This window comes from Chiloscyllium punctatum, chromosome 32 (genome assembly GCF_047496795.1).
Source record: "Chiloscyllium punctatum isolate Juve2018m chromosome 32, sChiPun1.3, whole genome shotgun sequence".
In the NCBI taxonomy this organism is placed as follows: domain Eukaryota; kingdom Metazoa; phylum Chordata; class Chondrichthyes; order Orectolobiformes; family Hemiscylliidae; genus Chiloscyllium; species Chiloscyllium punctatum.
In genome coordinates, this window is record NC_092770.1 from 19,946,282 (window position 1) to 20,018,370 (window position 72,089).

Sequence of the window (72,089 nt, forward strand, 5' to 3'; positions counted from 1 at the left end):
AGTCTCTAATGGTCCAGGGAAAATAGCTCCAGCCTAGGCCCCCCAGGATGGGTTGGAGGTCACTTACGTGGTCAGGTGAGTCACTGTTTCTTGCTCAACACCACCCCTCATCGCGCCAGCTGAACGGCCACTTCACTAATCTACTGTTTTTATAAAGCAAAGAATGCAGCAGATCTGACAGAAAAATGAAATCTTTTCCCTGGGATGGAGGAGTCCAGAACTAGAGGTCATAGGTTTAGGGTGAGAGGGGAAAGATATAAAAGAGATCCAAGAAGCAGATTTTTCGCTCAGAAGGCAGTGTGTGTATGGAATGAGCTGCCAGATGAAGTGGTGGAGGCTGGTACAATTACAGCATTTAAAAGGCATATGAATAGGAAAGGTTTAGAGGGATATGGGCCAAGTGCTGACAAATGGGACTAGATTAGGTTGGGATATCTGGTCGGCATGGACAAGTTGAACTGAAGGGTCTATTTCTATGCTGTATATCTCTATGACTCTGACTCTAAAATTAGAAATTGCTGGAAAATTTCAGCTGTTCCAGCAGTATTTATGGAGAGAAATCAGAGTTAACGTTGGGGTCCAGTGCCCCTTCTCGACTTCTCCTTTTGTTCTACTCGTTCCCCTGTGGGTACTTTCCTCTAAAAATGTGAGCGTTCCATTGAGATTTTTCGTTGTCCGACTGAAACATGTTATGATATGCATATGTAGCAGGTAGGACTTGAATACAGGCTTCCCAGCTCAGAGGAAGGACGCTATCACTGTGCCACCAGTGGTGTGCCTTTATATCTCCTTTGAAGATCTCAAAATTTCCCCTCTGCCATCGTCACTTCAGAAATGCATCAGCAAAATTGCACACAGCAAACACACTATCTGCAACATAATAACAACCCAGATCACCAGTCTTCATTATGTTGATGATGATATTTGATCATTATCATGCTGATAACTATCAGGGCCAGAGTCCAATCAGGGGACATGTGTGACAGCACACTGGTTCATTTTCAATATTAAGTCTTTTCTGTGTCTACTACAGAGGGTAGACAGGCTACAATTTAATGGCTCATTAAAGAATCAGTACTTGTGGTAGCACAGCACCCCTTCCGTACCACACTAGGTCATTAAAACTGGTTTGCATATCTGAATTTTTCATAGTTCTTCCATTAAAATCACCTTTCACAGCTGCTGCCTGAATATTTCTGACATTTTCTTTTTACATTTGCTACTTTACTCATCAAGCTGCAAATTATACTTGTATGTACATGCACAATACAGGATTATTATTTGCAGGAGAGCATTAAATGGCATTTTTCATGCAGATTACATTTTTAAAATCTTTTGCAGAGCAAGTTGTTGAAAGTGTATGATAATGTCAGAGTGAGGAGAAGCATTCTAGGACTTGAGTGAACAGGGTCAATTGTACTTACTTAACCAGCAGATTTAATTACCTTTTTCCAGTCCAATCTTTCAATATAAAATCAGGCACATAAGAGAAAATGAAGGAACCTGCATATTCTGCTCAAAACCCCTGAAGCCATTTTACCTCCTTACCTTAATCATGCAAAATAATCAGTACACCATCCACTTTTGATTCTTAAAACATGGTTAACTGCAACTTTTTGTAGTGGCATTTAAGGAAATTTCAGGAAAATCTTGCTACAAATAATGTTTTTATGTGCATTTTTTCATAATTAAAAGAATGCAGATAAATGCATAACAGCAAATTTGAAGACACCCATCATATTAAAAGTGCACTTTGCTTTAAGTATCATACTAAAATAAGGTGAGACCAGCAGTAAAGGTGGCATGCATGTATCAGGAAGTAAATGATCCATGTTCACTATTATATGTACTCCAAGTCCTAGAATTCAATATACATTCTGGTTCAATCTTATAAAATTAATAACATTTTGTTTGAAGGAGGCAATGCATGATATAATTTAACATCAGAAATTTTTTGGGTTGGGATATCTGGTCGGCATGGATGGTTTGGACGAAGGGTCTGTTTCCATGCTGTACATCTCTATGACTCTATGACTCTATTCAGCCAGACCTACTGAGATTTCAAGTAATTTCTGTTTTGGTCCATCCAAAGGTGATGGTTTTGATAGAAGTGAACCAACCCTCGAATGGCTGGGTTGTAATATGGGGAAAAGCTGGACAAGCAAGACTGCTGGAATTTAGGAGAGTAAAAGGTGACATGGTTGAAACATATAAGATCAACAAAACATACATGAACGGTTTTCACATGGTGAATGTGGAAAGGGATGTTTCTTTTTGTGGGAGAATCTGGGAATAGGAAGTCATATTTTAAAAATATATCCTTTAACACAGATGGCCTTGGGTTTTTGGAGCTCTCTTCCTGAAAAGCTGGTGGAAACAGAGTCCTTGAGTATTTTTAAGGGAGAGGTAGACAGATTCTTGTTAACAATAGGTGAAAAGATGATCAGGGTTAGACAGGAATGTGGATTTAAGGTTGAAATCAGATCAACCATGATTTATTGAATGGACAAACAAGCTCCGAGGACTAAATGGCCCTGTCCTGCTCCAAATTCCTATGTAAAAGTTTCAAAACCATTTCTCTTTCTTCGAGCAGTGCTCAAGCTCTGTACAACCAAGACTTTCCATTTGGTACAATTTGGATTCAGAGTAAATAATTAAACATCCTGTACCACCCAGGGCACTGATAGAGTAGTCACTGGACCAGTATTCCAGGAGCCTGGCCTAGTCTGTCCTGAAATATAGGGTGGTATTATAACAGTCTTGGGCATTAGGAGATCACAGGGGAGAAAGGGGAGTGGGAAGACCAGGGGCAGACAGTCAATTAAAGGCTCTATTGAGGGTAATTTTCCTCGGGCACTGGTATTTTCTCCTAAATAAATAAGTGGTTCAATACTGTCGAGAAGTTAGAAAAATAATTCATTAGCTGTACTATTCTCTATATGGATCCAGGCTCCTGCCTTCTGAAATGGCTGAGCAAGCCATTCACTTCCATCAAAACCATCACCTTTGGATGGACCAAAACAGAAATTACTTGAAATCTCAGCAGGTCTGGCTGAATAGAGTCATAGAGTCATAGAGATGTACAGCATGGAAACAGACCCTTCGTCCAACCCATTCATGCCGACCTGATATCCCAACCCAAAAAATTTCTGATGTTAAATTATATCATGCATTGCCTCCTTCAAACAAAATGTTATCAATTTTATAAGATTGAACCAGAATGTATATTGAATGTGCTATCGTAAGGATAGACTGATGGGCAGAGGGGGTGGGGTGGCCTTGTTGGTAAGGGAGGATATTCAGTCCCTTGCGCGGGCGGACCTAGAGTCAGGGGATGTAGAGTCAGTGTGGATAGAGCTTCGAAACACTAAGGGTAAAAAGACCCTCATGGGAGTCATCTACAGGCCCCAAACAGTAGTCTGGATGTTGGAGGTAAGTTGAATCAGGAGCTGAAATTGGCTTGTCGCAAAGATGTTACTACAGTTGTTATGGGGGATTTTAACATGCAGGTAGACTGGGAGAATCAGGATGGCATCGGGCCTCAAGAAAGAGACTTTGTGGAGTGCCTCAGAGATGGATTTTTAGAGCAGCTGGTGCTGGAGCCGACCAGGGATAAGGCGATTCTGGATCTGGTATTGTGTAACGAACCAGAATTGGTCAGTGACCTCGAAGTGAAGGAGCCATTGGGAAGTAGTGACCATAATACAATAAGCTTCAATCTGCAATTTGAGAGGGAGTGGGTACAATCTGAAGTGACAATATTTCAGTTGAATAAAGGGAAATATGGAGCTATGAGGGAGCAACTGGCCAAAGTTCAATGGTTCAATACCTTAACAGGGAAGACCGTGGAGGAACAATGGCGGATATTTCTGTGTATGATGCAGAAGATGCAGGATCAGTTCATTCCTAAAAGGAAGAAAGATCCCAGGAGGAGACATGGGCGGCCGTGGCTGACGAGGGAAGTAAAGAAACATACAAGGTTAAAAGAGAAAAAGTATAACTTAGCGAAGATAAGCGGGAAAACGGAGGACTGGGAAGCTTTTAAAGAACAACAGAGGATTAGTAAGAAGGAAATACGCAGAGAAAAAATGAGGTATGAAGGTAAACTGGCCAAGAATATAAAGGATGATAGTAAAAGCTTTTTTAGGTATGTCCAAGGCAAAAAAATGGTTAGGACAAAAATTGGGCCCTTGAAGACAGAAGCAGGGGAATATATTACTGGGAACGAAGAAATGACAGAGGAATTAAATGGGTACTTCAGATCTGTGTTCACTGGGGAAGACACAAGCAATCTCCCTGAGGTAACAGTGGCTGAAGGACCTGAACTTAAGGGAATTTCTATTTGCCAGGATTTGGTGTTGGAGAGACTGTTAGGTCTGAAGGTTGATAAGTCTCCGGGACCTGATGGCCTGCATCCCAGGGTACTGAAGGAGGTGGCTCGGGAAATCGTGGATGCGCTGGTGATTATTTTCCAGAGTTCAATAGAATCGGGGTCGGTTCCTGAGGATTGGAGGGCGGCTAATGTTGTGCCACTTTTTAAGAAGGGTGGGCGGGAGAAAGCAGGAAATTATAGACCAGTTAGTCTGACCTCAGTGGTGGGAAAGATGCTGGAGTCTATTATAAAGGATGAAATTACGGCACATCTGGATAATAGTAACAGGATGGGACAGAGTCAGCATGGATTTATGAAGGGGAAATCATGCTTGACTAATCTTCTTGAATGTTTTGAGGATGTAACTCGGAAGATGGACGAGGGAGATCCAGTGGATGTAGTGTACCTGGACTTTCAGAAAGCTTTTGATAAAGTCCCACACAAGAGGTTAGTGAGTAAAATTAGGGCGCACGGGGTTGGGGGCAAAGTACTAGATTGGATAGAGAATTGGTTGGCTAATAGGAAACAAAGGGTAGTGATTAACGGCTCCATTTCGGAATGGCAGGCAGTGACCAGTGGGGTACCGCAGGGATCCGTGCTGGGACCGCAGCTTTTTACAATATATGTAAATGATATAGAAGATGGTATCAGCAATAACATTAGCAAATTTGCTGATGACACAAAGCTAGGTGGTAGGGTGAAATGTGATGAGGATGTTAGGGGATTACAGGGTGACCTGGACAAGTTAGGTGAGTGGGCAGATGCATGGCAGATGCAGTTTAATGTGGATAAATGTCTGGTTATCCACTTTGGTGGCAAGAACAGGAAGGCAGATTACTACCTCAATGGTATCAAATTAGGTAAAGGGGCTGTTCAGAGAGATCTGGGTGTTCTTGTCCACCAGTCAATGAAGGCAAGCATGCAGGTACAGCAGGTCGTGAAGAAGGCTAATAGCATGCTGGCCTTCATAACAAGAGGGATTGAGTATAGAAGCAAAGAGGTGCTTCTGCAGCTGTACAGGGCCCTGGTGAGACCACACCTGGAGTACTGTGTACAGTTCTGGTCTCCAAATTTGAGGAAAGACATTCTGGCTATTGAGGGAGTGCAGCGTAGGTTCACGAGGTCAATTCCTGGAATGGCAGGATTGCCTTACACGGAAAGACTGAAGCGACTGGGCTTGTATACCCTTGAGTTTAGAAGACTGAGAGGGGATCTGATTGAAACGTATAGGATTATGAAAGGACTGGACACTCTGGCAGGAGGGAACATATTTCCGTTGATGGGGGAATGCCGAACCAGAGGACACAACTTAAAAATACGGGGTACACCATTTAGGACAGAGATGAGGAGAAACTACTTCACCCAGAGAGTGGTGGCTGTGTGGAATGCTCTGCCCCAGAGGGCAGTGGAGGCCCAGTCTCTGGTTTCATTTAAGAAAGAATTGGATAGAGCTCTTAAAGATAGTGGAGTCAAGGGGTATGGAGATAAGGCTGGAACAGGATACTGATTAGGAATGATCAGCCATGATCATATTGAATGGCGGTGCAGGCTCGAAGGGCAGAATGGCCTACTCCTGCATCTATTGTCTATTGTCTATTGTCTATTGAATTAGTCCGATAAACATTGAACTGCTTCCAATGCATTTACAGCCTTCCTTAAATAAAGTGACCAATACTGTATTCAGTACTGCAGCTGTGATGTCACCAGTGCTTTGTCTAACTGAAACATAATCTCCCCCTACATACTTAAGTACTTGATTCCTGTTGCAATAAATGAGAACATTCTATTAGTTTTCCAAATTACTTACTGTAGCTGCATTCTAACATCTTGTGCATGAGGGTACTCAGATCCCTCTGCATCCTGGATTTCTGCAATGTCTCACAATTGAGATAATATGCTGCTTTTTTTCATTCTTCCTGCCAAAATGAATGATTTTGCATTTTCCAATGTTGTACTCCATTTGCTAGATCTTTGCCCATTCACTTAACCAATCTATGTATTTTTGTGGCTTCCTTATGCCTTCTTCACAACTTACTTTCCTATCTATCCATGTATCATCAGCAAATTTGGTGACTAAACCCTTCGTCCAAGTCAATTATATAAACACCATTGTGGCATATGAAAGGAAAGGCTAGTAGGTGTAGGGAATGCTGGATGATGAGAGAAATTTAGGGTTTGGTTCAGAAAACGAAGGAAGCATATGTCAGATATAGACAGAATAGATCGAGTGAATCCTTAGAAAAGTATAAAGACAGTAGGCGTATACTTAAGAGGGAAATCAGGAGGGCAAAAAGGGGACATGAGATAGCTTTGGCAAATAGGGTTAAGGAGAATCCAAAGGGTTTTTACAAATACATTAAGGACAAAAGGGTAACTAGGGAAAGAACAGGGCCCCTTAAAGATCAGCAAGGCGGCCTTTGTGTGAAGCCGCAGGAGATGGGGGAGATACTAAACGAGTATTTTGCATCAGTGTTTCCTTTGAAAGATATAGAATGGAGGGGGAAAATAGATGGTGACATCTTGAAAAATGTCCAGATTACAGAGGAGGAATTGCTGGATGTCTTGAAACATATAAAAGTGGATAAATCACCAGGACCTGATCAGGTGTACCATAGAACTCTGTAGGAAGCTAGGGAAGTGATTGCTGGCCCCTTGCTGAGAGATTTGCATCATCAATAGTCACAGGTGAGTTGCCAGAAGACTGGAGGTTGGCTAACGTGGTGCCACTGTTTAAGAAGGGCGGTAATGACAAGCCAGGGAACTATAGACCGGTGAGCCTGACCTCAATAGTGGGCAAGTTGTTGGAGGGAATCCTGAGGGACAGGATGTACATGTATTTGGAAAGGCAAGGACTGATTAGGGATAGTCAATATGGCTTTGTGCGTGGGAAATCATGTCTCACAAACTTGATTGAGTTTTTTGAATAAATAATGAAAAGGATTGATGAGGGCAGAGTGGTAGATGTGATCTATATGGACTTCAGTAAGGCTTGCGACAAGGTTCCCCATGGGAGACTGGTTAGCAAGGTTAGATCTCATGGAATACATGGAGAACTAGCTATTTGGATCCAGAACTGGCTCAAAGATAGAAGACAGAGGGTGGTGGTGGAGGGTTGTTTTTCAGACTGGAGGCCTGTGACCAGTGGAGTGCCACAAGGATCGGTGATGGGTCCACTACTTTTCATCATTTATGTAAATGATTTGGATGTGAGCATAAGATGTATAGTTTACAGATGACACCAAAATTGGAGGTGTAGTAGGCAGTGAAGAAGGTTACCTCAGATTACAACAGGATCTGGACCAGATGGACCAATGGGCTGAGAGATGGCAGATGGAGTTTAATTTAGGTAAATGCAAGGTGTTGCATCTTGGGAAAGCAAAGCTTAACAGGACTTATACACGTAATGGTAAGGTCCTAGGGAGTATTGCTGAACAAAGAGACCTTGGAGTGCAGGTTCATAGCTCCTTGAAAGTAGAGTTGCAGATAGATAGGATAGTGAAGAAGGCATTTGGTATGCTTTCCTTTATTGGTCAGAGTATTGAGTAAAGGAGTGGGGAGATCATGTTGCAGCTGTACAGGACATTGGTTAGGTCACTGTTGGAATATTGTGTGCAATTCTGGTCTCCTTCCTATCAGAAGGATGTTGTGAAACTTGAAAGGGTTCAGAAAAGATTTACAAGGATGTTACCAGGGTTGGAGGGTTTAAGGTATAGGGAGAGGTTGAATAGGCTAGGGCTGTTTTCCCTGGAGTGTCGGAGGCTGAGGGGTGACATTATAGAGGTTTATAAAATCATGAGTAAGTAGACAAAGTCTTTTCCCTGTGGTGGGGAAGTTCAGAACTAGAGGGCATAGGTTTAGGGTGAGAGGGGACAGATATAAAAGAGACCTAAGGGGCAACATATTCATATAGAGGGTGGCACGTGTATGGAATGAGCTGCCAAAGGAAGTGATGGAGGCTGCAACAGTTAAAAGGCATCTGGATGGGTAGATGAATAGGAAGGGTTTGGAGGGATATGGGCTGGGTGCTGGCAAATCAGATTAGATTAAGTTGGGATATCTGGTCAGCACTGGCGAGTTGGCCAAAGTGTCTGTTTCCATGCTATACATCTCTATGACTCTGACTCATTTTCTCTTGCCAATCAGAAAAAGATGCATTATGACCATAAGATCATGTGATATATAGGAGCAAAGTTAGGCCCTTTGGCCCATTGAGTCACCTCCACCAGTTGATTGTGGCTAATATATTTCTCAACCCAATACTCTTCCTTCTCCCCATAACTCTCGATCCCGTTACCAATAAAGAACATATCTATGTCTGTCTTAAATACACTGAATGACGTGGCCTCCACAGCATTCTGTAATTATGAGCTCCACAGATTAATGGTCATCTCGCTGAGGAAATTCCTCCCTATTTCAGTTCTAAAGCCTTCTCAAAATGAATGCTAACATGCATTTGCCTTCCTAACAGCCAATTGAACTTGCATGTTGACCTTAAGAGAATTCTGAAGTAGAACTCCCAAGTGCCTTTGTGCTTCCAATTTCTGCAGCCTTTTTCCATTTGGAAAATAGACTATGCCACTATTCTGGCCGAAAGTGAGGACTGCAAATGCTGGAGATTAGAGTTGAGAGTGTGGTGCTGGAAAAGCACAGCAGGTCAAGCAGCATCCGAGGAGCAGGCGAATCAATGTTTCAGGCAAAAGTTCTTCATCCTGATGAAGGACTTTTGCCCTAAATGTCAATTCTCCTGCTCCTCAGATGTTGCCTGACCTGATGTGCTTTTCCAGCAACATGCTATGCCTCTATTCTTCCTATCAAAGTGCATAACCTCATGTTTCCCAAAGTTTCCCACATTGCATTCCATCTGCCACTTCATTGCCCACTCTTATTTAGCAGCCTCCTGTGTGTCACTTTGTGAAAGGCCTTCTGAAAATCCAAATAGATCACGTCCACTAGCTTTCCTTTGTCGAACTAGCTTATCTCCTCAAAGAATTCTAATAGATTTGTCAGGCATGACCTCCTCTTGAAAAAGCCATGCTGACTCAGCACGATTTTCATGCACTTCCAAGTACTCCACAATCTCATCCTTCATAATGGATTCTAAAACCTGATCAACAATTCAGGTCAGGTTAACCAGCCTATGATTCTTCACCTTCTGCCTCCCTCCCTTCTTAAACAGGGCTGTTACATTAGCCATTTTCCAGTTCTCTGGGACCCTCATTCCAGTTAATCCGGAAGGATCACCACCAATGCCTCCACAATCTCCTCAGTTATCTTCTTCAGAACTTTGTGGTAGAGTTCATCCAGTCTGGATGATTTATTCACCTCAGACTTTTCAGTTTCCTTCGTACCTTCTCCTTGTGATGGCCACTACACTCAGCTCTGCCCTTGACTCTCTGAAAGTTCTGGCATGCTGCTGGTGTCTTCCATTGTGAAGACTGATGCAAAGTATCTGTTCAGTTCCTTAACCATTTCTTTGCTCCCTATTACGACTTCTCCAGTCTCACTTTCCAGTTGTCCAATGTCAACTTTTGCCTTTCTCTTACCATTTATGTATCGAAAAAAACTCTTGCAATATTCTTTTATATTAGTAGCTAGATTACCTTCATATTTCATCCTCTTCCCTCTAATTGAACAAAGTACAAAGAAAAAAAGAACAGTACAGCACAGGAACAGGCCCTTCAGCTCACCACACTTCTCCCAACACATGAAGCTTTTCTAAACTAAAACCTTTTTGCCTCTGCAGTCTGTATCCCTCCATTCCCTGCCCACTCATGTATCTGTCAAGGTGCCTCTTAAACAGTGCTATTGTATCTGCTTCCACCACCTCCTCTGGCAGTGCATTGCAGGCACTTGCTACCCTCTCTGTAAAGAACCTGCCTCTTTTGCCTCTTTTAAATTTCCCCCCTTTTATCAGAAACCTATATCCCTAAGTAATTGACATTTCTAACCTGAAGAAAGACACCGACTGTCAATTCTACTTTGTAAGCTTTTATCAGGTCTCACCTTATCCTTCAACATTCAAGTGAACACAAACCAAGTTTGTCCAACCTCTCTTCATAGCCATTACCCTTCAAAGCAGGCAACATCCTGGTAAACCTGTCGGTACCCTCTCCAAAGCCTCCACTTCCTTCTGGGAATGTAGCAACCAAAATTGTATGAAATATTCCAAATGTGGCGTAACTAAAGTTCTATACAGCTACAACACAACGGACCAATTTTTATAAAGTAAAAACTGAAAGAACTGTGGATGCTGTAAATCAGAAACAAAAACAGAAATTGCTGGAAAAGCTCAGCAGGTCTGGCAGCATCTGTGGAGAGAAGTCAAAGTTAACATTTCAGAGCAGCCCTTTCAGAAATTCTGAGAAGGGTCATTTAACCTGAAATGTTAACTCTGATTTCCCTGCACAGATGCTGAGCTTTTCCAGCAGTTTCCATTTTTGTTACCAATTTTTATACTCTGTGATCTGACTAATGAAGGCAAGCAAGCGATTGCCCTCTTGACCACCTTATCCACTTGTGTTGCCACTTTCAGGGAACTGTGGACATGTACCCTTAGATCCCTGTATGTTTATGCTTCTAACAGTTGTGCCATTTACTGTATATATCACCTCTGCATTAGACTTTCCAAAATGCATTATCTCACATTTGTCCAAAATACATTCCATGTGCTATTTTTCTGCCCTAGTCTCTAGCCTATTTATATCCTGCTGTATCCTCAGACAGTGCCTTTAACAATCCACAGCTCCCCAAATCTTTGTGTCATCCACAAACTTACGATTAAATCACTTCCATTCTCCTTCAGATCTTTTATATATATTACAAACAACATGGATTCCTGCACCAATCTCTATGGAACACCACTGGTCAGGATGTCCAGTCAGAAAAACACCATTCCACTGCTACTCTCTACCTTCTACGACCAAGTCAGTTCTGTATCCCTCTTATTAGCTCACAGACAATCCCATGTGACTTCACCTTCTGTATCAGCCTGCTATGAGGGATCTTATTAAGGGCCTTGCTAAGGGCCTTGTTTATGTCCATAAGACAACGTCCACCACCCTACCCTCATCAATTATCTTTGTCACTTCCTCAATCGAATTTATGTTACATGACGTCCCCTGCACAAAGCCACGCTGTCTATCACTAATAATTCCATATGTTTCCAAATATGTTTTTTTTCAGTTTACCTCTGCTGGTTTTTAAAAGTTTCACAATCCTCTGGACTCTCAATAATCTTCACATTGTATGCTATTTCTTTTGCTTTTATGCTGTGCCTGATTTCCCTCGTCTGCCCCTTAATATATGTCTTCTTCCTTGGGATAAATTTTTGCCTCCTGAATTACCCCCATAAAGACCTGCTGCTCCACCATCTTCCCGGTTAGGCTCCCTTCCAATCAACTCTGACCAGCTCCTCTCTCATGGCTTTGTAGTTATCTTGACTTAATTATAATACAGTTACACCTGATTCCAGCCTCTCCCCCTCAAACTGCAGAGTGAATCCTATCACATTAATGTCCCTCCCCTCAGGGGGTTCTTTCACTTTAAGCTCCTTATCAAATCTGCCTCATTATTTATCACCAAATCCAGAACTGCCTGCTCCCTAGTGGGCTCTACCACAAGTTGCCGCAAAAAAACCATATCATATGCATTCCATAAGATCACCCTGATTTTCTCAGTCCACTTGCATATTAACACCCCCCATAATTATTGTAACAGCATCTTTCTTACATTCCTTCCTATCTCCTAATTTATTTTCCGCCACACATCCTCACCAATGCTTGGGGGCCTTTATATAATTCCCATCAGGATCATTTTACCTTTGTGGGTTCTCAACTCTAGCCATATCAATTTTAAGCCTTCTGATCCTATAACCATTGATACACAATTTCTGTTTACTGTTAGCCAGCCAATCTTCTATCTATGCCAGCTTGTTACCCCGATATCATGAGGTTTCCATAATAACCTTCGATGTGACATTTCATCAAATGCCTTCTCGAAAGCTAAGTACAGTACCTCCACTGGTTTCCCTTTATCCAGAGTGTATGTTACTTCCTCAAAGAACTCCAACAGAATAATTAAACATGATTTCCCTTTCTCAAAACCATACTGACTCTATTTGATTATCTTAAACTTATCTAAGAGCTCTGCTAATACTTCTTTAATAATAGCTACTAACATTCTCTTTCTAACAGATGTTAACAAGCTGGTAGTTTCCTACTTTCAATATCCTTTCCCTTTTTGAATGGAGGAGTTACATTTTCTATCTTGCAATCTAATGGGACAACCCCAAATCAAGGGGTGGTTTGAAAAATTAGAACCAATGTATCAATTGTCTCACTAGCCACTTCTTTTATGACCCTAAGATGAAGTTTGTTGGGACCTGAGTACTTTTCAGCCCGCTGCTCAACAATTCACTCAATTACATTTCTTTAGTGATTATGATTTTCCTGAGTTCCTCCCTCCCCTTAGATTTCCTAATTTATCACTGTATCTGAGCTGTTCCTTATATTCTCCAGAATGAAAAGTGATATAAAACACTTGTGCAAATCATCTGCCAACTCCTTAATTTTCATTATTATTTCTCCAGCCTCATTTTCATTAATTCTTTCATTTTTCAATACTTATAGAAACTCTTACTATGCGTTTTTGTATTCTTGGATAGCTTTCTAATGTACTTTAATGTTTCCCTCATTAAGTTTTGAAACAATTCTTTGTCCATTTTATATTCTGCCCAGTCTTACGAAGTGTTACCTATCTTTGCGTAATTATTCAATTTTTCTTTAAGTCTGTTAGCATCTTTAACCCTTCAGTTAACCATCGTCTGTTCCTTGAAATGTTTTTATTTATTAGAATGCATCTATCCTTTTGCAAGTCTAATGACCTTTCCATCAACTACCTTGCTAAATGAATTTAGCCAGTCTTGCTTTCATGCCCTTGTTTAATTTTTTTTTAAAAAGCCTTGAACCTAAAGCTCTGTCCCTCAGACTGAATGTAAAATTCAATCATATCATTATCACTGCTGCCAGGGACAATGGTACAGAAGCCTGAACACACGCATCAGCCGGTTTTGCAACAGTTTCTACCCTACTCTTGTTAGAATACTGGATGGACTCACAAACTCTTAACATTTGCCAGTACCTGTGTTTTTGTTTTGCCGCTGTTTACCTATTATTTCCTATCTATGCAACTTATTGCTCGCTGACAAAGCTTTTCACTGTGCCTCAGTACACGTGACAATAAATTCAATTCAATTCATTAATGAATCCTATTGACATACTCTTAAAATTTTTTGTCTTGCAACACTTTGACAGGCATAAAGGTTTTCTTTCAGTGGCAAGACAGGCATTTGTTGTTCATGCATAGTTGCCCTTGGACTGACTAGCTTGCTGGACCATGACAGAGAACAGTTAAGAAGCAAGCACATTGCTATCAATCTGGAGTCATGTATTGGCCAGACCCAGTAACGAAGGCTTATTTCCTTCCCTAAAAGAAATTAGTGAACCAGATAGGTTTTATTGGCAATAGTTTTATGGTCACTATTACTGAAATTATTTTTCAATAATGAAGTAATCTTGAAAATCAGTCTGGGTCTCTAGATCACTCATCTAATTTCATAATAGTCCTATATTATGTTCAAGTAAGTCAAGAGCAGAGTTGATCACAATGCGGGAGACTGATTTTTTTCTGTATTTTCTGTTGAGTTTTCTGTATGCATTCATAGGATACGAAGAAACCCCAGGATTGGGCACTGACTGAAGTCTCTAATTATTGCACTGCTAGAGCGCTGCTGGAAACAAAAGAAACATTGTTTTCAAGACTAAAGATTTAAATGTTTGCCCATATCATTTTTTAGCCTGAGGAGATGGAGAAGGCTCACAGCTGCAATGCATACATGGCAATGTTTGGAAATTATTATGTTAATTCTTTAAGAAAAAGAGTAACTCCACCCAGGGCTCAGGGACTGGTTCTGTCACCTCTGAGTTGTGAAGTCATGTGGTCTTCATTCCACCCCAGGAACCTGAACACAGAAACCCAGGCTGGCAATCTAATGTAACACTGAAGGAGTGCTGCGCTTGTGGGAAGTGCTAACTTTTGGATTAGATGTTGAAACTAAGACCCCATTTCTCCTGTCAGATTCTTGTAAAAGATCTCAGGGTTACTATTTCATAGTATAGAAGTGCTTGACAGGAGGCCACAAAGCCTTGAGGATGTCACCTAGAAAGGGGGATAAACGCCTGCAAATCAACTTCCCAGCTCGGCGAACATATCCGCAATTAGAGGAACTGGTACCTGAGCTACAAATCTTTATGCAAATCTTAAATTACTATTTCAAACATGGATACAATGGGCCAAATGACTGCTTCTTCTGTGCTCTTTCATTCTATGAGTCTGCAGTATAAAGTTGTGAGAGGAGAAGTAGTGGCATAAGGGTAGCTTCTTTGAACTAATATTCCAGAATCACATCCACCAGGGATGTCATAGAGTCATAGTCATACAGCATGGAAACAGACCCTTCAGTCCAAACAGCCCACACTGAACATATTCCCCAAACTAAACTAGTCCCACCTTTGTGCACTTGGCCCATATCTCTCCAAACCTTTCCTATTAATGTACTTATCCAGATGTCTTTTAAATGTTGTAACTGTACCTGCATCCACCACTTTCTCTGGAAGTTCATTCCACACACTAACCATGCTCTGTGTAAAAAAAAAAGTTGTCTTTTGTGCTTTTAAAATCTTTCTCCTCTCACCTTAAAAAAAGCCCCCTAGTTTTGAACTCCTTCATCCTAAGGAGTTTACCTATGCCCTTACCTATGCCCCTCATAATATTGTAAGCATCAATAAGTTCGCCCAATCTCCTATGCCCAATCAAAAATGTTTTAGTCTTTCTAGTCTATTTTCCTATCTCAAACCCTCCATTCCCGGCAACATCCTGGTAAGTCTTTTCTGAATCCTCTCCAGTTTAATAATGTCCTTCTTATAACAGGGCAATTAGAACTACACACAGTACTCCAGAAATTGCCTCACCAATGTCCTGTACAACCTCAACATGTTGATTCAAATCTCACTTTTGCAGGTGCTGGATTTTCAATTTAATTTATATAAAAGCTCAGTTTCCGTGCTACATGACTATAGTGACTACAAAACTATCAAGGATTGTTGTAAACCCCATTTGATTCACTCGTATCCTTTAGGGAAGGTAACAAGCTATCCTTAGCTGGTCTGACCTACACGTGACTCCAGACCCACAGCAATGTGGTTTACTCTTAATTGCCCAAAGAAATAGCATAGGGATGGGTAATAGTCACTGGCCTTGGCAGGTATGTCCATGAAAAATAAAGGAAAAAATGAAACAGCAAATTCAAATGTCACAATGCAGACTGACCTATGTCAGTAAATCAGTGTTCAGAAAGTCAACTTTCACATCACAGGTGTTCTGTTGTCTACCCACTGAGGACTGGACTTGAACAACGATGAGTCAAAACACAGGAAGATGATAGAGTGCCTGGTATCGTGATGCAATGATAACAACCTCTCTCACAGTGTCAGCAAAACAGAAGACCTGGTCATTGACCTCAGGAGGAAAGAAGGAGGACACACCCCTATGTACATCAATGGAGGCAGGTGGAGAAGGTCAAGAGTGCTAAGTTCCAAGAAGTGGTGATAACCAACGATCTATCCTGAACGTCCCATGCAGATGTGGCAGTCAGGCGGCTTAGGAAATTCGGCCTGCCCATAATAATCCTCATCAATTTTTACAGATGCACCAGAGAAAGTATTCTATCTGGGTGCATAATGGCCTGGTACAGCAATTGCTCTGCCCAGGATCATGAAAAACTATGGAAGGTTGTGTGCACAGCCCAGACCATCATGGAAGCCAACCTCCCATCCATGGACTCCATTTATGGTTCTCATTGCTGCAGAAATGCTGCCAACATAATCAAAGACCCCTCCCACACCAGTAATGCTACCTTCCAATCTCTTCCATCAGGCAGTAGATACAGAAGCTTGAATACATACACATACAAACAGGTTCAAGAACAGTTTCTTTCCTCCCTAACTTCAAATAATGTTGACCTTGCTAATGTTGATCTTGCCTTGTGCACCTCCTGTGCCGCCATAACCTTGTGTGTCTTGCTCTGTCTAAGTACGCTATGATTTGCCTGTACTACTTGCAAAACAAAGCTTTAAACTGTACATGGGTACATGTGACAACAATAAATCAAATCAAATCAGATCTCAAATGAAAGTTCAATTTCTTCAGTGCTGCTGCACACAATCGAAGAGAAGGGTTATAAGGGCAAATGGTGTTTGTTTTCACTTTCTATGAAACAATTTATTTCTTAGATTCAGAAAAAGTGACATGAGGTTCAATTGAGTTGGAGATAAGAGGTCATGTGTTGGAGTTTCTAGAATAAATCCAACACACAGGATTAAGCTGAACACTGGCAAAGTGATCAACACAAGCATAAAGGCGAAAAACCTGAAACAGACACTGTATCTGTGCAACAAACAAATAGGCTCATGTTTCAAACTAAAACTCTTGATCTAAAAAAGGAGACAGAATTAAAGTATCAGTGGTCTACTTTGTGCAGACACTGCTCAGCTTTCTGTATGGTTTTCCAGTTTAGTTTCAGTTTCTCTGTATGTCACTTTTTAAGGTGATACTCAAGACTTAATTTTGTTGATCTGAAGTTTGTGTTTGAAACACCCAATTACTTGTAAAAACCCCAAAAGCTCTGCAATCCCAACAATAACACCCTCTGCTCTATCTGTCTTTCTCTCCTCCTTAAATATGGCCTTAAATTCGACTTTCTTGACAAAACTTTTTGACACTTGTCAGAATACCTCATTATCTCCCTAACTTGCGATCCTTGCAAACTCATCTCCCAGATGTTCACCTTCACCCAAGTCCTTCAACATGCTGTTATCACCCAAATCTGTGCCCATCTTTCCAAGAATTTTAAGTTTGAATTCTACGTTAGGTTCTGCCCCTGAAACTATCACAAAAAAGCTCTAACCAAAATTATAAATGAGATCTATGTTCCTCTAAACATGTATCTTTCCCTCCTGCACAGTTCAGAAAGCGAGATTTGGGAATTCCCATGCATAAAAACTGGGATACACATTCAGCTAGTAATAGGGAAGGAAATGGAATTTTGCCATTATTCAAAGGCAATGGAGTATAAATGTAGGGAGGTCTTGCTTAAATTATACTAGGTATTTTTCTGACCATGTGTAGAACATTGTGAACAGTTTTAATCCCTTCATTTAACAAAAGATATATTGGTGTTGGAGACAGTCCAGAGAAAGTTGAGCCTGGATGTGGAGGGATTTTAAGTTTGGCTTGAACTCAGTGAGTTTAGAAGGTCGAGAGGTGACCCTATTAAAGCATGCAGGATTCTTAGAGGGCTTGACAGGGTGGATGTGAAGCAATTCTTTTCCCGTCTGGAAGAATCTGTGACCACAGTGCATAATCTTAAAGAAAGACATCACTCATTTAAAACAGAGATGAGGTGGAACTTCTTCTCTCAGAGGATAGCAAATCTGTGGAATTCTTTACTACAGAGGGCTATAGATGTTGAGTCATAGAGCCATGCACCATGGAAACAGGCCCTTAAGCCCAACCTGTTCATACTAAGCAGGTTTTCTCAACTGAACTAGTCCCAATTGATACATTTATAATTAGATACATTTTTTGACCACCTTGTGAACAGATGGTTCATCTTCTCATGAAGTCCTATTTTTTGACCAGAATAATGTTTTGCTGAGTGCAGTGAAATATCTGCTTAAATGTCTGCCACTGTTCATTAAACAATAAGATAAAGGTGCAGAATTAGGCCATTCGTCCCATTGAGTCTACTCCAGTATTCAATCATGGCTAGTATGTTTTCAAACCCCATTCTCCTGCCTTCTCCCCGTCCACACACTGACCCTCTCCTGAGTGTATTTTCACATCCCACTTTAGACAGTTGGTCCGGAGGCCAGTGAGAAATGACCCAAAGTGCATTGGTGACCATGATCCAGGCAATCACATCACGTTCATATAGAAAATTATTAATTATATGCAAGGCTGAAATAGACAGTGCACTTCCTGAGGGCTGTCAGATCAGAGGTTATAGGAAAAAGGCAGTAAAGTGAAGTTGAAGATTATCAGATCAGCCATGATCTCATGGAATAGCACAGAGGTCTTCATGGGCTGAATGGTCTAATTTTGCTCCTCCATTTTATGAACTTGTGTCATAAACTGAAGGAATGCTTAACATTTTTAATAGGGTTTGGTCTTGTCGAAGTTACTTTACAATGTTTGACCAAATTGGCAGAAGTGGTCAGGTTAAATACAATGACTTACTTCATATTCCTTATGGAGAGTTCCTTCAAAAGAAGCCTGAAATATCCAGTGTACAATGTCCTCCCTTTGAATATAGGTCCCTGTTGTGAGTGTGGGTCCGTGAATGTACACTTACATTATTGAGTATATTTATGAAGTATGTATATTATTCTAATAAATAAAAAGCAATGTTTGTACTTATATAGTGTCATTCATGGAGGCCACAAAAATCCCCAGTACGTCCCCAGCATAGCCTCTTTGTAATGCAAGAAAATTTGGCAATTTGTGTACAGCAAGCTCACACAAAGCACTTACATGCGTGTTAAATATTGACCATGATAGTAGAGAGCTTTGTCACTGGAAGCTTCATTTCGTAATCAATCAATCAAAGACAGCCAGTTTAACGTTGCATCTAGAAACCACTGCTTGCAGGAGATCTTACTGACATTTTAAGAATTCTTGCAGTGTGCTTAAAAAAACATTTTATTAATTCATAGGATATGAACATCACAGAGAAGACAAATATTTATTGCCCATCTGATTTGCCATAGAACTGTGCAGTTATAAACTATTTCAGAGGGGAGATAGGAGCCAATTACATTGTTGTGGATCCAAAGTCATGTGCCAGCCAGATTAGGCGATGATATAGACAAACATTTGAATCAGGATTAGACCATTCAGCCCTCAAGTCTGCCATGGCATTCAATATAATCATGGCTGATCTGATTGTTACCTCAAAGTCACATTTACACTTAGCCCTGATAGCCTTTCAACATCTTGGGAGGCTTATTTTCAAACATTAACATCATTAATATTATGTCATTTTGTTTCATCATGTCCCATTTTCCCACCCACTGGATAGAAACCAGATGACGGCAATTCCCAAAGTAAAAGTTAGGGCAGCTACCTCGCAACTCACCGTTTTGCTCCTCCATCTTGGACACCAGTCACCAAACCTCGGACAGATTCCATGGGCAGTGATCACACAACATCCCTCCCACCTCCATACCCAACAGGACCACCAGGATCCCATTAATAAAGCAAGGTGCAAATTTCCCGCTGTCTAACAAGTCTAGGACAATTCACAATGGAGGGCAGCTGCGGACTGCCAACAATTGACCAGATGCAAGGCTGGGCATCAAATTTGATGCTGATGTGAGGAATTCTGGGAGGTCCTAGCAGCAGTCAGTACTTCACCTGTGGTGAGTGGGATGAAATAGGAACTTGATGCGTAGGTAGTTTGAGGAAAAGCATGAGAAACTTTACTAGGGCCTGTGGAGAGAGAGATTCCTTGAAAGTCACCAAAATTGGCTCTTCAATTGATTTCTGGTAAATTTAGCTCATGGACTCTGCTTTCATCACCTTTTCCAGGGCACAGTTCCAAAATCTCATGCCTCTGAGAGAAAAGAATTTCACCTAAGCCCTGTTTTAAATGGGCGACCCCGATCCTTAAGCAGTAACACCTTATTCTAGATTCTTCCATAAGAAGAAACATCCTTTCCACATTTACCCTGGTAAAACTCCTCAGGATTTATATGTCTCAATCAAGTTTAAAATTCTAGCAGATACAAGCTTGAGCTATCCACCCTTTCTTTTATTCTGGGTATTAGTCTAGTTAACTTTCTCCGAACTGCCTCAAATCCAGTTACATTCTTCCTTAAATGAGATGAACGATACTGTGCAGATTTCCTTCCCTGAGCAGCATTAGTGAACCAGATGAGTCTTTACAACAAACCAGTATAGTTTTATTGTTATGATTAATGAGAGTGTATTATTTAATTAAGTTCAAATTTAGTGGTATTGTGGTGGCATTTGAACTCTTACCCCTGGAGACAGATGCCCAGTTTCTGAATTACCATTCCCTGATTGAAGACTTTGGGGTATTTTTGTTCTTGGTTTCTGAGTTCAGGCAAAAGCTATGAGTGAGGGAGAGTGATGCTGCTTACTTGTACTAACGGAGTTTGTTCCCTTCTGTCTGCCTGAGTCAGTGAGGAGGCAGTAAATGAAGCCTGTGTTGTAAAGGCCTCCAAGGTAGAGCTGCAGGCAGCTGGCAATTCTCTGAGTCTGGACAAAGGCCATCTTCCATATGTGGCTGAAACAGATGTGTGATCTGAATTGATTCAATGATCCACAATGCCTATATTCAATGCATATCCTACTAAGCCTGTTTTCAGACAATGACAGGATGAATCGGCTACCCTAGATGTTATACTTAAATATCCTTGCATCTGGTTTATATCCTGACTCCAGGAACGAATGTTCAGAAAACAGCTGGGATTCCTTACCCAGTTGTTCAACAATATGAAATGTCACTACTGAATAAAATTAGCTGATCTGAAGCTTTTTTCACCATCATTCCATGTGGTTCCATTTTAATTTGCATCCTTTTCAAGTGGTGAGATTTTGAATAATTCAATCATTTAATTTAATCTGTGGCTCATATTAGACCATTAATTGCATCTTGAGCAGCTGTTACAAATTCTTGTCTTCCCCCCACCCCACCACTCCACCCCCAACAACCCCTCCTCTGAACATGAAATGTGGAGGTGTCCGCTATTTTAGGGTTAAAATAAAAGAACTTCCATCAGTGTCTATATATTAGGCTGCCTTATTAAAACACAGCATGCAAGAACAGCCAATCTGTAACAGGCAAACAATGGTGTAGGAGAGATTGCTGAAAAGTGGGAAGTGTGTCTACAAATTAAGCTCTGCTGTGCATGTAAAAGTAAAAGGTTAAAGATAGACCCTGGAGAGCTTTTAGTTGCTGCTTAGTTTCAGGAACTCAAGATTGGATGAAAGCTATTTAAAATATCCAGCATTCTCTTGAGCAGGAGCAAATTCTCATAAAGGAAAAAGCCGTTCAAAGGAGTGAAGTGCTGAAGTTCTGAGATCCAAGGTAAACTGTTCTTACGCATTTTAAAAGTATAAGTCAGATTTTTTTCAGATAATTGTGGGTAAATTCTCAATGTGAAGCACACACACATTAGTGCCATACACTATCGCATCTGAAAAGCTCAGCAAGATTTATTGGTCTGATGTGGATTTGTCTATCATTGCAAAAGAAACATCTTAAAAGACTGGTTGATTGAATGCTGTAATTAAATTGTCAGAAATACATAAAATTGGGTTTGGATGATTTCGATAAAAGACATTAATTGTAGGTTTTCAAATTGCTTTGTATTTTATAATTATGAACATCATCAATGCAGTTTTTTCATGTTTCTTTAACTCTGGAACATTTGGGACAAAAACCATCTGATTTATACAGGTGAAAGCAGATTTAATAAGCAAGGTCTAGAATTCTGTCTAGAATTTAAACTCATCCCTTCTTTTAAATCCAAAACCATCACCGTAATAGCAATCTGAAAATGCTGCTAAGTTGAACTCTCCATTTGCTTTCTAGAAACTCTTGGCTCGAATTTTATGATGTACACAGGTCCTCATTGAGAAAGTATCAATTTGAGAAAAATGCCTAGATATAAATTTGTTTTTTTTTGATAAATGTGTTCCAATTACTGGACAAGCTCCCAAGGAAGGAAAGGTTTAGTCTTAACAGATAGAGCAGCCCAGGTAATTGGAATGCTAAGCTAGTGTTTGAGATTATACAATTAAACGCAGCACATATGGGCTCAGATGTAGTGACTCACTTCTGACAAAATATGCTTCGACATTGTCAATCTTACCCTTGCTGATTCAGTGTGAACCTCAGTGGAGGACAGCAAGTGAGCTGTCGTCGCTTTGCAAGTTTTCTGCAGTTTCCCAATGTGTTATCTTTCTATAGCATTCAGTTTATCTTCTCTCACCCTCCATCCCAACATTCACCAGTGTCTTTTACATGTCTATCCTAGTGCACATTCACACCACCACTTTAAAAGAAAGGGTGCATACATTTAATGTTCTTAATTTTAACCAAGTGGCCTCAAAAAGATGGTATAGAGCACAGAACAACATAGTGGTGTGTGTTAATGGGCTTCTTGAGTTATCATAAAGTTGAGAATTTCACTTTCAGGGGAGAGGGGTGATAGGAAGAGATTTACTATTTCCTGCCATTTACTCTCAATCTAAAGTTTATTTATTCTTTAATTGAAAGCAATGGTTACAGTATATGTCATAGTGACTTCATGGGGCCTTTCTCTATATTGAACTGATTATTGATTCAGTTGTTTAAACATTTTCCACTTTAATCAATTTAATCAGGCAAACTAAGGACCGAACAACATGAGAGCAAAGTTCTCAGTTACAGGTTATTTTTACTTAAGTTTTCTTTCTTTACTCATAAGGTCAGAGAGTTAATCAGAGAAATCAATTATTTATTCTTGTATTACTAATTGTTGAAAGCTTATCCATCAGAACTGACCAAACTGCCTTTTTGAAATGTATAATGACATTTGATCTTCAGGTTTGTAATGGAGAAAATGTACTCATAAGAAAATTCAATCCAGATGATTTTATGTTTCAATAAACATAAACACGTGTATATGCCTTTCTTGCCTTTAGACATGAACAGCTTTGCTGTCTGGTTTAATATATACCTTTGAAATTTGGAATTCATCCGAACACAAGTCCTGTTTACCAATCATCCCTGTGTTCACTGACTAACAGTGCCTCGATTTTAAAATTCTCATATTTCTTTTCAAATTCTTTCAAGTCCTTGCCCCTGCAATCCTTGTAACCTCTTCTAGACTCTCCAAACCTCTGAAATATCCATGCTCATCCAATATAGGCTTGAACATCCTTCATTTTAATTGTTCCACCATTGGTGGCAACAATAAACATTATCATTCCATTACAGTCAACTTTATGGCCTGGGCTCTTCTCTCTTATTTAACTTCTTTTTCCCTAATCATTCTGTACAGCAATACTATTACACACCTCTGGAACTTGAATCCAGGCCTCCCAGTTCAAGGGTAGGGACACTACCATTGCTCCACAAGAGCGTGTCTGGTCTGGGCTCTATTTTTTTCATCTGATCAGCGATGCTGAGCATGCTTTTTTTAAAAATCTAACCTATTTTTCTAACCATCCTGCTCAGAGATACTATTACATATCTATGGAGTAGGTAGGACTTAAACTTAAGCCTCCCAGTCCAAGGACATGGATACTATCACAGCACCACATGAGGGCCTCAGGTCTGTGTTATATCATTCAACAAATTGATTGAATTCAGCTGACTGCACCGTCTATTCATGAATTCCTTCCCCAAATCTTTCTGCGTCTCTCTCTGCCTCCTTTAAATCTCTCCTTAGCATCTAAATCTTTGACCAAGCTTTGCATTTCCTCATCTACTATCAATTTACTTGACTCAGACTTTTATTTGATAATTACTCCTGTGAGCCATCGTGGGATAGTGTAGCACACTAAAATACTGTAACAAGAGTTAATAATAAACTAATAACAAATTAATTAATAATACCAGAAAGCATATCAAAACATGACAGCTGCAAGACCAGGTATGTTTCTCAGCCCTGGACAACACAGAGTTTCTTGCCCTGGGTTACTCTCATTTCCCCTTCCCTCCTCTGAGTTATCCTGTCTATTCCCATTGCTCACAGCACCTGAGCCACTTACTCCAATATGGTTTTGAACAATGAAAAAAGGAAAACACCTGAATTTCTATTATGCCTTAGACTACCACAGGTTTACAGATGATGATTTATTTGGGAAACATAATAACTGTCGCGACATTGAAAATGTGGTTAAAAAATTGCACACAGTGAGGTCCCACAGGAAGCACTGTTATAGTCACACAGATAATCCGCATTTAATTATACTGATTAAGGGATAAATATCGACCAGGGTACTAAGTAAAACACCTCCTGCTCTGTTTTGAAACAGTGACGAGATCTTTTACATTGCCCTGAGAGGCAGGTGTGGCCTTGAGTAAACATAATGAATTCAAGAGTCGTGAGGTGATGTTGCAGCTGTACAGGACTTTGGTTAGGCCACATTTGGAGTACTGTGTGCAGTTCTGGTCGCCTCACTTTAGGAAAGATGTGGAAGCTTTGGAGAGGGTGCAGAGAAGATTTACCAGGATGTTGCCTGGAATGGAGAGTAGGTCGTACGAGGATAGGTTGAGAGTTCTCGGCCTTTTCTCGTTGGAACGGCGAAGGATGAGGGGTGACTTGATAGAGGTTTATAAGATGATCAGAGGAATAGATAGAGTAGACAGTCAGAAACTTTTTCCCCAGGTACAACAGAGTGTTACAAGGGGACATAAATTTAAGGTGAAGGGTGGAAGGTATAGGGGAGATGTCAGGGGTGGGTTCTTTACCCAGAGAGTGGTGGGGGCATGGAATGCGCTGCCCGTGGGAGTGGTAGAGTCAGATTCATTGGCGACCTTTAAGCGGCATTTGGATAGGTACATGGATGGGTGCTTAATCTAGGATAGAAGTTCGGCACAACATCGTGGGCCGAAGGGCCTGTTCTGTGCTGTATTGTTCTATGTTCTATGTTCTATGAAAGCTGGAACCTCTGACAGGGCAGCACTGCCTCAGTATTCAACAGGAGTTGGAACCGAGGGGATGTGCTCAGCTCCTCACAGTGGGTCTTGAAACTGGACTCATTAAGTTGTTGATAAACATCAATTTCTTTCGGTGTGCTAAAATCTACTAGCTGAAATTCTCACCAGATGCATTATTTTTCTAAGAAGCACGGTACCAAGGGAATGTTTATACCACCCAGCTCGTGACTGCTTTAGTGACTCATCTGAATGTTTCAATGCAGTATGGAGTAGACCAGGTGTTGCGCATATTCCTGTTGATGGCTTACTCCAGAAGAAGAGTTACAATGTGACTCCATGCATAGTAAAGCTTTAGTTTTGAGACATTCTTCTCTCAGGTTATTTTCCATTTGGATTTTTTAATAATATCTGCCCCTATGGTGTGTGTAATTTGCTAGTCTCCTTTTGTTTCCATCTTTTCCTCGTGACTGAGTCACTGTTATTTCGCATTACTGCCTCCAGTATCACTCCCAGCTCCTTGTGCTATTTCCTCATGTTCCTTATGGGAGGCTTCTAAAGGTCAAGACTGATTGAATCAATGCCAAATGAATGAACTGGTTTGAAAACTGCCTTATCAAAAGAGAACAATAGTAACAAATGGCAGCAGCTCTCCCTGGTATGTAGTGCTTGCTGATGTCTCATGTTACTTTTTTTCTGGCTTTCCTGTTCTTCCCACCATCATTGCTAATATGGAAAGAAAGAAAAATAAAGAAGCTGTGTCTTTCCAGTATTTTTCACTGTCTCAAGGCAATGTTTAACTCAGCAGCACAATTGGTTAGCCAGGGTACTTTAATGAGATTTTAAAATCATTTAAAGCTGACTTATAACAAAGGCCATTCAACCCAATGAGGCAATTCCATCATTCGGGGAGATAGTGGCATGGCGGCAAAAACATTAAACTTACCAAGCAGAAACTCAGGCTAAGTGTGTAGGGACGTGTATTACAAAGAAAGTTAATGGAGTTTAAAACCAGTCAATAAAATTTGGAAATGAAAACTAGTAATGGTAATTGTCAAACTATCTTTGATGATCATAAACACATCTGGTTTTCAAATATCATTTAGAGAACAAAATCTGCCATTCGTACCTAGTCTGGCCTGCTTGTGACTCCAGATGCAGGGCAATGTAATTTACTTCTAACTACCTGTATTCCTATGTCCTTACAAAATACAAAAAATTGTTCCTTCAACTTTTATAAAGAAATTTATGCAATCAATCTTTATCATCTTAATCTTGAAATCCTGGTAACAACTTGGTGAATGCATGAGTCACTTTAAGCCAATGTATTTTTTCTAGGGGCCGGTGCCAAAAATGTGCACAGTACCCAAAATGTGATCTCTATAAGTACTTTAGTTCCTTTCATGTCCTCAGGATATTCCCAAGTAGCTCACTGCAAATGAAGTGAACTATTATCGGAGGCAAATTGCACACAGTGAGGTCCCAAAAGGAGGAAGTGAGAGATGATAAGTTAATAGGTGTGTGATTGGTCTATGGTAGTGTGAGAAAATGGATTCTCTGTGAACTGGGAGGTCCATTTGGCACATATTGTTTGATAGATAGAAAACAAAATCAAGTGTGACTTGCAAAAGCTATCAACTCCAAAGAAGAGCCATGTTGGAACTGAAATGTTTCTGTTTCTCTGTCCACAGATAGAGGAAGACCTCCAAAGTTTCTCCAGCACTTTCTGTTTTTATTGCTGATTCAATGATTTGGCTGAGGACAATTTCAAGCCCAATCTGCTTCTTTGCAATGGCAGTTGAGAGATAATATTTTAATTTGTTATGAATGTGGGCATTGCTGGCCAGGTCAGCACTTTTTGCCCATCCCTAACTGCCCTTGAGAAGGTAGTGGTGTCCTGCTTTCTTGAAATGTTGCAGTCCATGTATTGTTGGTATACCCACATTGCTGTCACAGAGAGAGTTCCAGGATATTGTTCCAGCATCAGTGAAAGAATGGTGAATTAATGCCATTGACCAGGAGAATGGGAAAACCCTTCCTGCACTTCACACAATGCCATGAATCTTGTTTACATCCAGTTAAGCAGATAGTCAGGTTTTCATCAATCTTGTAGCAAGGTATCAGCTGAAATTACATACGCACCTCTCCTGGAGTAGCTTGAATTCATGGTTTCTTGCCTCAAATGTCAGGGTGCATCACCAAGTCAACGTTGGTACTTTTGCTTTGTGCAAGAGTTGGTGGCGTAGTGGTAATATCATTGGTCTGGTAATTTGGAGGCATAGGTAAATGGTTTGGGGACTATAGTTAAAATCATGCACAGCTATTTGATAGAATTTAAATTCAGCTAAACAGATATGGAATTGAAAGTTATTCACAGTAATGGTCATTATGAAGCTATCACTGGTTTACTAATGTCCTTTAGAGAAGGGAATCAGAGCAATGTGAGTGAGTCCTCACTGATGTCTGAAATGGTCCTAGCAAAGCCACATGAGAGAATGGGGAAAAGGCAATAAATTCAGGACTTTCCGACAACACCCATATCACATGAAGAAGAAATTAGAATTGAGTACCGCAGAAAAGCATAGCTTGGTGTGAGATGAAATGAAAATATTTTTGTTTGCGTTTTCTTTGTCCTTAAATATTTATTAGTCATTTCCAGATTGTGTTCAGAGGATGAGTGTGCTTTGTCATTTCAGAGGCCAACCATGTGAGATGGAACATGAATCATGGGTAGCACAGATAGGTAGCAGCTGACAGTTTTCTTCCCCAAAGAACATTATTGAAGCTGTTGGGTTTCTTTAACTTCGATAACTTTTATTGTCTTTCATTCTGTTGCCAGCCCCCTAATTATCAGACTGATTGGTCGATTTATGAATTCAAGATGTGTGGATTGTTGGTCTGGGACAATAATTGCTTTGCTGGTGAATCCTGCTTAGTTTACATTAATGGCAAATTCATTTCAATGTACATAATAGCTGTTGGGAAAAATAAAGTGGATGATTAGAGAAATATATGTTGATAACATGGTATATAAGAGATTATTGGTCACTTATCACCAGCATTCACTGTATGTATGACTGCTAAAGACAAGTTTAATTAATATATTTTAAGTGTATTCAATAGTGTCAAAATAAGTACTCACACCCATGTGTCTGAAGGTTTTGGGTCAAGATCCAGGCAAGACACTTCGCATCAAATCTAGGTTGAGATTCCCAGTGAGGTCCTGAGGGAGTGCTGTACTAATGGAGGTGCATTATTTTTGGCTGCAAAGCGGGTGGCTTGGCAGTTCTCCTCCCAACTGTTCAGTTTCCCCAGTCTTATACCCCCCCTCCCCCCCAAAGAATCGGATTGTGTCATTGGCTTTTAAGATTGTCAATATACTAAATTCAAGCTGGATTGAATATTGGCATTTTTTTGAATATAATTTAAACTGATTGGCCTAATTTGAATCTGTTCTGTCGTTTCCAGGCAACCAACTATCCTAGCTACCAGCCCAAAATATTACATTGTATCTTGTTAAGAACACTTGGTGCTATCAGGTAGTTCTGCTAGCTTTTATCTCTCTTAAAGGTACAATACACCCACATCTTCATAATAGCTCCCCCTTAAAATAAGAACCATCATAATGAAAAGATGGCTGCATTTTTCTCTATTCTTTAAACACATTCCCCTAATATACCGATAGCTTTAATCTAAGTTCACCTTACCTCTTTCCCCCGTAACTGTAAGTATGTATAACATTAAATAAACACAAACCTCATTTTAAACTTTATCAGTTAAATCCACAATAAGGCATCTGCTATTACATTCTTATAACCCGCAATATATATGATTTTTAAAAGTCTGTAACATGAGACCCCAATGAAATAGTCTCATATTCTTGACTTTAAAGCATTCTAAGAATGTAAGACGATTGTGATCCATGTACACTGCCATCTCCAACAAATTGCTCGTGACATACACATTAAAATGCTGTAAGGTTCTTTTTCAATTGTGGAATATTTCCTCTGATGGATGTTGATCTTCTTCAAAAAGTAACCAACTGACAATTCAATCCCATCCTTATCTTCCTGTAGTAATACAGTTCCAACTCTTATGTCACTAGCATCGATGGCAACTTTAGATGGTTTTGAAAGGTTTGGTGTAGCTAAAACTGGTTTGGTGGTTAATATTGATTTCAGATGGTTGAATGATGCCTGGTATTGTTCTGTCCACCGAAGCTTTGTGTTCTTCTTCAGCAAATTGGTTAACAGTGTCACTATGCTGGTGAAGTTTGGAACAAACTTCTGATAGAATCCGCTGAGTCCTAAGAATCAAAGCATCTCTTTTTTCCAGGTTGGTCGTGGAAATTCCTCGATGGCCTTTGTCTTTGTCTTCTGTGAGGTCAACCTTCCATGACAGATGTTATGTCCCAAGAACATCACCTCTGCTTTTGCGAATTTCATTTTATTTAAGTTTATCACCAGTTTTGCTTCTCGTAGTGGTTCCAAGAGCTTTGTCAACTGTGATCTTTTCAGGACTGACTAACGATCACTACAACGCCCAAATAGACTGTACAGTTTGTTAACTCAGCCACAACTCTGTTCATGATTCTTTGGAATGTGGTGGGTGTGTTCTTCATTCCAAAGGGCATCACTTTAAACTGATATAGTCCATTTGGGGTTACAAATGCAGAAATTTCTTTTGACGACTTTGATAAAGGTACCTGTCAGTAACCACGGATTAAGTCCAACTTGGTGATGTAACAGGCTTGTCTGACTTTCTCAATACAGTCCTCCAATCTAGGAATTGGATTTGAGTCTGATTTTGTAACAGCATTGACCTTCCAATAATCCATGTAGCATCATTGAATCTTGTCCGGTTTGGGAACTAAGATGATCTGTGAACTCCACTTGCTCTGGCTTGGTTCGATGATGTCCTCATCAAGCATGGCTTCCACTTCCATCTGGACCTGTCAGGCTTTGAATAGGATTAAACCAATAGGGGTTTTGTTTTATTGGAGCAGTACTCCCTAATCTATTTCATGTACAATATCTTTGGTCCTCCCCATCTGATTCTTACGTATGTCCTTATATTGCAGTTACAAATCTTTCAACTGCGTTCTACGCTCCTGAGACAGATAGCTTATAACCAATCCCATTCTTCAATAACTTCTTAATCTTTTAATCTATTTTGAGGCATATCAAAATCCACATCATCGAGATTAGATTCCTCGCTCTGCGGGGCAGTAACTAACATCTGTTTCTCCAGTTCATTCTCTCTAGTATAACACGGTTTCAACATGTTCACATGACATACCTGATACTTTGTTTATATATCTGGCATCTTCACTAGATAGTTCACCTGACTCAACGTTTTCTCTATTTGAAAGGGACCACAAAACCTGGCTTTGAAGGGATCTCCTATCACTGGTAACAGTACTAACACATCATCCCCTCGGGAAAATGTCGGAGTCTCAGAGCTTTTATCCGTCACCTGTTTCATTCCATGCTATGTCCTGTTTAGGTGCTGTTTAGCTAACTCACCTACTCAACTTAGTCTCTCCCTCACCTCTGATATGTAATCTAAGTGTGAGATCTCTGACTTTGGTCTTGTCAATTTTTCTTCAATTAATTTCTAAGGATCTTTCACTTCATACCCGAATACTAACTCGAAGGGAGTGAAAAGAGTATCTTCATTTGGGGTATTTCTAATGGCAAACAATACAAAGGGGATACCTTGATCCCAATCATTCAGGTAGTCCTGACGGTATGCTCTCAACATGGTCTTCAATGTTTGATGCCACTTTTCTAAAGCTCCCTGGGATTCAGGATGATACACACTGGATTTAAAGTGCTATATACCGAAACTATCCATAACCTCCTTAAACAGCCGAGCAGTAAAATTTAACCCTTGGTCCAACTGAATCTCTCTGGGTAGCCCATACCATATGAAGAAAACTACTAACTCCTCTACCACTTTTTTTGCCTTGATACTCTGCAATGGAATTGCCTCCGGAAATTTGGTAGACACATCCATTATAGTTAACAAGTACTGGTTCCCACTTTTAGTTCTCGGGAGAGGACCTAAACGATCAGTTATAACCCATGTGAAAGGTTCTTCAAATGCAGGAATTGGCAACAAAGGTGCTGGTTTTATTACCGCCTGTGGCCTATCTATCATTTGGCATGTATGACACATCTTCTGCATTCCAGGCGAATAGAAATGTTTTTGTACCTTAGCCTGAGTCTTTCATACCCCCAGGTAACTTCCTATAGATAAAACATGTGCTACCCCTAACACCTCCTGTCTCTATGCTACCGGGAACACAATCTAGTGCACTTTGAACCATTTCTTCTCTGCACTAACCATCCATGGTCTCCATTTCTGTCTTAAGATTCTATCTTTCAGATAATAACCTTCTGGAATATTCTCTGCCTCCTTTTTAGAATATGCATCCACATATATATCTTTGATTGCCTTGTCTTGTTGTTGCAAGTCTCTTAGCCTATCAGAACTAAACACTTCTGTCTGACCGTCTGCCTGTTCAGGTTTTTCCTGCACCATTACATCTAACAGGGTATCTGCTAGCTGAACCTCAACTCCTTCACCTTTTTTACTTTTCGCTATGTGCGGTGAGTTCTGATAGTGAGATCTGGTTACCACACAGACTGGGAAAATACCAGGATATTTCTGTTTTAACTCCTCAGTTTCTTGATCTTCCTTGGGCTTCTACACAACAATGGGTGTCACTCCCACCTTGGACCCTGCCAAATCATTCCCAAGAGCAAATTGAATTCCTGGAACTGACAATGTCAATCACTCCCACTGTAACTTCCCCAGTCTTGAGTTGGCACTCCAACCTGATCTTACCTAGGGGAACACTAAAGTTCTGTCCATCTATCCCACAAATTACCATACTCTTGGGTAACAGTTTAGAAAGACTGTATAATCGCCCCATCCTTACTATCAGCGACTGGTTAGATCCTGCATCTCTGAAAATTATAACTTCTTGTCCATCTCCCCCTGTTCTTTCTGAGTAAACTTTACTCACAGAGGTGAATTCTTTGCAGAGATCAGGTACTACCTCCATAGGAGACAGTGAGGTCTGCAGATCCTGGAGATCAGAGTTGAGAGTGTGTTGATAGAAAAGCACAGCAGGTCAGGCAGCATCCGAGGAGCAGGAAAATCGATGTTTCCTGCTCCTCGGATGCTGCCTGACCTGCTGTGTTTTTCCAGCAACACACTACTAACTCCATACGCATCCCCTGCCTAAGCTGTGCACTCTTCTGCAACTCCTCAGCTCTTCTTGGGGTCTCCTTTACTAACTTCACTAATGCCACTGGTTTAGCTTCTTTTAGCACATCTTTTCCCACAGTGCCTTTCTTTAAATACCAGCACTGTGACATTATGTGTCCCACTTTCTGGCAGTGGAAACACCTTTTGCCAGTGCCCTTCTGAGACCACCAGCACTGTAATTTTCTGTGTCCCACTCCATTACAGTGAAAACACCTCATGCCTTTCATCTACTGTCCAACCTTTTAGACTTCTTTAACATGTGGTAAATTTTTACCAGTGTTCTCTACTCTTTGTTTCATCGTGTAGGATCATCCCTTCTCTCAACTTTTATCCCTCACAGGACAAAATTCTGGCTGGAAGCTTGTCTTATGCACCAACATGTACTCATCTGCTAATTCTGCTGCCCTTCTTACTTCCTGAATTTTCTGTTGCTCCACATAAATTCTTACCATCTCTGGGAGTGAGCTTTTAAACTCTTCCAGCAGAATAACCTCTCATAGAATCTCAAAGGTCCTATCTATTTTCAAAGCACACACCCATCTATCAAAATGACTATGTTTAATTCTTTCGAACTCAACATAAGTTCCTTCTTTGTGTTTCTGAACCATTGTCTATATGCTTCTGGTACCAATTCATAAGCACTTAAAATTGTCTGTTTAACCTCTTCATAATCACTTGACACCTCATCTGACAATGCGGCAAACACCTCACTAACTCTGCCTACCAGTTTAGTCTGAACTAGCATTACCTATAAATCCTCAGACCACTCCATCTAGCTAGTCAATTTTTCGAATGAAATAAAGAAGGTTTCAACATCTTTCTCATCAAAAGGTGGCAGAGTTTTGACATATTTATTTTAATCATTCCCTTCTCTTTTAATCTCCATCCTGTTAACTTGATTTTGCTAAGTCTCAACTTCCCAAGCTCAAATTCTCTCTCTTTCTCTTTCTTCACTCTCTCTTTCTCTCTTCTCTCTCTTTCACTCTCCCTCTCTCTCCCTCTGTCTATCTTCTAACTCCATTTTCCTCAATTGTAATTTAAGGTTTTTCTACCTCTACTGCACTTGTCTGTTTCTCAGATACATCTAAGTGTTTGAGTAACTCCCTTACAATTTCAGCTTTGGTTAAATCCAAATCTAATTTATTTGCTAATTCTAAAAATATGGCCTTTTTCTTTCCTTCTAAACTTTCTTGGCAAATTTGAGGATCATCTTCAAATTCCAGAACCTCTTTAGCAATTTTAACAGCCATTTCTCTCACTTTTAGTTTAATCAACCACAAGTCACCAAAATTAAACAAATTGCCTCACCTATGGTTTATTTAAGGATCTAGGACACTAACCTGTCAGTGTTTAAATCTATTGGGACTTTTCATACCCCCAAATCTATTCAAATCTGTCTAAACCAGTTCAAATCCTGGATGGGCCCCCAAACAGTTACGTCAGGGGGTAAACCCTCCGACTTAGTTTAAACCAGAAACACAGAAAAGATTTATCCTGTGCATTAATCTGTGAAAATTCAAGAGGCTAAGAACTATTTAAGGTATAAATTAACAACTTTATTTCTTAAAGTATGAAGAGAATAATTCACTAACATCTATTTACAACTCATTCCTCTAACCTTTCTTTTACTTTCTCTGTTATAATACTAGTCTGATAAAGCCCCTGATTAAGATTTACCAAAAATTTAAATTTTCAAAACCAGACAGATGCCGAATCTTTTCTTTATATCTTCATTGGTCTTCTTTTCTTCTTCTTCGGGATTTCTGTTTCACAGGTTAGTGATAGATAAAGGTACCTTTCAGAGAGTTATTCTCCAGGCAGTCTGCAGATGCTGGTGGCTTAGCAGTTCTCCTCCCAAGTGTTCAATTTTTCCCAGTCTTATTACTGCGCCCCCCCCCCCCCGCCCCCCACAAAAGCATCGGATTATGTAATTGACTTTTAAGATTAAGATTGTCAATATACTAAATTCAAACTTAATTGGAGGTTGGTATTTTTCGGGGTATAATTTAAACTGATTGGCCAAATTTGAATCTGTTTTGTCATTTCCAGGCAACCAGCTACCCTAGCTACTGGACCAGAAGATTACATTATATCTTGTTGAGAAAACTTGGCAATGTCAGGTAGTTCTGCCAGCTTTTGACACTCATAAAGCTACAGTACACCCACATCTCCATAATAATGGCAATGCCACTATCAATCAGATTTCACCTGTCAACCAATCAGCACTGTCTTATCAAGCATTAAAAATATTGGTTTTACTCTTAAATTGTATCCTTGCAAATTGTCCTGATGAATACATGATGAAAAACAAAAATAAATTAATACTATTTTCTGTAGAAAACTGAAATGGAGAAGCTCTGTATCTAGTTATCTCAGATGCAAAGCAGACTCATAGAATGTAACTTCACTGTTGAAAGTACAGTTAAGTGTGGCAGGATTCAGCAATTAGTAATATAGAGGTAATCTGAGATTCTAAAAGCAGAACTAAAGAGCACACAGGTACAACTTTAACTGAAACCATCACTAACTCCTCACTGTCACTGGGTTAAAATTCTGGAACTCATTTCCACAGTACTCAGGTGTTCCCAGACCACATGGACTGCAGTGGTTTAAGGAGGCAGCTCATCACCATCTTATTAAAGGCAAAAAGGATAATTGCTGGCCTAATCAGTGACATCCAAATCTCACGAATAGATCAGAGAAAAACTAGACATGGGGAGGGGGATGCAGGAGGAATGACTTTCTTCATTAGCACTGCCAATCAGGAGGCTTGCCTTTCAGATAACAGATAGAAAAATGTAGAGCTTTACAGATATATATAATTGGTGGGCTTTCTGAAGGCAGGACAAATTTGAAAAATGGGCTTACATGAGGTCAGATCCCTTTATGACTGTATGGAATATAATTTCAATACAAGGAGGTAGGTGCTGAAAATGTGTTGCTGGAAAAGTGCAGCAGGTCAGGCAGCATCCAAGGAGCAGGAGAATCGTTGTTTCGGGCATGAGCCCTTCTTCAGGAAGAAAGAAAATGCTTGGTGCATTTACTTGGACTGAAGTGATGAACAGATTTGACTTCAGTTAGCCAGTGGATGTTGACTCTCTGTCTCCTTTGTAATGGGAGCTTGACCAGTTGAGTGGGGCAGCAATCATATTGTGGGGTAAACAATCTTTTTTTTAGAATTACGTCAGTCCATGTGTTCTCCTGGAATTGTTTCAGACCCCTGAAGTGGGCAGAGTGGAACTTTCTAGAATATTTATTCACTGTGAAACTGGTTTATATCTTTGTCACGGGCTCCAAAATTTTCCAGAAGATTACATGGTTTTCCAAGTTCTGAGGGAACATTGATGGCAATATGTGGTTTGTGGGGAGGTGGGGATGGGCTAATGAGGGATAGAGGTTTTAGTCATGACTCCTCAATCATCTTGAAGTGTGGACAGATTGATGGGTCCACTGTCCAGTTTGCAAATTGGTAACACTTCTCACATGAGATGTTCATCTGATTTGATGCCAAGCAAGAAGTGTCACAGAACATTTTTATTTTATCCACTGTATTTTTCCTTTCAGGGCAGTTGCAAACATGAAAGGTGTGATCCAATCTGTTCTAGTTGTTTTATTCCTAAGTGGAGGCATTTGGAGCCAGGATCTAACAAACTATTTAGAGCGTCTAGAATACTTTTATGAATGCCCGAAAGAGTGTCGATGCCCTTCTACTTATTCAAATGCCCTGTACTGTGACAACCAAAACCTCAAAGAGATGCCCAAAATGCCATCAAGGGTTTTGTATGGGTACATTCAGAACAATTTCATCAAAGCACTCCCAGAAAAGTCCTTCAAGAACAAAACCCAATTGAGATGGATAAACCTAAATAAGAATAAGATTACAAGCGACAACATTGATAAAGGCCTGTTTCAGAAGATGGAAAATCTGCTTCACTTGTACATGGATGATAATAATCTTGAAGAAGTGCCTGCACCCCTGCCAAGCAGCTTAGAGCATCTTCGCCTGGCCAGGAATAAGATTTCTCGCATACCAGAGGGAGCTTTCACCAACCTGGACAAACTGACATTGCTTGACCTGCAAGGTAACAACTTGAAAGACTTTGCCATTGAGGTGAACACTTTTCAAGGACTGAAGAGTCTACTGCAGCTCAATTTGGCCAAGAATGGCCTCAAGGAAATGCCCCCACAAATCCCCAATTCAACTCTGCAACTCTTCTTGGACAATAACTCCATTAAAGCCATCCCACAGGACTACTTCAGTGGACTTCCCAAGCTGTCTTTCGTCAGGCTAAATCATAACAAGATTTCTGACACTGGAATTCCTGAGTTTGTTTTTAACGTGTCATCCATAATAGACTTGCAGTTGTCACACAATCAACTCACTATAGTTCCACCCATCCATCTCAGTCTTGAACACCTGTACCTCGACCACAACCAAATCAAAAGTAAGTCACAGGTTATTATAAAAGCTTATTTGTTTTGATAATACACTTTTCAGTTTTCGAAAATAATTAAATGAAAGGAGTTGTCGAAATCATAAGGGGGTTGGATAGAGCAGATAAGATTAAGCTATCAGGGCAGCATGGTGGCTCAGTGGTTAGCACTGCTGCCTCACAGTGCCAGGGACCTGGGTTCAATTCCAGCCTCAGGCTATTATCTTTGTGGAGCTTGTGCATTCTCCCTGTGTCTGAGTACTACTCTGGGTGCTCTGGTTTCCTCCCACAATCCAAAGATGTGCAGTTTAGGTGAATTGGCCATGCTAAATTGTCCATTGTGTTCAGGGATGTGTAGGTTAGGTGCACTAGTCAGGGGTAAATATAGAGCAATAGGTTAGGGGAATGGGTCCGGCTGGTTTATTCTTCGGAGCATCAATGTGGACTTGTTGGGCTGAAGAGCCTGTTTCCACACTGTAGGAATTCTAATTCTAATTCTAAACTGATTCTATTTGTAGAAGAATGAGAGGAAATAGATTTAAAAGTGATTTGCAAAAGAAGCAAATATGATATGTGAAAAAAAGTTACAGAAGGTTAAAGTAAACTAGAAATTGGTCTTAAAAATAAAATCTTAAAGGAACTTCAAAGGGTGAGGCTGTTGGTTGTATATAAGCTGTCGGGAGATTGACAAAGGCGCTACCACAAAATCACAGACTGAAGAGGCGATTTGAAATTGCCCACTGTCGACAGAGGGTGGTTGGGATGTTTTCATCATCGTGCTGACTTGAAACATTGCCATAAAGGTTAATACAGTTAATAAGGTCAATAATTTCATGGGTTTTATTAATGGAGTGTAGAGTACAAAAGAAAGGAGACGGAGTTGAACTTGTTAAGACACTAGTTCAGTCTTAGCTGGAGTACTGCATCCAATTCTGACACTGCACTTTCAGGCATTGGAGGCATTGGAGGGAGTGCAGACAAAATTCACCAGAATGATTCTAGACGGTTACAAAGGTAGAATAGAAATTTGGGATAATTTCCTTGGAGAAAGGTCAGACTGAGAGGAGTGTTGATAGAGGCATATTCAAAATCATTCAGGATCTGGACATTGTAAGTAGGGATAAAACTCCTTCTCAAACCTAAAAGATCAAGTACAAGATTTAAAGTAATTGGCAAACACAGCAAAAGTGATTATGGATAAAAGGCATTTCAATGCAATGAGTGTTTAATGTCTGGCATGCATTGTCTACGAGTGTATAGAGCTACATTCAGTTAAAGCCTTCAAAAACTGTTACTTGCAGGGTTGAGGAAGAAAGTAGGAGAAAGATATTAAGTGAAAAGTTCATTCAGAGAGTTGGTGCAGATATGATGGGCTGAGTACCTTGTAATATTTCTGTGATTTCGATATTAATGGAAAATTGGAACAATAGGAAATCATAATTTTGGGACAGGAAGCAAGAGTGCTCCTGATGTATTTTTTAAACACAACATAGATGTGACCTCTTTACAACAATTTCCTTTGATATAGAACCCTGTTGCTATTAAGTCTCTGAAAATCTGATGTTTAAAATTAATCAAAAGTTTTTTCCCGTGGAGTAAGAAACATCTGTGAGGGATAATTTTATGAATTCAATCTTTGCCAACTGATTGCATAAAGCAGAGAATTGCAGCATGGCATCCATTGAAGTTGATGGGCAATATCCTGAAGTGCATCCCTGCAGGCAAGATTGCTGACTGATCTCTTGCACATGGGGAAAAAATGATTCTTCCAAGTAATAAATTTGTTATATTCTTTGTCACCAATTCAAGTTTCCTTTCATACTTTATGTATTGGAAATGCACTTGGGCAAACTCTTTACTGGTGTATGTTCATACATGGACACATGAATTCAGCCTCTTGATCATGTTTTCACCATTCAATAAGATCATGCCTGATGTGACTGTGATTTCAACTCCACATTCCCAACTCATTCCCCATATCCCAATCGTAATAAACTTTGACTTGTAGAGTTCACAGAGTCATACATTTTAGAAACAGGTCCTTTGGCCCACCATGTCTCCCCTGACCAACAAACACTAAACTGCACTAATCTCATTTACCTGCATTTAGTAAACAGTCTGTGATGCTCTGGCATTTTAAGTACTCATCCAAATGCTTCCTAAACGTTGTGCGAGTACCTGTCTCTACCACTCTTGAAGCACAACATTCCATATTTCTACCACCTTCTGGGTGAAGAAACCTTTCCTCAGATCTCCTCGAAACTAATTACTTCTCATCTTAATCTTGTCCCCTCTAGGAAAAAGATTCTCATGATCGACCTAGTCTATGCCTCTCATACTTTCGTATACTTCATTGTTGTGACTCCCTGATGGCCTTCATGAAATCCTTCTGCATTTTGAAAGCCTTTTTTTTTGTCTCTAGTGCTTCTCTTTGCATTTCAGGTGAGCTCTGCTCTTTGAGTGGCATGCTAATTGAAGAGTGCATGGCTCACTGCAACACTGTTTATGAGACTCTTCATTATTATGATGTCCTGGCACAGATCCAGCATCAATAATGCAGTTACTCAGCTGGAAAGTTATTTTGGGTCAAGTATAGTGTTTTTCAATGCACTAAGTGGCCCCTTTCTGTGGTGTCTTAACTCTATGGATTGGATTATTAGGACAGTTTGCGATCTGGATCAGAGTGAAGGGGATGGTTGGCATACATTTGATGTCACAGCCTCAATGTTGGTTTGCCACCTTGATTCCAAAGCTTTCCCTTACCCCATTCCCCTTCAAGCCATTTTTATGACATTATAATGCTTTTTTTCTGTGATCTCTTTTGTCAATGTTTCAATTTTTTAAATTTAATCTATTTTTCCAATAAACCTGCTCAGTGATGTTATTACACACCTCTGAAGCAGGTGGGACTTCAACCCAAGTCTACCAGTCCAGTGGTATCCAAGGGCAGCAAAAAAATGAATCTGCTGCCAGCCCCAAGCAATTAAGGTCATTATGGTTCAATACCTGATCATTTATAGCCTCATTTACGTGCTGACTGGAACATCCCATATCACCCTGGATTATGTCTGAGGTAACTTGACTTGGACTTGGGACTTTGATTTGAATTATATCACCATTCCTTCAGTGTTGCTGGGTCAAAATCCTAGTATCCCTCCTCTGTTTCCACACTGAAGGGATTCTATGGACTGCAACAGTTCAAGAACATAGCTCACCAACATTTTCTGAAGGGAAGTTAGTGTTTGACAATACATGCTGAACTAGCCAGGTCAGGTATTGAACAATACTGGTCTTAACTGGATGCATGTTTCAATTTATTGCCTTGCTGCCTTTATTTAAAATGGCTCAGTGGAGAATTTGCTTGGGAAGGATTTGGAGTCAGCCCAATCCCTTCCTGATTTGAATTGTCTATTTTTCTCCAGAGAGATAGAAAGAGAAAGAGAATTAATGCACCAGCCACTTATTCTGTTAAAATTCTGAACAATATCAATGAATATAAGTCCTTATTGAAAATGTTCAATATCTCAAAATATAATGTTTCTTCTTTGTTCTTGCTGATCAACTAGGTGTGATCACAGTTCACAAAGGCCCTTCACTTTTTCTGATCTCTGATAGAGGCCCTACTCCTCAATATCCTGTTGGTTCACAAGCATCAACCTCCTTCTTGACCTTACTGTCTTCCTCTTCCTGAGTCCACTTCATACTTGGTTCTTGTAACATGATCGTCTGGCCTTTGTTGGATATACCTGTACTTCTCCGTCTTCTTTCCTGAGCTTGCTGGATTTTGGCCGCCATGATTTTTTTCCCCGATGCTCACATTCTTGGTCCAGTCTCAGCGTGGCTTGGCTGATCCACTTCAACATTCTCATCCCTGCCACAATGAACCTTCTATTTTCCACTTCCATCAAGAGCCAAGTTTCGCACCCATACAACAATGCTGGTTGGGCACGCAACTTAAAGATCTAGTCAGGATGGCAATTTCTACTACCAGTCTTTTTATTATGTTAAAGCTAACTTACGAAAAATTTTTATTTTAAGATATGTCTTCCGTTCCAGTCTGGCTATGACAAGACCACATTATTGATCGCACTGTCCTTCACTGCTCAATGTCATTACCAGTGCCTGTTGACCTATTGAGCATTTACCAACCTTTAGATTATTCCTGACAGCCCACAAATAAGGTGAAGTAAATAAATGCAGTCTCTTTGGGTTTTCATTTGCACAGAATTTACCCTAATGTTGGGATGTTCATGAGACATAGTCCGAAGACCTGTATTATGAAGATCCCCATGTGTTGCACATGCTCAAAGTCCGACAGTCCATAGCTTTAAAGCATGCCTACAAGAGATGGCAGTGTTCCTCTGAATACAAAACCTCTCTGTCTCGATCACTTTCCAGTAAACTTTGAAGAAAGTTCGAAAGTAGATTCAGTTCGAAAGTAGATTTCAAGTATTTAATGTGTTGCCATCCACCATCTCTCAATAAATGACATTCAAAAGCATCACTTTCTTCGTGTGATGAAGAAGCTGAGCCTCTAAAATGTGGGCAGAGGGAACAGAAAGTGAGCTACAATCATGTTTCTGGGGACTTTTGTTCCTCTTTGACATGAAGCCCAAAGCCCAATATTATGTGCACCTTGGGCATAACTAGAAGGAAGAACCAGTAAAACTGTCGGGTATGACCAGTAAGGCGTTCGACAAGGTTTCCCATGGGAGACTGATTAGCAAGGTTAGATCACATGGAATACAGGTAGAACTAGCCATTTGGATACAGAACTGGCTCAAAGGTAGAAGACAGAGGGTAGTGTTGGAGGGTTGTTTTTCAGACTGGAGGCCTGTGACCAGTGGAGTGCCACAAAGATCTGTGCTGGGTCCACTACTTTTCATCATTTATATAAATGATTTGGATGTGAGCATAAGAAGTATAGTTAGTAAGTTTGCGGATGACACCAAAATTGGAGGTATAGTGGACAGCAAAGCATTACAATGGGATCTTGATCAGATGGGCCAATGGGCTGAGAAGTGGCAGATGGAGTTTAATTCAGATAAATGCGAGGTGTTGCATTTTGGGAAAGCAAATCTTAGCAGGACTTATACACTGAATGGTAAGGTCCTAAGCAGTAGTGCTGAACAAAGAGACCTTGGTTTATAGCTCCTTGAAAATAGAGTTGCAGGTAGATAGGATAGTGAAGAAGGTGTTTGGTATGCTTTCCCTTATTGGTCAGAGTATTGAGTACAGGAGTTGGGAGGTCATGTTGTGCCTGTATAGGACATTGGTTAGGCCATTTATGGAATATTGCATGCAATTCTGGTCTACTTCCTATCAGAAAGATGTCGTGAAACTTGAAAGAGTTCAGAAAAGATTTACAAGGATGTTGCCAGCTTTGAAGGATTTGAGCTATAGGGAGAGGTTGAATTGGCTGGGGCTGTTTTCCCTGGAGCATTAGAGGCTGAGAGGTGACCTCATAGAGGTTTATAAAATCACGAGGGGCATTGATCGGGTAAATGGACAAGGTCTTTTCCCTGGGACGGGGGAGTCCAAAACTAGAGGGCATAGGTTTAGGGTGAGAGAGGAAAGATATAAAAGAGACCTAAGGGGCAACATTTTCATGCAGAGTGTGGTATGAGTATGGAATGAGCTGCCAGAGGAAGTGGTGGGGGCTGGTACAATTGCAACATTTAAAAGGCATTTGGATGGGTATATGAATAGGAAGGGTTTGGAGGGATATGTGCCGGGTACTGGCAGGTGGCAGGTGGGACTAGATTGGGTTGGGATATCTGGTTGGCATGGATGAGTTGGGCTGAAGGGTCTGTTTCTGTGCTGTGCATCTCTATGACTCTAGGGCCGCTAGTTTTGTGTTTCAAAATAGAAGACCCCTATGACCAGAATGTTGATTTCTCAGTATTATTGATTTTTTACTAGTTTTTCTTGCTGCGTACCCATTCAGACAATGGGATAGCATTTCTGTATCTTCTCCTGACCCTCCGTCTTGTGTCTGGTTAAATATTTAGATCCCCTAGCTGATGGGAAATGAAAAGTATTGAAAGTAAATGGAATGTTAACATCATATTTTCCCTGAAATTAACCTGTTACTTTTTATCCACAGACATTAATGGAGCTCAGGTCTGCCCCATACCCATCAACACACTTAGCCAGATGCCCTCAACGGATCATCAGCCTCGTCTCCGTTACCTCCGCCTCGATGGCAATGGAATCAAACCTCCCATCCCTCTAGAGCTCTTGATGTGTTTTAGACTTCTTACTGGAATTGTCATTTAAGTAGTCAAGCTTACTCTCCAACTCGGTTCCGAGGGAAAGAGAAAAAAATGCAAGTCTTGCGGGTCTGATACTTGCAGTTTGAGATGATTCCTATTTGCATACCATCTAAACTGAAAAAATGGCAATAAAATAAATCCAGTAATGGCAGAAAAGCACTGGCAATAATTCAAACGCATTTGTCTTAAGTAAATACCAATCTGAATTATATTGAATTCTGGACAGAAAAGAAAATTGTCCAGTATTATTATCATGGGTAGATTTTCCAAACCCTTACCTTCAATTAGATCCCTGATTCTCCTGCAAGTTTGTTTTGGAAAATTGGTACTCTTTAGTAAATCTTCATACAATAGTATTCCAAATATCTTGACCAGACTGAAGTAATATCTGGTGTTATGTCAAGGAGCAGAATCTGTACGATATTGTAATTTTACCTTGATCTTCTCTCTGTTGAATTATAGATTCATTGTTTGATTGAAGATTTCACAATGCACACATTTAAAGCACCTCTTAGGTCTGACTTGTGTCATCTCTAACACATGTTCCGAGTTATGCTAAAAATTTAATTTGGAATTTTAACCCATATTGTACGTACTCCATTAACAACTAAAGCAAAATAACTTGCTTGTCACTCCATCATCTTCTTCCACTGATCTACAAGACATTTTTATTCTGGAATCTGATCTACTGAGGTCTACCAGGATATAATCCCAAATACAGAATGTGACTATGAAGACCAGAAATCGGGAATCAGCAAAAATGTTGTAAATTCACATCGGTGGAAACAATCTGGAAATCTCTCCTTACAAAAGGCTGGAAATGTTAGGGCATAATTGGAGCTTTCAAGACCAGGATTGGTAGACTCATGTTAGGTGAGGTTGTCAATAGACAAGGAGCAAAGATAGGTAATTTATTACTCATTCCTGGGATGTGGGCATCACTGGCAAGGTCAACAATTATTGCCCATCCATACTTGCCCTTAAACCGAGTGGCTTGCTTGTCCATTTTCAAGGGCAGTTAAGGATCAACCACTTTGCTGTGGGTCGGAGTCACTGACCAGGTGTAAATGGCAGATTTATTTTGTTAAAGGACATTGGCCCAGATATTCCAATTATCCTTGGTATGGATTCAACCTTTATCCAATTACCTGTTGATGATTTTTCCATCCATGATTCCCAAAGCTATGCTGAATATCTGGATCAGAGGAAACGGGGGAAAAAAGTCCACTCACTTAGTGCAAGAGTGGCATTATGTCCAAAATACTCCCCTCTTTTTACAGACTTGCTATTGTATTTCAGGAATTGAATTATTTAAAGTTTGCAATGTCATATTGACAACAACTGTGTAAGGTACACGAGGAGGGGTAAGGTAGCAGATGGGTGGATAAAGGGGATAAATGTCAGATAGATGACATGCATAAAATGCCAGGTTGGTGAAGGGTGTCAGATAGTTAGGGTATCAGGCGGGTGAGGGGATAAGTGGGTAGCTGCCACTTAATTGGAGGTCAGAGGAGTAAGGTCGACTGGGGCTGGGAGAGGTATTGGATCCAGGGTTGGATTGGACTGAGGTGGCCAGACTGATGTTGAGTGGGATGGCGAGGTCAGGGGATGTCAGGGGGAGTTATCTCCAGCAGGGTAGAGTCAGGAGGTTGAGCCACACCCAATGTAAGGTAGACGCTTGGGTTAGGTCAGAGGGGTTGTCAGATGTCATTGGGAAATAATAAACAGTGAGTCAGAGGGTGTCAATTTAATAGCTACATTGGCATTGGAATTGTCTTTTAATCCCATAACATTCTGAATTCTCCAATTGTAATGGATTTATTCAGAGGGTTTGAGATTTGGGGAAATTGCATCAGAGTCAGTTGCACATACATGGTTCTCAATGTGCAACTCCAGTTTGCACTGTTCCAATGACTCTCTGGCCACTGGACTATCTGGGTCAATACTGAATCTGATGAGTTTTTACAAAAAGTTATGATAGTTCCATGATCAACATGGAATTCTAGGTTATGTAAAAAAAAATCAAATTGACATTTCCCAATCTGCACTGGTAGAATTTGGAGCCACATTCCTAGCTGATCAGCTATTAGTCCAGTGACATTACCACCATCCAAACATTTCACCTACATGTGAGTCAGTCTAGATTGAACTGAATGATGGAGCAGCTTTGTAGGGTTGAACACCCTAATCCTGCTTATAACCTGGAGAGAGAGAAACAAACAGACTAGTGTCTTTTGAGACTTGTCCTGAGGGATGGTATTTTTCAAAACACTTGCTTCCATTTTCTCTATTCAGATGCAAACCCATTACTATATCATCACACCAGTACTAGGCATCCCTGTGTAATCATAATAGACTGCATAGTCTTCCGATGTCATCCACACTGCAATCACACAATGAGTGTATAGACAGCCTTCAAACTGAAAGACTGCAATCTATAGATTGATCTACCTATAGTATAATAATCTAAATCATGATTTTTAAAAAATCAAATCATTGGAAATCAAATCAATTGGAAATTCTAAAGACAGAAGCATGAAAAAGATTTAAAAAGCAGAAACTCTACTTATTACTATTTTTAGTTTTTCAATTAGTTCATACATTCCAATTCTGAAAATACTTAAACCCAAATAATAAAATACTGGAAGCAGATAGCAGGTGCTTTTAAAGAGAACAGGGGGCCTTTTAGCCCATCATTCTTCTGTTAACTCTTTGAAAGAGCTGGGTCAAACTGCCCTGCTGTTTCCCCATTCACCTGCTCTCTTTCCATTTCCCTACTCTTTTCCATAATCTTGCAAACTAGCATCATATTTAATTTTGAAATTTGCCACTAAATGTGCTTCCATTGCCCCCATAGGGGCTGATTCTGACTTGTAACAACTCACTGCATTAACCTTTGTAGCACTGGTTATTGACCCTCCTGTCAGTGGAAGGAGTTTCACAATTTGCAATTAGATAGATGTAGTATTGTGTGCGTGGTCCTGATGAAGGATGAATAACAGGCAGATTGTAGTGCATAAATAGGAGTTTCATGCCACTACCTGGGAGACCTGGCAGTTCAATTCACAGCAAAGTCCACCCATGGAATAGCATGAAACTGTGGGCAAGGCTCCCCTCCTCAAACACCAACTTGGAAAGTGACCCCTCAGTGCCCTCACTGAATGAGCTAGATATTTGGGAGGAAACTGACAACAGATTTTGCTCCTGAAAAATCACTACAAAAGAATGTTCTGAAATTCAACCGTTGTATATACCTAACTACTATAAAAATCCCTATGCAATATGATAGAAGGTATGACTATGTTTTACTAGATCCTTATGCATCAAATATGCTTATTATACCATAATTTGAGCCAAGAAGCTTAGAATTCATAATAGAATAGTGCTGTGTAATATGCATGTTATTATTCCAGCATAGGAACACCTTATAATAAACATGCATGGACAAGGTTAATTTATTTCTATTTCAGATAAATAAACTACCCGGAGTCTTTTTAGATTATCGCAAAAACAATAAAGTCCAAAGATAAATAAATCTGTGTCATTTATTACAATGTGTATGTATGTAAACTCATGGATGATTTTACTAAAATTATAGAAGTTGCCTATACATTAGAAGTTTTTACCCTGTGCTGTTTTGTTAAACACAACACCTAAGGATTTAAGCTGCTTGAATCCTGGGGCACAGGACTTTGAATTAATTATGCACACTGGCATGTCATGGTGAAATCTGAGATTATTCTTTCAGAGGAAATCTCTCAATACAGTGAAAATGAAGCATATGGAATCAGACCATTCAGCTCGCCTTGTCCTTGCTCATTCTCTGTGAGAGCAACTCAACTAATCCCACTGCAACCTCACCCTTCCCTATTTTATTTCCTCTTTCTTTTTCTCATCAAATGCTTATCCAGTCCCTTTCAAAAACCATAATTGAGCTGCTGCTCTCTTGAGTGATGCAGTCCAGATCCCATTCATCTACTGTGTTGGAAATTCTTTTCTTTACATCACCATTGCTTCTATTTCCATCTATCTTAAATCAGTGTCCCCTGGTTCTCAATCCTCCTACATCCTGGGAACATGGGTGTGAGGAGTAGGAATTGATCATTCAGCCCCTCAAGCCTACTCTGCAGTTTGATATGACCATGACTGATCTGTTTGGGTGCGTTTGAATTCCACATTTCCTATCTTCTGTGCCCAGACCCCTCAGGATTGATACTCAATGAATTACTCCTGAGGCGTCATCATTGCTGTGAATTAAGAAACACATGCAGTCAAATTTGTGCACAATAAGATTCTATCAACATGATGATCATCATCCCGTCACCGAAAAAGGCATTACTGTGTGACTTATGTCCCTCTTCACAGTTAATATAAAGCAACAGTGGCAGAGACCCAAAGCAAGATGTCAAGCAGATGCTGACCATAGCTGGCAGCCATAATAGACAGGGAACAGAATGAATTTAGATGGGCCAGCCTTGAATTAATTAAAATCCACCAATTCATTGCAAGTTGGTTATTGTTGTGTTTGTAATGAGGTCAGCCAACTAAACCTCATATGATATGAATTCCCTGACTAGGGCTGTTAATCTGGCTGATAGATATAAACAGGAGTGTCAGAGAGGCAAAAGTGAGGAATGCAGATGCTAAAGATTAGAGTCAAGATTGTGGTGCTGGAAAAGCATAACAGGTCAGGCAGCATCCGAGGAGCAGGAAAATCAATGTTTCGGGCAAAAGCCCTTCATCAGGAATGAGTCAGAGACACTGACACTCTGGTAGCTGACTCTGAATGTGACAGTACGCGAGTCAAGGACTGCTCATGTGTAAATAAAGGGAGATTTAGTGGCAGATACTGCCCTCTGGGCAGTTATTTCAGTGATCAGCTGCTTTCAATTAATAGGTTGACAAACAACTGACCAGGACATGAAGAGCACCTGCTAACTCTTTGAAAGAGCTAGGCCCTCCTGTTTTCCCATTCACCTGCTCTCTTTCCATTGCCCTGCAATTTCTCATAGCCTTGCAAACTTGCATCATGTTCCATTTTGGAAGTTCCCACTAAATCTGCCTTCATTGCCCCCACAAAATATAAATGTAGCTCATTCGTTCCATCCTGTATCTAAATCCAGAACTTTAAGAGCTTCAAACTGTTTTCTTACTTGAATTTATCTCACTATCCTAAACAACAACTTACAGTCCATGCAAAGATTTGTAGCAACACAGGATCAGGTCTTTATTTAAATACACCATTTTCATGATACCTGTATCAGTATGGTATCCATTCACACTTAAACACCATGTTGAAGTTTCATAATTCAATTCCATGGGTACCATCAATAAATTACACTGAAGTAAAGATACATTCAAATAACAGCAGAAAGTGTACCCAGCAAAATGTAATTTGTCCTTTTCTCAATCTTTTACATCCACATTGCAATCCTCCTAATGATCTGTTGAGTGGCCAATTTGATGTATTCCAGTTCATCACAGACCATCACAGTCGGGCACTTTTTAGACATCATCCTCTTTGTCTGTGGAGCTTCCTTTCCCTTATGTTCCCATATACAATATGTTCCAGTTTCATGTTTAGCAGAAGGTTGTTTCTACTCAGTGTGTATTTTGTAGAGTGTTCCTAACACAACATTCTTGCCTTTGTTGTGACTTTATGGAAACTGGCTGCAAGATGGCAACCCCCAGTCAATGCTTTATGGTACAAATCACATGAATACAACAAACCAGGAGGCACATTGGTGCAGATCACGTCAATCCCAAACATACTCTTTTTCATTCAAAAAACTGTTCATGCATTATCTTGTAAATTTTGAGATGCACAGGTTCCCCACCATACACAGAACTGTTCCCATATATCATCAGTCTCTGCATTTGCTTTTCACACTAAGGATGAATCTTACCAGAAAACAGATAAGTAGCAATGTTACTGAGTTTCACAGAAAGTTTCTCTCTGTGAGCCCAAGTGGGTTTTCTCATGCTATCTTCTCAAAGCTATCTCACCAACAGGGCACCACACCCCTATGGTGCCCACTTGTCATATTCTCCTAATCATCACAGGCAGAAATGTGGGCCGCTGCCAGAATCTTCTGGGATTTGTGACATAGGTATTACCTTTAGAGTTTATCAGGTCAAGTGCTGGCATTCTGCAGCTCCCTGCACAGTTCATTGTATTTGCCCCAGGCATTTTTGACATAGAGTAATTGGCACTATCATTTTCTGAAGGAGACCTGAAGGTCCTGCTGAATAGGGAATGCATGTGCTCACTGCCCTTAGAGTTTGATTTGAGATGTCGGTGTCTGATAGAAATACAGAAGAACAAGCAACGAGCTGATACCTGGGAAGATTCTTCCCCTAGTCTTTAAATCATGTTGGTCTCTTAACCGTAGACATGCACATTATAGTTAACTGCCTGTCTGGGTGATGTTGCAGTCTTTCCCATTGCATTCGTTGCTGTGATGGTACCTGCTGTTGAATTTCCATCTTAGGTTGCTGTGGACTATTCAGGTGGTGAGTTCACATCTTCCTGCTCAGCCACCTACAGTTGATGAACAGCTTTATTATTATTGTCCACTTGCTTTTGGTTGTGACAATATATTTGGTTGCTCATTTCCACTGCGCATGATCGAGGTGACAACTGCAGGTCCCAAGTTGACACTTGGCCAACTCTTTGTTGATGGTATTAGAATTAGGTTTAATGTCACATGTACTCAAGTTACAAAAGAACAGGAGTACAGTGAAATTGTACAATATGGCCAACACATGCACAATCTAGCTCTCCAAAGCTCAACTTCAGCAGTCTTATCAAAATGAAATTTGCCGTTCTGTCGATGCACTCTGATTACATCACTTACACTCATTACAATTTCTAGATTCAGTAGCATTTTTGCTACTGATAGAATGGCTTAGGTGTGACATGACATTAATCTTTGCACTGGATTAAGCTCCATGACTTCAATAGATGTGTTTTTCCACACAAGAATGGCCTTGTGGATATCTGTGCTGGATTTGCTTGATTTGTTTATGATTCCTTTGGCAATTTGCACTGCTGCCTCAACCTTTCCATTTGACTGGGGTTAATGTGAAGATGACTTATAGCGCTGAATTTCTCAATCGTTTATAGAACGGCTGAATTCTTCACTCATAAACTGAAGGCTATTGTCACTCATTACAGTGTCAGGAATAATGTTGAAGTGCGCTTTCAGACATTCTGCAATCTCACCAGGATTTGATGAAGGAAACATGATTACCACATCATGGCTAGAATAGTTGTCTACTGTGACAAGTTAATCAGTTCCTCTGAGTGTCAAGAGAACTACTCTCAACTTCATCCATGTTAGAATTAAAATTAGAATTTAGAGTTAGAATCAGAATTAGAATTAGGTTTAATGTCACATGTACTCAAGTTACAAAAGAACAGGAGTACAGTGAAATTGTACAATATGGCCAACACATGGCACCATCTTAAGTATAAAATACCTAGGCACAAATCTTAGATACAAAAAATAAAGAAAATAAAGAAAAAAGTTACACTACATTACAGAAATACATAGTATATGCATAAGTTAGGAAACTAAGAAATAAAGCTAAAAAGATAGACATTACAATCTTTTGAGAGGGCTTCCATTTAGTCTGACCAGGCTCCACCAATTTCCAACCAGTAGCTAACTTCACTCTGGACCCGCTGGATTTCATCCCCACTCCTCTCCAAGTTGCTAGCAGAAGAGGAAAAATACAGAAGAGAGAAAGAAAAACCCACAAGGAAGAGAAAAAATGAGAAAAAGAAAGAAAAGGAATGGACGGAGCGGACGAGGTCTGGCTGGAGCATTCTACTCTGCTACCATCTTGTCTGAGTCTTTTCTATGATATGTATCTTGTATGTCATGTGTCATCAGTGGTACACTAGCTTGGCTGATGTGGTCATTGATCTTGCTGCTCAGTATTGGCCAGTAGAGCACATTTCTTACCTTGATTCAATTCCTTAATGGCTTGCTTGGATATGCTTCAGCATCTCTTCTCTCATATTTTTAAGGATAATAACTCTATTATATCCTTTGTACAAGATGCCATCTTGTACTGTCAGTTAATCTCGTCTGCCAACCCTGGTTATACTCTCTTTCAGCCTCTTCATTGGGAAGAAGATACAAATGTTTGAAACCATGGACCAATAGATTTAAGAACAGTTTCTTCCACACTTTTATCAGAGTTATGAAAGAATCTCTCATATATTAGAGTTAACATTTCACTGCACCTTCTCTGTAGCTGCAACACTACATTCTGGATTCTGTTCTATTGCCCCGATGTACAAATATAAGGTAACATTTGTCTGGATAGGACACAAAACAATACTTTTCTCTGTATCTCAGTATATTTGATGATATTAGGCAAGAAACTTTCAAAAGTTGATTGGGAAAGATGTTCACAAGTAAAGAGACGGCTGGAAAATGGAAGCATTCAAAAACAAGATAACAAGACTCCAGAGAGAATACGTTCCTATCAGGATGAAAGGGAAGATTAGTAGGTATAGGGAATGCTGGATGACTAGAGATATTGAGGTTTGTTCAAGAATAAGAAGGAAGCATACGTCAGGTATTGACAGCAGAAATTGAGGAATTCCCTACAAGTGTATAAAAGCAGTAGCAGTATCGTTAAGAGGGAAATCAGGAGGGCAAAAAAGGGATATGAGTTAGCTTCGGCAAATAGAGTTAAGAAGAATCCAAAGGATTCTACAAATACATTGAGGACAAAGGATAACTAAATAGAGAATGGTGCCCCTTAAAATCAGCAAGGCCATCTATGTGTGGAACCACAGGAAATGGGAGAGAAACTAAGTAAGTATCTTGCATCAGTGTTCACTGAGGAGAAAGATATGGAAGGCATAGAACGTGGGGAAATAAATAGTGACATCTGCAAAATGTCCATATTAAAGAGGAAGAGGTGCTGGAAGTCTTAGAATGCATCAAGGTAGATAAATCCACAGGACTTGATCAGTACACCCTAGAACTCAGTGGGAAGTGAGTGAACAGATTGCTGGGTTCCTTGCTGAGATATTTGTATCATTGATAATCATAGGTGAGATGCCGGAAGACTGGAGGTTGGATAATATTGTGCTACTATTCAAGAAAGGTGGTAAGGAAAAACTAGAGAACTATAGACTAGTGAGCCTGACTTCGGTGATGGGAAAGTTGTTGAGGGAATCCTGAGGGACAGGATTAAAATGTATTTGGAAAGGCAAGGATAGTCAACATGGCTTTGTGCGTGGGAAATCATGTCTCACAAACTTGATTGAGTTTTTTGAAGAAGTGACAAAGAGGATTAATGAGGGCAGAGCGGTGAACATGATCTGTATGGACGTCAATAAGGTGTTCAACAAGGTTCCTCATGGTAGACTGGTTAGCAAGGTTAGATCGTACAGAATACAGGGAGAACTAGATATTTGGATACAAAACTGGCTCAAAGCTGGAAGAGAGAGGGTGATGGTGGAGGATTGCTTTACAGACTGGAGACCTGTGAGCAGTGGTGTGCCACAAGGATCGGTGCTGGGTCCACTGCTTTTCATCATTTATATAAATGATTTTGATGTAAGCATAGGAGATATGGTTAGTAAGTTTGCAGATGACACCAAAATTGGAGGTGTAGTAGTCAGCAAAGAAAGTTACCTCAGATTACAATGGGATCTTGATCAGATGGGTCAATGGGCCAAGGAATGGCAGATAGAGTTTAATTTAAATAAATGTGAGGTTTTGCATTTTGTAAAGGCAAATCAGGGCACAAACTATGCTGTTAGTAGTAAGGTTCTGAGGAGTGTTCCTGACCAAAGCAACCTTGGAGTGCAGGTCCCTAGTTCCTTGAAAGTGAAGTCGCAGGTAGATAGGTTAGTGAAGAAGGTATTTGGCGTGGTTGCCTTTATTGGTCAGCGCGTTGAGCATAGGAGTTGATAGGTCGTGTTTTCGCTTTATGGAACATTGGTTTGGCCACTTTTGGAGAATTGTGTGCAGTTCTGGTCTCCTTCCTTTAGGAAAGATGTTGTGAAATTTGGAAGGGTTCAGAAAGGATTAACAAGGATATTTCAAGGGTTGGCGGATTTGAGCTAGAGGAAGAGGCTGAGTAGGTAAGAGCTATTTTGCCAGAGGCAGGAGGTGGTGACCTTATAGAGGTTTATAAAATTATGAAGGGTATGGGTAAGATAAATAGACAAGGTCTTTTCCCTGGGGTTGGGTAGTCCAAAATTAGAGGGCATAGGTTTAAGGTGAGAGGGGATAGTTATAAAAGGGACCTAAGGAGCAACTTTCTTTGAACATAGGGGGTGTATAGTACAATCCAAACAAGGTGATCATCCCTTTCTTTTTTTTCAGTTCCACTCGAATAACTTCCCTGGACATATTCCCAGGAATATGCTCCCTAAGTACAGCTGCAATGTTATCCTTAATCAAAATGCCACTCCCCCTCCACTCTTGCTCCCCTTTCTATCCTTCCTATATCATCTATTCCCAAGAACATTAAACTGCCAGTCCTGTCCATCCGTGAGCCTTGTCTCTGTAACTGCTATAATATCCCAGTACCACGTTCCCGACCATGCCCTCAGTTTATCTGCCTTACCTGTTAGCCTCTTGCATTGAAATAAATACAGATTAATTTATGAGTCCTGCCTCATTCTCTGCTTTGTTCCTGCATGCCCTGACTGTTTGACTTACTTCCTTTCCCAACTCTATCAGTCTCAAACTGCTCTCTTTCCTCACTACCTTCCTCACCCCTTATTAGTTTAAATCATCCCAAGAAGCTCTTGCAAATCTCCTCACCAGTATATTTGTCCCCTTCCAATTCAGGTGCAATCCGTCTTTTTTATACAGGTCACTTCTACCCCAGATGAGATTCCAATCATCCAAAAATGTGATTCCTTCTCCCCTGCACCAGTTCCTCAGGCACGCATTCATCTGCTCTATCTTCCAATTCCAACCTCACCAGCTTGTAACATTGGGAGCAATACAGATATTACTGGAGGAGGGGTTGTGGTGTTTTAATTAAGGATAACATTAATACTGTACAAAGTTAAAAATTACACAACATCAGGTTATGGTCTCTTAAGCACTAGCTTTCAAAGTGCTGTGCTTTCTTAAGGTTACAGCACTAGCTCCGAAAGCCAGTGCTTCCAAGTAAACCTGTTGGACTATAACCTGATGTTGAGTGATTTTTAATTTTGTCCACCTCAGTCCAACACCGGCTCCTCCACAACAGTACTTAGGGAGAATATTCCTGGGCATACTGCTGTGGACCAGGCCAGACCACCTCAAAACTTACAAGGAAGTAGCCCAGACCCTAACTTTGCTAGTTGTTTTAAGCAGGTATAATGTGGATGTTCCAGGAGGGATGCAGTTGGTCAAACTACTTAGTTTTAAACAAATCAGAATTTATTTACAAAATTACTGAATGAAACACAAACCAAAGAGAGCGGAATACAGAATAACCTAATCTATCCAAAAACCCAACAGATTAAACTAGCTTAATGATGCTGTTCCAAATACTTGCAACAATCCCCATTAACACCGCATGGCACAGAAGGTAAAATCAAACCCAGTGTCTTGCAGGAGAGATGTCAGGTAGAGAGGACCAGCCTGGACCTACTTCTTTGGGTCGAGCAGATTCAAATTTCCTGGCTGCTTTCAGTGAATAGCCAGACTGTCAAAACTAAATCAAACCTGTGAAAAGTTGAGTTGGAAGAACTGGCCACTCCCCTTTCTTTTTTTTAACAACATAAGGGACAACATAACCTTGTTAAAGGAGCAGCATCATCACAAACATTCAGCGAATTTATTTTGGTGAAGCTTAGAAATAAGAAAGGAAGGATCACCTTATTAGAATTGTACTATAGACCGTCCAATAGTCAACGGGAAACTGAGATCGATATTTGTAAGCAGATCTCAAAATCGGACGCTCGAGGACCTCCTTTTTAAATTCCTATCTAATTTCCTATATTCACTCCTTAGAATCTCATCCTTATCTCTTCCTATGTCACTAGTTCCGATATGTACAACAATCTGCTGCTGGTCCCTCTCAACTTGGAGAATGTTCTGCACCCTCTCCAAGATATCCTTGATCCTGGCACCAGGAAGGCAACACGCCATTCTGATGTCTTGCCATCGGCTGCAGAAACATCTGTCTGTGCTTCTGACTAGAGAGTTCCCTATTACAATCATCCACTTGGAACCTAGTGTACCCCTCATTACATTAGAGCCAGTCTCAGTACCAGAAACGTGGCTGTCAATGTCACATTTCCCTGAGAATCCATCACCCCCTACATTTTCCAAAACAGCATACTTGTTTGAGATGGGGATAGCCCCAGGAGACTCCTGCATACATGCCTCCCTCTCCTACCTTTCCTGGAGGTCACCCATCTACCTGGCTGTATCTTCAGTTCATCTCCCTGCCTCCAACTGCCATCATCATACCTGGTAGCTCCTGTAAGTTCCTCATTGCCTCTAACTGCCCCTCCAATCAATCCATGCAATCCAACAGAATTCGCAACCAAACACGCTTCCTGCAAACATAATCAGCAATAAATGAAACTCTCACTAATCTCCTACATCTGACAAGAAAGTGCACATCACTCTACTAAAGGCTATCTTCGCACCTTAAAAATCTACAGACCCAGAAAATAAAACAGTCTTACTGCTCTCAAAATAGATTAGATTAGATTACAGTGTGGAAACAGGCCCTTTGGCCCAACAAGTCCACACCGACCCGCCGAAGCGCAACCCACCCATACCCCTACATTTTTACATTTACCCCTTACCAAACACTACAGGCAATTTAGTATGGCCAATTCACCTGACCTGCACATCTTTGGACTGTGGGAGGAAACCGGAGCACCCAGAGGAAACCCACACAGACACGGGGAGAACGTGCAAACTCCACACAGTCAGTCGCCTGAGGCGGGAATCTCTGGCGCTGTGAGGCAGCAGTGCTAACCACTGTGCCACCGTGCCACCCATTACATTTTCCAAAACAGCATACTTGTTTGAGAAGTACTGCTCTAGGCTAACTTAGCATCTATATTTTATATTTTTAAAGTTTTTCAAGAGACAGATCTCAATAATTAAAAAGAACCCAGTCTACTTACTACTGTAGGTTTACAAAAAAGACTAGCTACTTAGCTGCTCCCTTACTGTGATTTCCCCACATGGAGTTCTCCAAGGTCAGTTGTGAATTTTGTTGTTTATTTTTATTTGACAAATTCCCATGTCCAGTGGTATTTGAAATCAAATAGCAGAGGCAGTAGTTGTGAAGGTTCACTGCTGGGTCAGAAGGCATTGTAGGTTTCTTCCTCCATTGATTCATTGCTCATCATGTGGTCACTGCTTTTGTCTCCCTTCTTCCTTTTTTAAAGTGCTGTTGTTTTGATCTTTTTTCCCAAAGTTCCAAAACAATGCAACAGCTTATAAAACAGTAATTACTGCTCATGGAATTCGAGGAAATCAGTTTCAATGCTGAAGATACCTCAAAAAAGGAACAGCTCTACAGCCATAATTTTTTCCCATCCTCCATCTTTGAGTTGTTGGCATGCTGGCATCCACAACTGGAGCCAATTGTACAAATCGCTTTGAAACCTGCCACTGGTCAAAGCTCATTCTGAATATCTTGTCTCCTGGACAATTCACAAGTCATTGCATTGCTTTTAAACAGTTGTGTCCTACAGTTCTCATCTTTCCAGGATCTGTTTGAAGATCTGTCAGTACTTGACCAATGTATTTACTTTTGGCAGTTTTAATTGCAATCTTTTAATTGTTCAATTTGAGTTTCATCTGGTGATCTCTGTCTAGCAGTTGAAGTAGATTTTGACCATGCTCATCAACAGCTTCTTCCACGTGTCTCTATTTCCATAAACTAACAGAATATACCCTGTAGATTCCACTCTGGGGAAGACCATTAACAATCTCATATTTACTATGCTGCTAATCCTCACAAGTCATGGAAATGCCAAATGGCATGCACAATCATCAGTATCTCCGAAACAATATGAAGTGGTGTCACACAGCTTCTCTTGCCAATACAACCCTTCACATTTTGCCTTTGCGAATTCTGACAAAATCCCTTCAATAGATCAGTTGATCAATAGATCAGTTCTTCAGAACTTTATTTAGGTTGATACATACTCTAAATTTTCCAGTTGGTTTCACTAAGCCACTTCATTCAGGTTTGTGAAGTTTATGGTGGTGCATGTCTATCTAATAGTTTATCTTCACCTGATAATGTATTTCTACAATAATCATTCTGATAGTCACAAACTGTTTGTCCCCTACCAACTTGACTGAACCAGTAAATTAAAGTTGTCATAATCCCAGAGGACCATAGGGCTGCTCTTTCATTAGAGAGAGAAAAAAAGTGACAAGTGAAAACTTTATCTGAGGGTCACTCCATTTTAGGTGAGGGGAGAGGTTGAGAAGGAGCGTCCTTCATTGTAACCTCAACCGTTGCAAACATTGAAGCTAGAATATTGGCATCACCCTGCATAACAAATCAGCCATCCAGCCAACTGAGATAACTCACACACTGCCCCCCTCCCCTGCCTCCCCCAAAAGAATTCTTTATGTCACCGTTAGCTTTTTGGTGTGAAGTGATTCATCAGAATTTTCAACTACTATCTCTCCAGTGGCCATCTTCTATCTAGTATACTTGTGTGTAAAATAACTCATCTTCTTGTACTAAGAACATTGTTTTCTCATGCTACACATGCCTCCTTCTTCTTTGTTTGATGTCCTGCCTTGTACTTGCATCTGTCCTTTATTAGTGATTCTTCTGCTCTTTGGATCTAGAGTATCTATCAACATAATGCAAGACTTGGTCTGTTCTGCCACAAATATGCTCTCAAATGTGACATACAACCTCTGCACATCATGATTACTTTCTTGAGAATTGGTTTCTCCTCTCTTACTAAACATACTCTCTCTGTGTGATCTCCTATGCCTATTACAATCATGTCTTTCACCAGATCATCTTTTAATTGCACAAGTTCACAGAAGTCTGCAAGATGTGTCAAGTAAGGTATATTCCTGTTAAGGTGAAAGGAAAGGCTGGTAGGTATAGGGAATACTAGATGATGAAAGAAATTGAGGGTTTGGTTAAGAAAAAGAAGGAAGCATATGTCAGGTATAGACAGGATAGATCGAGTGAATCCTTAGAAGAGTATAAAGGCAGTAGGAGTATACTTAAGAGGGAAATCAGGAGGGCAAAAAGGGGACATGAGATAGCTTTGGCAAATAGAGTTAAGGAGATTCCAAAGGGTTTTTACAAATACATTAAGGACAAAAGGGTAACTAGGGAGAGAATAGGGCCCCTCAAAGATCAGCAAGGCAGCCTTTGTGTGGACCTGCAAAAAATTGGGGAGAGACTAAATAAGTATTTTGCATCAGTATTTACTGTGGAAAAGGACATGGAAGATGTAGGGAACTAGATGGTGACATCTTGAAAAATGCCCATGTTACAGAGGAGGAAGAGCTGGATGTCTTGAAACACATAAAGGTGGATAAATCCCCAGGACCTGATCAAGTGGGTGGCATGGTGGCTCTGTGGTTAACACTGCTGCCTCACAGCGCCAGGGTCCCAGGTTCAATTCCAGCCTTGGGCGATTGCCTGTGAGGAATTTGCACATTCTCCCAGTGTCTGCGTGGGTTTACTGCAGGTACTCCGGTTTTCTCCCATATTCCAAAGATGTGCAGGTCAGGTGAATTGGCCATGCTAAATTGTCCATAGTTGCTCGGCGCAATAGTCAGAGAGAGGGGGGGTGGGTTAGTCTTCGGAGGGTTGGTGTGGACTTGTTGGGCCGAAGGAACTATTCCCACACTGTAGGGAATCTAATCTAAAAAAGTGTACCCTAGAACTCTGTGAGAAGCTAGAGAAGTGATTGCTGAGCCTCTTACTGAGATATTTGGATCATCAATAGTCACAGGTGAGGTGCCGAAAGACTGGAGGTTGGCTAACGTGATGCCACTGTTTAAGAAAGGTGGTAAGGACAAGCCAGGGAATTATAGACCAGTGAGCCTGACGTCGGTGGTGGGCAAGTTGTTGGAGGGAATTCTGAGGGACAGGATGTACATGTATTTGGAAAGGCAAGGACTGATTAGGGATGGCCAACATGGCTTTGTGCATGGGAAATCATGTCTCACAAACTTGAATTCAGTTTTTTGAAGAAGTAACAAAGAGGATTGGAGGTTTCTACATGGACTTCAGTAAGGCATTCGACAAGGTTCCTCATGGGCGACTGGTTAGCAAGGTTAGATCACATGGAATACAGGGAGAACTAGCCATTTGAATATAGAACTGGCTCAAAGGTAGAAGACAGTGGGTGGTGGTGGAGGATTGTTTTCCAGAATGGAGGACTCTGACCAGTGGAGTACCACAAAAATCAGTGCTAGGTCCACTACTTTACATCATTTATATAAATGATTTGGATGTGAGCATAAGAGGTATAGTTAATAAGTTTGCAGATGACACCAAAATTGGAGGTATAGTGGACAGCGAAGAGGGTTACCTCCGATTACAACAGGATCTTGATCAGATGGGCAAATGGGCTGAGATGTGGAGATGGAGTTTAATTCAGATAAATGCCAGGTGCTGCATTTTGGGAAAGCAAATCTCAGCAGGACTTATACACTTAATGCTAAGCTCCTAGGGAGTGTTGCTGAACAAAGAGACCTTGGAGCGCAGGTTCATAAATCCTTGAAAGTAGAGTTGCAGGTAGATAGGATAGCGAAGAAGGCATTGAGTATGCTTTCCTTTATTGGTCAGAGTATTGAGTACAGGAGTTGGAAGGCCAAGTTGTGGGTGTACAGGATATTGGTTAGGCCACTGTTGGAATATTGCGTGCAATTCTGGTCTCCTTCCTATCGGAAAGAATGTTGTGAAACTTGAAAGGGTTCAGAAAAGATTTATGAGGATATTGCCAGGGTTAGAGGATTTGAGCTATAGGGAGAGGTTGAATAGGCTGGGACTGTTTTCCCTGGAGCGCCGGAGGCTGAGGGGTGACCTTATAGAGGTTTACAAAATTATGAGGGGAATGGATAGAATAAATAGACAAAGTCTTTTCCCTGGGGTGAGGGAGTCCAGAACTAGAGGGCATAGGTTTAGAGTGAGAGGTGCAAGATATAAAAGAGACCTAAGGGGCAACTTTTTCATGCAGAGTGTGGTATGTGTATGGAAAGAGCTGCCAGAGGAAGTGGTGGAGGCTGGTAAAATTGCAACATTTAAAAGGCATCTGGATGGGTATATGAATAGGAAGAGTTTGGAGGGATATGGGCCGGGCGCTGGCAGATGGGACTAGATTGGTTTGGGATATCTGGTCGGCATGGATGCTTTGGACTGAAGGGTCTGTTTCCGTGCTATATATCTCGATGATTTTGTGACTCTAATCACTGGCTCAAAATTGGACATTCTAAATTGATCCACAGCTAGAGACATCAGGCCTGACCAAAAATTGGCCAAACTAAATTAAACAATAGCCAGCGGCTATCAACAACAGAGAACATTGGAAACCAAGGTCAAAGAGGTTACAAAGGTTCCAGGGAACCAGTTACAACCAGCTCGAGGGTTGTGTTTTGAAAAGGTTTCAGTCAGACTTCCTGGCACCTTGACATCCATTCAGTGCTGAGGATGTGCACTTTACACCTCCCCAGCATGGTAGCAACGAAGGATATTGGTGCAATCTCATTGGATACTTTGGACACAGCTCATGACTTTATTGGCCAAAGACCATAGAAATTCTGGAAGGTCTGGGGAAAGAGGGAATATGAACATACATCCAGAAGTTGCCTCCTCGGTCTCTCAGCAAAGGATCAGCAAGACTTATCGCCATGTGACAACTCAGAGCACCCAGGAGAAGATTCAGCCTGAGCTGTGAGACCAATCTTCATGGAAGAGAGTCAGCTCTACTTCAACGAAGAAGGAGAATTCAATGACCCAACTCAAACACATGGATTGTTGCAGGTAATATCTTTTCTTCAACAAATTGAGCTTTATAAAGAGCAAATATTGTGGGAATTTGGTAAATGCTTAAAAAGCATTTTTAGTAAGGAGTACTTTGTTCATAAAATTGAGTTGAACCACAAACTAAATTCTGTTTCCCCTTATCTGCCTCACTGACAAGAACACTTGGGTCAAGTGTTTTTAATACATAAACTGGTTGAAACGTCCAAAGCACAAACAACAAATGTAATGATGGAAGTTACATATTGCTCAATGGATTCTTTCCATCTTTCCATCATTCCATCCTAATCTTGAACATGTACCACATTCAATTATGATTGAAAGTATGCCTTCAAATCTTTCAAAGTTTTGGCGCTCTCTCTTTTCTCTCTTCAGAGAGATTTAAAGTGGTCTTCAAAAAGTTTCTTCTCAACCATGATAAGTTTGTAGCTTGTTAAATAGATCTTTCACAATTTGCAATGGCACATGAAAAGGGTGCGAATGGATTGATGGTAGGCAGCCCCTATGCCTAGCTACCGTCAAAGATAGAAGAATCTCTCCAGAAGCTTTTGGTTACCTCAAAATTTCCTTGAGTTCTGAAGAAAAATCATGGTCGACTCGAAACATGAACTCTTTTAACCTTTCCACAGATAGTGGCACACCAAATAATAATTTTCCGCACTTTCTGGATTTATTCCTAATTTCCCGCATCCACATAGTTTTGCTTTTATTTTAGAATCCTGCACAGGTGTCTCAACGCTCAGCAAACAAAATGGGCCCATATTCTCTGAGATTTAAAAGAATGGGAGGTGCTCTCACTCCTTAGAGCATTTGACAGGGTAGATACTGAAATGCTTTTAGGCGAACGTGCGTTCTGCAGATGCTGGGGATTCGAGTCAAGAGTGTGGTGAAGGGCTTTTGCCCAAAACATCAACTTTCCTGCTCCTCAGATGCTGCCTGACCTGCTGTGCTTTTCCAGCATCGCACTCTTGACTGAAATGCTTTTACCCTGGTCTACTGGCAGAATATTTTACTGCTCTCCACAATCAGCTACTGGTATCCTGTAAAATTTTAACGGAGGTCTGCACCGCACTGCAAATTACATCTCAGAAAATATAGCTGGGGTTGCTTAGAATCAGGTTCAAGTTGCTTCCCACTTCTGAACAAAATAAGGAACTTTGCCAAAAGTTTGCATTGACCTCTCTCTGTTAAAATGTATAATACTCTAAAAGCATCTGTTTCATATTTTTTAAAAACATTTTTTATTGAAAAATAGACTTTTTAAATATTACAACACATACAAAACAATACAATTCAAAACAATACAAAGAAAGAACGCAAAAAATTTAAAAAATAACTCAACCCACCCTCATGTGCAAATGTGTAAATATATACAGAAAAATATACAATTAAAAAAAACTCCAACTAACTATTTAACTAAATAAATAATAACCAACAACAAACTAATAGATAGTAATAACTCACCTCAGCCAAACAAGACACTCATACGTTTGCAGTCCCTCCTCCCTGGATATTGGACTCGTAAACCACAATCATCATGGTTATATAAAAGCCCTTATTATGTGGCAAATAAATCTGTGTCCAGGTATTCCAAAAAGGGCTGCCATGTCTTCTAGAAATTTGTGGTGTACCATACTTGTGAGAAAATCCAAGGGATATGCTCCATAACAATCTTCCGCCAACCTGCCAGGGATTTTTGGATAGCCAACCTGGAAAGATATTCTTTCTGGCACAGAAAGTGAGGATATTGAAAAGTTTTTTGTTGTGCGCATCTGCAGGGAACATACTGGGCAGACCAAGAAGAGGAGGGATCGGGTCCTTCTACACCCTTACACCCAAAAATCATCTCCACTGCACCCGCCACAGCACTATCACAGGAAGCCTATCACAAGACCAGAGACAATGGGTAAGAGTACCCGTACCAACCTTGCACTTGGGACATGTTGAAGATACCCGTGGTTTAAATTTTGACAAACCGTCTGGAGCCAAGTGGACCCTGTGGAGAATCTTCAACTGAAAAGCATGGGTCCTATTGCAAATTGGTGTCTTTCTTGCATTTTCCCAAATATCTTCCCATGCCTCTGAAGAGACCTCAATGCCTAGCTCTTTCTCTCACAACCTGCAGAGTTAATCGAACTCATCTGAGGAGGCACCTCCCAATTGATGGTGTAAAGTGCTGACAGAAAGTGTACTCTTAGCAATGAGCACCCTCCTCTCTATGTCGGATTTGTACGGATCAGTCAAAAGTGTAGTCTTATTTTGAATAAAATCCCCAACTTGAAAAAAAATTAAGAGCTCCCCGTTAGATAGCTCATATTTCCGTGCTGACTGACCAAAGAACATCATTGTGTCTCCCTCAAATAAATCGTCCATGTAAGACACACCCTTAGCTGTCCAATGTTTGAATCCTGAATCATACCCGGTTAAAAACCCGGCATACCCACTATAGGTGTAAGAGAACATGCTTTGCCAATGTTGCATTCCCTCTGTCAAATTGCCCTCCATGCTTTAACAGTATTGATAACAATTGGGTTATGGCAATATTCCTTACTTGTCCTCATTTTTTCTTAAAACAGCAAGCTCATAAGGGGGCACTTTGCCTTGGAGGTTTTGATATCTCACCATATTGAAAGAGGGTCCCCACAGGCCCAATCACTCACGTAATATAAAAATGAGCTTAGTTGGTAGCTTTTAATGTCTGGGAGATCCACTACCCCAGTCTGTGAGGCAGGTGCAGTTTAGTTAATTTAGTGAGGGGCCGCTTATGTTGCCAAATAAAGGAGGTGAATCAGCCATTCAGTCTCCTTAATGTTTGTTTATTGAAAATCGGGGGAGCATCTGTATAGGGTATAAGAAACGGGGGAGAATATTCAAGTTAATAAGCACTATCCGACCAAACCATGAGACCGGAAGCGCCTCCCATCTTTGAAGGTCTTTTCTGATTTTGTCAAATAATTGAACAAAATTGGCTTTGAACTGCCAATCCAGAACTGGAGCAATGTATTTGCCCAAATACACAAAACCCCCCGGTGACCACTTAAATGGGAATCGAAATTCACCCTCAAGACCTAGCACCTTCATAAGGTCACCATAGGCATAGCTTTTGATTTTGCAAGATTAATCTTGTACCCTGAAAAGGCACCAAACGCACGAATGCATTGTATCAGATGAGGCACCAAAACTGCTGAATTTGACAAAAAAAAGACATCACCCGCATACAATGAGATCTTCCATAATTTTGACCCCATTTCTGGAGCTGATTTATTGGGATTCCCTATGAGTGGCCTCTGCCAATGGTTCAATCACCAACGTAAAAAGCAATGGCAAAAAGGGACAATTTTAACATTTGCTGGATCACACCCCATTGGTGATGACTGCAGTGAGAGGGTCACTGTAGAGAACCTTTATCCATCTTACAAAGACTTTGCCCAAGCCAAACCGCTCCAGAGTGTAGTAAAGGTACGGCCACTCAACTCGGTCAAATGCCTTCTCTGCATCTAGAGAAATCACTAATCCCTGTATTGACTGTGTTGACATGCTTGAATTGCATTAAGCAGCCTCCTAACATTATTGGAGGATCTGCGGCCCTTTATGAAGTCCATCTGCTCCTCTTTAACAACCGAAGTAACACAATCTCCAGCTTTAACGCAATAGTCTTAGAGAGGATTTTAAAGTCCACATTTAAGAGTGAAATGGGCCTGTACAAAGCACAGTCCTCCGGGACCTTCCCTTTTTTAAGAATAAGCAAAATATTGGCCCCTCTCAGAGATGGTGGGAGACAATCATGGCTGTATGAGTCATTAACATATTGAGCATCGGGCCTGACTCTTGTTTGGGGATCATGCCTGGGAGCTCCAGACCCTTAAAAAAAGACTCCATTTTGGCCCACCCCTCCTCACAACCTTCAGATTGGTATAACTTAGAGTGAAATCTCTGGAATGCCACATTAATATTTTGGGAGTCACATGTTAGGTTCCCAGACCCTTCCCTAATCGCCATAATGTCTTGAGAGGCATTCCTTTTCCTGGCAAGATATGCTAAGTATTTGCCTGGCCTGTCACCATGCTCATATAACCTTTGCTTTGCAAAGGTAAGCTCCTTCTTTGCTGTCTGTGTGAACATGGAATTCAATGCAGACCACAGCGCCGTAATCCTCTGTAGTTTGACCAAAGAGGGCCTATCAAAGTAAGTCTTCTCGGCTGCCTTCAACCGTGCTTCAAGGACACGTTTCTGCTCACCCTTCTGCTGCTTCCTACTGGCAGAGTAGGAAATAACTAACCCTCTGGCATCGGCTTTGGCAGTTTCCCAAAGGATGGATAGGCTACTAACCGAGACCAAGTTAATGTCTAGGAACGCCCAAAATTCCCGAGACAAATACTCCACAAATTTATTAACTTTGAGGATAAAGGGATCCATTCACCAGTGCCTTGAACCTACTGTAACATCCTTAAATTTAACCAACAGGTACACTGGAGTGTGATCGGAGATGGTAATATTACCAATTGTACAAGATGCCACCAAGTCCACAGTTGCCATGGGGTAAGAATAAAATCAATCCTGGTGTGATATCTGTGCGGTTTGGAAAAAAATGTAAAATCCATGCCTGTAGGGTGGAGATGCCTCCAGACATCCTCTTTCCTTCTCTGATGTGTCAGAGATGTACGGATCCATCTAAGGTGAATCGAAGCACCACCAGATACCACAGAGATTACTGGATCCCAAACTCCCTCAGTCTTCCCTTGACACCGTCATAAGATTTTCTTTTCTGGATCATCGCTGCTGAGAAGTCCTGGAAGAACATGATCTTAGAGCCCTCATAAATTAGGGCCTTTGGGTCCTTCCCCTGGATTTTGGAAGCTTCCGTGATTCTCTTCTTATCTCCATAATGACGAAACTGCACCAAGAGAGGGCAAGGACATTGGCTCAGACCCGAACTCCACGCTGTGACCCGATGAGCCCTCTCGATCTTCAAGCCTCTCATGCCAGCCTCCAAGTTAAGGAATTTTGGCAACCAGTCCTCACTAAATTCCGCCAGTCACTCACCTTCCTTACCCTCTGGCAGACCGACGATCTGAATATTTTTTTCTCTTGCCCCTGTTCTCAAAATCATCCACGTGGTCACGCAAATTACGGACCTGCATTTCCACGACTTGGATCCTGTGCTGGGAGGAACTGACATCAGCTTCCACCACTACAACTCTGTGTTCAACCTCATCCATCCTTGTTTCCAGGTCTCTCAGCTGCTGTTCATGCTTCTGCAGCATGATAGAGATCGGGGCCAGCTTCTCCTCAATCCGCTTACCCAACATTTTGCGAGATTTTGTAAGCTCCTTCACCAGGGCCTGTTAGGTAATCAAGTCCGAGGATCCTGCAGGCTGGGCCGCGGGCCTGGCCTCAGACATGCCTCCTCCCTTCTTTGGCATCCCTTCTTTGGATGGCGAAAACACAGTGAAGTCAATGTTTCAGTTTCCTGGGACTCCATGACCTTTCCAGAGTCTCAGGATATTGCAATGGTCCGGGTTGGGTGGGTTAAAAGTTCATCCCAATTGTGCTGTGGTGCAAGGCTCTGCAACACAATCCTCCTAGATCGCTGCCATCTTGGATCCATTTGTTTCACATTTTAACTAATGCTCTCTCTGAAATAATGGCAAAGAATTGAACTTTCAAACTAAATTCCTTACACTGAGGATGTACTTAACTATTTTAAATTATCCCCTTCTTTAGTAGTAACTGCCATGCATTTTGAGTAGGACAGTAAAATATATGGAAATCATTCACCTTACATTACGCCTTCCCCAAAAAAGAGTGATGTGGAAGTGCTGGTGTTGGACTGGGGTGGACAAAGTTAAAAATCACACAACACCAGGTTATAGTCCAACAGGTTTATTTGGATATACTAGCTTTCAGAGCACTGCTTCTTCATCAGGTTCCTAGAGACTCATCAGGAACTAAAAAAGAATGACAATTTATCTTTAAAAGATATTTTCATTGCTTATCAATAATTACCTGAAAGCTGCTTAAATGGTACATTAACGGCAATAACATGTTAAATCGGGATGGTACTTATATAGTTAATGGTGGTGCACTAATGCTCCGAAGGCTTGTAATTTCAAATAAACATATTGGAATATAACTTGGTGACTTTTGATTTTGTCCACTCCAGTCCAATACTGGCATGTCATATTGAACAGAGAGACCTAGGAGTTCAGGTACATAGTTCCTTGAAAGTGGAATCACAGGTAGACAGAGTGGTGAAGAAGGTGTTTGGCACGCTTGCATTCATTGGTCAGAGCACTGAGTAAAGGAGTTGGTGAGGCTACGTTTGGAGTACTGCATACAATTCTGGTCTCCCACTACAGGGTACAGAAAAGGTTTACAAGGATGTTACCAGGACTGGAGAGTTTGAGTAGTAAGAAGAGGCTGAATGAAGTGGGACTTTCCCCAATGGCGTAGGAGGCTGAGGGGGTGACCTTACAGTGATTTATAAAATCACAAGGCGCACAGATAAGATGAATGACAAAGATCATTTCCTAAGGTGTGGGAATTCAAAACTAGAGGGCATAGGTTTAAGGTGGGAAGGGCAAGATTTAAAAAGAACCTGAGGGCCCATTTTTGTCAGAGGGTTGTGCATTCGTGGAATGAACCACCAGAGTAAGTGCTACATACAGGTACAGTCACAACATTTAGAAGACATTTGGACAGGCACATGAATAGGAAAGGTTTAGAGAGATATGGGCAAGGAATTGGGATTAGTTTAATTTGGGAAATCCGGGTTGGCATGGACGAGTTTGAATGAAGTTTCTGTTTCCATGTTATATAACTCTATCACTCTGTTGATACAAAACAGACAATGAATCATGCAGCAAGCATATTTTTAGAAGACCATAAAATCTTAATTGGTGTCTTTCCATTCTGCTCTCAACAAAGGATCTACTTTAGCATTTTCCTTTCAAACATTCAAGTTATACATTTGCAGAATTCACCTCCACTGAAATCTTGCCTCAAAATGTTACCCCCAAATATTTAAAGGATTGTGAACAATTAAAATAACACCATCCTCCACATTGTTGGTGATGTACCTTTCAAAATGATATAGAGCCACCACAAGATTCAATGGGCAGAACCTTACAGGGGCCTTAGTGATGTGGTCTATGATGGGAAACATAGCAGAATGACAGCAGATGACCGACATAGGGAACCCTCTTCAGCTGTTGTGGTTTTGTTCGCCGAGCTGGGAATTTGTCTTGACAAATTCCCAGCTCGGCGAACAGAACCACAACAATGAGCACCCGAGCTACAAATCTTCTCCCAAACTTTCCCCTCTTCAGCTTTTAATTAAGTTCTAGGCATCAAGAATAGATTCTTACCAGGGAACGTTGCATTGTCTCTTGAGGGTTATTGCTCACTAGTGATCTTATTAACTATACTCCTCACCTCATTAATATGGAGCTTCTTATCCTACAACACACTATGAGCAAACTAAACTCTGAGAATTCTAAACCTGGAAGTCAGAGTAGGTACCTCCAATTTACGATTGCAATCACTTCAAAATACTGTGGATGGAGTGGAAGGGCTTCCCTTCATTTAATGTCTAGGTGATCTGTGATCGCTGTTACCACTTCCTGGAGATTTGGATCTGCTACTACCTTGCCAGCTGCCATGACTCTTACATCCTGAAGCATTGAGGATCCAGGTTCCTTACAAGGCTGGTTACTGGGAGAGAAGAGGTACTTACTGTGAACATGGTTCATGATACCATTTGTGCAAACCCCTAAATGAAGCACAGCATATATGCAAGCTGTCCATGTTGATCAGGTCAGAGGACAGAGCTGCTGAAGAGGTGGTTCTGCTGGTTGGAGTGGATTGAGGGACTCACCAATAAAGTCCAATTCCAGATCCTTCAAATGCACAACTGTTTAGATTAGATTAGATTAGATTCTCTACAGTGTGGAAACAGGCCCTTCAGCCCAACAAGTCCACACCGATACTCCGAAGAGTAACCCACCCAGATCCATTTCCCTCTGATTGATGCACCTAACACTACAGATAATTTAGCATGGCCAATTCACCTGACCTGCACATCTTTGGACTGTGGGAGGAAATCAGAGCACCTGGAGTAAACCCATGCAGACAAGGGGAGAATGTGCAAACTCCACACAGACAGTCACCCAAGGCTGACATCGGCTTCTCCACCTCCTGATACTGCCTGGCTTGCTGTGATCTTCCAGCCTCCTGCTAGTCTACTTTGGATTCCAGCATCTGCAGTTTCTTTGTCTCTAATGCGTTTTAAGTGGAATAGCATAGATATATTTAAATCAAAGCCAGGCAGGCACAAGAGGAAGACAGGAAGCGAAGGCATGCTGATAAAGTTAGACAAAGTGGAACTGGAGGAGCTTGGGTCAGTTTCACTGAATGGCTTGGTAATTGCTGTAAATTCTGTTTAACATAAAACAGTGCCAGAAATGTAGCCATCTGTGGCAAGTCCTCTTGATGAGTACAGAGGTCTGATCCAGGAGTTAAAGACAACCGGAGCACATTTTATGAATTATCAAAATTGGGCTAATTTTCTGATTATGTTCTCTTAATACTAAGCCTTGCCTTCCAGCAATGGGTGCTGCAAGTTCAAGCTGAGCTATAGACATGTCCTATTGTGTTGCGAGGCTGAAAATGCTTTAAGGTCTGATCAAAATGAATACAGGAAGACACATGCACTTTAATATGAAGCAAATTAATTAGCTTAATCTACTTCATATTTTCGAGACATGCAAACAAATGAGTGAATCTATTAGCTTAAACTACACAATAAACAAGTGAGACTCACGCTGCCTTCTATCTGTAATAGTCTTTGGCGACTATGGTACTTGGAGTTTTATCTCAGGTTCTATCGTCCTGGTCTCGTGAACCCCAACTCGATGAAGAAAAAGTCTGATGAGTGAGACAAAATTCCTGAAATTAATACTATTCTGAATCTAAGGTTATGTGCTGAATCACCTTTTCGGAATATGTTTAGCACTTTTCCAGGCATCCCATTCTGCAGAAAACACATTGTAAGATTTCCGGGTGGCTCCAAGTTAACTACATAAAAAAAGGGTTCCCACAGACAATCAAGGTTTGGCAGGTATGTCCCAGCCAAAACAGGCATGTTATTTTACACTAGGCCTATTTTCATGGATCTTTCCACTTTCCTTTAATTGTACGTTGCCATGAGCAATTAACCCTGAACAACTAACCCTAATAGCCTGCTTTGACAACATCATTTTTAAACCCAACACTGCACCTATCTGTTTAAATTAATGCCATAATTTCTGGATTATATATTGAAGAAGCTAAGGCTGCTTACAGGACTGCAAAGTCACAAAAATGTATTTCTCTGACTTGGCCATCAGTGCCCCGGTAATGTGAGCTCATTGACCATCATTCCTGGATTCCCAATGGAGTGTAGCGTAAAGCTGGTATGGAGGTTGTTAATTTGTAAAATCTATTTGTATAGCTCAACACTGCACCCCACTGAACAGTTCAGCATTAATTAGAAAAGAGAAAACTACATTTATTTCTGTTTATTCTTTCATGGGATATGGGCATCATAGGAAAGGCAATCATTTGTTGCCCATTGCTAACTGCCCTTGAACTAAGTGGCTTGCTAGAGCTATTTCAGAGGGCAATTGACAGTAAACCATACTGCTCTGGGTCTGGAGTGACATGTAGGTCAGACTGGGTGAAGATGCCTGATTTCCTTCTCTAAAAGACATGAGTGATCCACATGGGTTTTAACCAAAATTGACAACAATTTCATCATCACCATGATCACCATGATTGAGACTTGCCTTTGGCTTTAGATTTAATAATTGAATTAAAATTCCACCAGCTCTCACAATGGTAATTGAAATGATGTCTCCAGTGTATTAGCCTCTACCTATGATTAAATGGCCTACTGATTTTACCACTATGTAATCACTTGCACGTATATTTTACAGCTTCAGGATGGGGCAACTTTTTCATGCAGAAGGTGGTGCATGTATGGAGTGAGCTGCCAGAGAAAGTAGTGGAGGATGGTATGATTGCAACATTTAAAAGGCATCTGGATTGGTATATGAAGGGTTGAAAGGGATACGAGCCAAATGCTGGCAAATAGGACTAGATTAATTTAGGACATCTGGTCGAGTTGGCCCTAAGGGTCTGTTTCCATGCTGTATATTCTATGACTCTATGATTCTATATGGATAACATGATATTGAAGGATCCAAAATACATCTATTATAGCTGGCTATAAGATATAATTTTCATATTCACATGCTCATAAGCATTTAAGCCAGTATTAAGCCATTCAGTTACAAAGGGTAGTATTATTCTAATTATATGCATGCTTCAAGTGATCCCCAGTAAGATGGAGTCTGTGATATTTTTATGCCCTCAGGTCAAATGCTTTGATACAGTGATGATATTGGGAGCATGCCTTTTAAAGATATATTGGCATACTTACTGTCGAACATATTACGGCATCAAATGATCTTTTACATCTACATGTAAGATCAGACAAGGGATCAGTGTAGTATATTATCTGAAGGACAGCATATCCAATGAAGCAGTACAGCATTGCTCATTATCCTTAATATTTATTCTGAAGTGTCTTTGGAAGAAGAAACAGCAAGTTACAACCTCCAAATCAGAGATGAGAGATCTACAAACTGAACCACAGCACAGAAAGAAGGTCAACAACAACTTAAGCATTTCAATAAACTTCAATTCCTGTTCAAATATAAGAGGGAGGATTTTCTGCTTTGAGCACCCCAGTTGCACATCTGGAAATTCATGATCCACAGCCCTGAGTTTCCATCCAATTAATTTTAGTGGAAACTCTTGCTGAGAAAGGTACTTGCGAATGATGATCATGCACATAAAATGAAACAGCAAAATCAAAATAAAAAATCAGCAAAGCAATGTAACTGCACTGTGCAATTTTAGTC

The 72,089-nt window shown here is 40.7% G+C and overlaps 1 protein-coding gene across 1 annotated transcript; it reads left to right on the forward strand.

The window, feature by feature from the left end:
* The first annotated feature begins 21,296 nt into the window (after positions 1-21,296).
* On the forward strand, positions 21,297-46,756 carry LOC140457960 (keratocan-like). Its single transcript, XM_072551830.1, has 3 exons — positions 21,297-21,599; positions 36,003-36,883; positions 42,978-46,756. Exons 2-3 carry the CDS (start codon positions 36,016-36,018, stop codon positions 43,148-43,150), a joined length of 1,041 nt encoding a protein of 346 aa, XP_072407931.1. The 5' UTR covers positions 21,297-21,599; positions 36,003-36,015; the 3' UTR covers positions 43,151-46,756.
* Positions 46,757-72,089: the final 25,333 nt, after the last annotated feature.

What these genes read in the sequence shown, in the direction of transcription:
- LOC140457960 (XM_072551830.1), top strand. Translation starts at nt 36,016, where the DNA reads ATGAAAGGTGTGATCCAATCTGTTCTAGTTGTTTTATTCCTAAGTGGA. An exon ending in CGACCACAACCAAATCAAAA is followed by an intron (nt 36,884 to 42,977) that starts GTAAGTCACAGG and finishes TTTTATCCACAG; the next exon opens with ACATTAATGGAGCTCAGGTC.